General features: G+C 41.8%; 1 protein-coding gene across 5 annotated transcripts; it reads left to right on the top strand.

The window, feature by feature from the left end:
* The first annotated feature begins 11,977 nt into the window (after positions 1-11,977).
* Positions 11,978-44,078, top strand: LOC147604701 (uncharacterized). 5 transcript variants are annotated; one of them, XM_086794685.1, is made up of 7 exons: positions 11,978-12,261; positions 12,839-13,141; positions 38,080-39,780; positions 42,644-42,774; positions 42,890-43,010; positions 43,161-43,632; positions 43,778-44,078. In XM_086794685.1, the coding sequence occupies exons 1-5, from the start codon at positions 12,015-12,017 to the stop codon at positions 42,938-42,940; spliced, it is 2,433 nt and encodes an 810-aa protein (XP_086650811.1). In that variant the 5' UTR covers positions 11,978-12,014; the 3' UTR covers positions 42,941-43,010; positions 43,161-43,632; positions 43,778-44,078. The 5 variants fall into 5 exon arrangements, with proteins under 5 accessions (XP_086650811.1, XP_086650809.1, XP_086650810.1 ...); XM_086794683.1 differs by having other exon boundaries at positions 42,644-43,010; XM_086794684.1 differs by having other exon boundaries at positions 42,644-43,010; positions 43,161-43,625.
* Positions 44,079-59,907: the final 15,829 nt, after the last annotated feature.

Consider the following 59,907-nt stretch of genomic DNA (forward strand, 5'->3'; position numbering starts at 1 on the left):
TGTGGCCAGTGCCTTGAAGCACCGTCTCGCGAACTTGAGGTCTAATTATTGCAACTCGTGAGTCCACTGCTCGTTGCCTGCTGCCCTGCTACACCCATTGCTTTTTGGTACGTTTTACAGCATGGCTACCTAGGCACTATATGTGGTTTGAATGGGCCTTCTTGATTGCATCCCATAACAGGCTGTACTTAGTCATACACCCTCCTGGCTACCACATGGCTAGCTTGTGTGCACACCTTTTGGTGGGCCACCTTAGCAGGTTGGCCTATTTGCAAGCCCTAGCTGGCCACCTTAGCAGGTTGGCCTATTTGCAAGCCCTAGCTGGCCACCGTGCCTACCTTAGCCCTCCACCACCTTGGCCACCTTGGCTTTCTACTTGTCTTAGGCCTCCTCTATGCTAAGTCACAAAAGTAACAGGCATGGATGTTCAATGAAGTACCAATATCTTACCCCCACGACTGTCTCGAAGACTATCATTTTCTATCTACTAAAAGACATGCATTCGCTGCTCTTATTTAAGCAAAATCCAGACCAAACTGTTGTGTTAGTTTCATTGGATGTATGTATCTATGTATGGACATATGCATATTTTCTGCATGTGTGAAAGGGCATATGTATACATGTATGGACATATGCATATTTCGGCATGTATGAAAGGGCATATGCATACATGCATGTATGTCTGTGTATGTACTAGAATGTGTATGCATGCATATAGTATGTATGTTTGTCTATGTATGTACGTACGTGTGCACGTATGCATACCCATATGTATGTATATATGCATGCATGCTCTAAGAGCACACACTTGTAAACATTGGAAACAAGCGCTTGCTTCACCTAAAGAAGTATCTTACCCGTGTGAGAGTCATAGAGATTACCATGTGCCATGTACTCATAGACAAGCATTTGAATCCCTTCCAACCAAATTGAGACAACATTCTTGTGATGTAAATGCGAGAGCGTGGTGAGAATTGCAGGTTTCCCACACGAACCTGTATTACCCTCAGAATTTGGGGCAGTTTTCCAATAAGAAATTGAATGAATCGCCCTCAGATCTTGAGCCCATTTATGCATCCTAGCGATGTATCACTATGCTAATACACCAACAAAAAACAACCATTATTATCATATATTGATCATATTTAAGATACACATTAAAAACAAAGTTTACCTTGGGGCATGGTTTGCAGCCTTCTGGTGCAAGGCAAGATGCCACACAAGGGTAAGGGATAGATCCCACAAAGGTAAACTTCACTTGATAACTATGCTTATATGTTGCTCTTGCCTACTAAGAACAGAGAGGAGTTGCATACAACCAGCATTTTTTCCTGGTCATCACATTTCTCTTTTAGCTTTGGACACACTTATAAAGTCTTTTATTGTATGCCTCATTCCTTGTAAACACCACACACACATACAAACTACCCCATGTAGATCCTCAGGCATCCCACCGTTTATTCACTCACATATCCTCAACAAAGCCCCAACCAAGTTCCATTAAAGCTATACACATGCACCCCAAGGGTGCTAACAGCATATGTGAAGAAAGTTATCAAAACTCTTATCATGCTAGAGGGTAAGGCCATTTATCATCCATCATGCCACATAGCTTAAGTGAGGTGGAGGATAGCCTAAAAACTTGGAAGGGACATATGATATAGCCTCACCCTAATTTAGGTTAATCATGCATAGCATTAACATGAGTTTCAATTTCATTCATCAGTACATGAGAGCACAAAGTAAAAAGTGTTGCACCTTGATCAGCCCTGCCAAACAATGTATATCAATGTTGTACGGCGCGATGTCGGAGTTCCTGGCTATTCTTTGCATTTATCCTGAACACGCCTTCTGCCTACACTAGGCATAAAACATAGCCTTAACATGTCAGATATGCAAGGATTGGGGGACCATCCTTGATCATGTAAGATACATGGGTTTAGCATTTGGGGATGTAGTTGACCATCCAAACCTTTGGATAACCAGAATACTTAGTAAGGTGGCATGTTGTAGCAACCTGGGTATCCATTCAAGGTGGTTTTGCATCTTCCAATTCCTCACTTTAGCTTGACTCTGCAATAGCACTTTCAGATTCTCCCCTCTGGCTATAGTAAGAATCAACACCTCTTTCACAAAACTCACTCTCTTGAGGATGCTCGTCATCCATCATGGCAACCTCCTAGTCTACAGGAGGTCCGTTGATTGTAGCATTTAATGCCTCCTTCATCACATCCATGTTTTTATGGGGTGCAATGTCCTTGTCATAAAAATTAACCGTTCTTCCACTTGCTCGCAGAGCTTCTCTCCAAATATATTTGAGCTCACCTTTGCAAAACCTAGTCTCACAAAAAATTGTCAGCATGCAATTCCATATATACATTATACATTGAGTAGCATGAGCTTCTCTACGAGCATTAAGATATGAATTTACCACATGGAAGTGTAGATGATCAAAAGGGATTCTTCTTAAGAGTTTGAAAAAACCTAAGAAACAATCAATTCTTGAGGCTAATGAGCACCTGTTTGCAAGGTAACATGAGATGCACCCCTTATTGTGAGCAGCTACTCTTTCAATGAAGGATGAGTGGAAATAAGATCATACTCAGGGGTATTCCCTATTTGCAAGGTAACATGAGATGCACCCCTTATTGTGAGCAGCTACTCTTTCAATGAAGGATGAGTGGAAATAAGATCATACTTAGGGGTATTCCCTTTTGGTTTTAGGGCCATGTTTCAAAAATTTCTTTAGACATTAGTTTTTTAGATACAAAACCAGAACATATGGAAATATGTGATGAACCTACTCACATGAACTGTGCCTCCTAGCAATATATAATAGATTGTTAAGACCACAAAGTGATAACAGTTCAAGTGAAAATCATCAAATCTATCCGTGTAGCAATGGAAGCATTCTACCTTATTTGACAAGACGTGCTCAGAGAATAAGAGCTGTAAACACATCACAACAGTCACTAGGTCAAAATGGCCCTTCAGAAGCTCATGGACCCACCATTGTATCAGGCATAGCTCCTATGCCACCCTCACTTTTAACCATCTGATTTAATTCCAGGTGGACATTGTGAAGGAAACTTTACATAAATACATCAGATACCTTCATTCTTTGATTTTTTCAATGAACATGGCCTTGCACAATCTTGGTGGCAAATTATCATGACTTTAGTAGAGACAAGCCAATGTTGATTGGCCTTATGCTCCAATATCACTAACAGAAGAGCCTTTGAAAAACACCCAAGGTAAGAACTCCACTTACCCAAGTGTGCCCAAGATCCCTACACAAACATAACTGTTAAGCAAACTTAGTACCTGTAATCCATGATTGCAAATAATTTCACAGTCACCATGAGGACAAAGGTGGGTTAGCACTTGCCTCCCAAACATAGGCTGCAAACTAGATACAATAGTAAGCTACCCCCAAGCTAGAGATAGCACAACGCTAGCAGCCATATCCCAAAAGTATGCATATCCCATACCATACACTCCAAGTCACCTAGACTCCTGATGCAACTAACGAATGGGCTATCCAATCACTGGTTGGGAGGCCCCTCTCCCAAAGTCTTAGTCTCACATAGAGAAACTCAGGCACAACCCAACTATCTATAACCCAATAACCTAGTTCATGCTAGGATTAACTGTTTAGCCTGAATGCTAGCCTTGTTATGCCCAAACAATAAGGAGCCTGGAGCACATCAGGGTTCTTATTACAAGCAAGCTCTGATAGATTCAATTTGGACCCTATGATTAAAAGCTCATTTGATCAACCAAATTATCGTCATGTAGATCCAATAACTACACCTTACATTTACTCAAATGGGTATGCTCGATTTGGTGAGTCTAATTTAGTGAATGATGAGATTCATGGTGCAAATTCTGATGGTATGAAAGAGCATTCTTTCAAGAAAATGCAATACTTGTAAAAATTGTGCAAAGAGGGGATGTACCTGACACAACTTTATTGTATTAACCTACACCAAAGAGAGATCTATGGTGGATAGAGAAGAAGGTACGTGAGTGTGCTCGGGGTGTCTATCCACGTTGGGGTGTAGGTATGGAGGGGCCCCACTAGATGAGGGCTCCTCAAAAATCGTTTCGCCCTCCCGGCCAAACATGTGTGGCGTGGTGCCCACATTGAATGTTTAATTGGGGCCGGGCTATGGTCGAATGGAATGGGGACATGCAACCATAACCGAAAGGCATCCATGGTTTGTGGGGAAGCTTAGAAAAGCTTCAATGGTGTGCATGTGGGCCCAAAATAAGAGTTTTAGCTCACTTTTGCCTTGTGCATGAACGTATCCTTAAGGTTAAGAATGGTCTTTTGTGGCATTTAATGCGTGTAAAAATGACCCTAGTAAGTCGGGGAGGTAGACCATAAGCACCTCTAAAGATTTAAAAATTTTGAAGAAAAAAACATTTTTAGGATGCGCCGTATGCTTAGGTTGGTACGGGCGTACACTTAGGATGGTATGCCTGTGGGTAATTTTTTACTATGGGTGTACGCTTAGGAAGGTACGGTTGTGGCAAATTTTTTTATTTTTTACTTTTTTTTAATGGTGTGTCTGTATACTTAGGTTGGTACGGTCATGGAATTTTTTTTTTTGCTTTTTTAAAAAAAAATGGGTTGGTACGACCATATGCTTAGAAGTGTAAACCTGTGGCCTTAGTTGTGAACAACCATGGCAAGTTTGAAATTTGAAAATCGGTGCTCGGTCTCCCTCCCTCCCCCGTTCAACTCTAGACTAGTGGGAGTGTATGCAGGCGGGTCTGTTATGGATCGAATCATGCTGTGGCAAGAAATTCAAAATCTTCAAGTAGGTGGGAAAAGGTTAAAGTTAGAGGCTACCTTTAAATTAGAGACACTCTAACTTAAATAATGATTAATCTTCTTAAGCTCATTTGTTAATCACTCTTTAACCCTCTTCTTTGCCCTTTAATTACTCCTAATTGGTGAGGAGTTTAAGGATGTGGATTTGATAGGTGGATTAGCAATGTTTAAGCTAATCCAAAGATGTGATTACCTCTAAATAATCTCACTAATTAGGTCTCTAAGTAACCCACTCAAAAGAGGAGAAATTAGGCAAATGAGACCTAATTAGGATCAAGGCAAGTGTTTAGAACATTAATGTCACTCCAATTAGTCTAATTAGAAGCAATTAGGCTCAATTTTTTGGTTAGTTGCTCTCTTTCAGTTCACTAATCACACTAACCCCAATAGATCAGTGATAATTAATAAAAATTAAAAGATAATTTATGGGTTTTTTGGGGGTTTTTTGATGGATTAATGTTCTATCTAACAATGCTAACCTACCTATGTAAAGGAATTAAGCAAAAGAAACAACATTAAGCTAAAAATCAAGAAAAATAATCTAAGTTTAAGCAAAAATCCTCTTGATTAGGCTCTCTAATCACCCAAATCTCGAGGTTTTTCACAACAACAAGTAGTAATCCTACTCCAAATACAAAGCTATACATGAATCACAACAAAAACATTAACAAAAACTATGCACAACATCAAAATACATCAAAAAAATATTTTAAAAAACCGCATGCCAAAGAGCTTGCTCTTGCCAGCCCATTTCGTGGTTCCCTCTTTGGCTCAGGAAACAGGCGATGCAAGCTCTCTCATAAAGATTGTGTGGGATCTCCACAGAGAGAAGAAGATCACGTTGGTAGCCCTAATCACTCCGCAAGAGGATCACATTGGTAATCACTCCGCAAAAGGGAGAGAGAGGAAGCAAGAGGGAACAAGTGCGAAGCAAGAGGGAGCAATTAATTAGCACTAATCACTCCCAAACCCTAACCCTAAACACACCACACATGCTAGATTAGAGTTGCAAGAGAGAGGGAGAGAGAGAACACTCCACTTCTATTGCACAAATGGGAGAATGAGTTACAAACAAGAGAAATTGGCTTTTATAGTTTCAATCCTTTTCCCACTAGGCTGCTCGGGAGTAAGTGACCCGAGGCACCCAAAACATAGTTACAAGGCTTTTCTCTATGGTTTGGCCAGCTGACTAGGATCCTCTTGTATGTCCATCGAATCTCAATACTTGGGAGCGTCTTTAGGGCATTTTCCTCATCAAATGATGGGATTTATAATATATAGTGTCGGTGCCCATTACATAAGTGTGCGGACATAGTTGTCATAGGAATGTGTTTACCAATATGTGGTTAACATACCATTCTATGTAGACATAAGGCCCACTCCTATTTTATGCCTCATCACCCATTCTATATACATCTAGCACTATAACCAATACCAATGTATTTATAGATTATATAAACACATGGTATTTACAATAAACAGTTCACTCGTTCTCACACCCAATACATAATATTACATACAAATCCTTAGAATCTTCCATGTGAAACCAAACATTTGGAGGTGGATCATCATAAAGTTGTTAAAGATTATTTGCCCCATGTTGTCACCAAGCCATTAGTTTCTCATACAAGATTCCTGGGTTGCCATCAAAACTTCATGAGAAAGTATTCACATAAGCCACTCCTTCAGCTTAACTTGGACTTTATCCTATCGCATCCGCATAGCGACTTGACTTGACCTTTATGCTTGCCCCTCTGGCACAAGCAAGTACACCTTGAGAACACAATGAAGAGAAGATGTAAGGTGCTTAGGACTTATTCTTGGGTCGTTTTAGCCTTTCACCACATGACTCTCAACTCTTATGCCCTTGGCACGTTTTGGCGTCCACCCACCACAGGGCAACTTGACCTTAGTGGGTTACACACTTGATTACATTGCTATTAGATGAGCAACGACTTCTTTTGATCATGGATTCGAAGTGATGTAGATGCATCAATATCTTTGTGAATAAGGCTTTTTCCCATGTAAAAAATGAGGACTTGGGAGATCTTGAGCTGTCTTGGGATAAGGTTTCCTTACCAGTAGGCTTTCTACTTCTTAGATAGGCATGGGAGTAGGAACTTCTAGGATTTTCTTGAATGATTACTTTCGGATACCTAAGGTTAATGGGTGACCGACTTGGGTGATATGAGTATGCAATTACCATTAGGAAGAGGGGTATGTTAACTACTTCGTAGGTTAACATGGTTTCACCTATTGCCCAACCTACCATAAGGTGCTTTGCCATCTTAACCACTTATCTTTTATAAGATGACATTGAAACATAAAAAGTGGCCTTTCATTGAGCTTAATGTCAAATAGGGAAAGTTTAAGGACTTTGAGCACATACTTGACTAGTAATAGAGACCAGACCATTTAAGTTCAGCTCGACCTAGTGTGCAAAATAGTCACTTGTGTATAAGCCATTTTGACAATAAGAAATACACAATTATCCTTTGTGAGATCGTCTCGTCTTCACTCTTGCTTTCTTGTATGCTATTGGATACATGCATGTTAAATGGATGCTTGCTTGAATAGGTTTGTTTATAGGATTCCCTCTTGCATTAGCTCCTTCTTCTTCCCTCGCATTTTCTAAGAGAGAACCATTGTGTGAAGGACAATCTCTATTTGCTTGCCCAATGACACATGATTAGGCAATGCTAAGGCAAGTTCTTGACTTGAACATGGTGGCAAGCTATAGAATTACTATGGCGAAAAATCTTAGCCTCGATGAGTTTGTCAATCATCTAATGCAACAATTGCTCGCACCAGGTGAACAAAGATTGAGGAGTCAATTGAAAAGAGAAATAGTGCAAAGAGACAAAAATTATGGGTAGACAGAATCACGAAGCTCATAATTTTTGAGGAGGGACATCCAATCCTCTTGTTCAATATTAAAGATGGTCCACACCTTGGGAAGTTAAAACTGAGATGATTGGGACCAAAAGTTATTTCAAAGAAATTTGGTATCAAAACTTTTGAACTGATAACATTGGATGATTTGAAGTTGCCAAACTCAATAAATGGATTTGTCCTTTTGTCTCTACTCCAAAGAGACTCCAAAAAATCATGCGCATAAATCCACAAGTAAATAACAAACAACAAACTCCACATTGCAACGAAATCAGATTAGTATACACACTAAATCTGATTACCCTAGTCACATGGAGCACCACACTTATGCCCTCATAGTCTATCACGCCCTATGTCATTAATGCACAGTCAAATCTCATGCATTAAAAATTTGAGCTATTTTGGATTGTTTGTAGAGAATTCATTGTTTCTTTACGTACGGACTTTCTTAGGTTTAAGGCTACTCATAATGGCAAGGCTTGAGGAAGTGATATGATACCAACATGCCGCATCTTGCCATTATCACCGCATAAACTAGGATCTTGAGGCGGTGTTGGGGGGTGAGAGGGACCGCAACCCAATGGCACAATATTATTTTAATTCACACATATCCATGCATATAAGAATAATTTCATCTATTTTATTATATTAAACACTGCTTTCTACACTCTCAAGACATCAATTTTCCCCTACTTCCCCTACACAATGTACCTCTACATACACATCCATTAACCATCTACTAACAAGCACGATGGTGGAGTTCTAACCCCTGATAGCCTTTCTTCCCCCTGCATGATGTAACTCTACATACATATCCACTAACCATCTACTAACAAAGAGGATGGTGGAGTTTTAACCCTTGATAGCCTTTATTATAGCAAATGATCATGAGTGATGGCTAGACACAGTTAGCCTTAAGCACCTTGCTTCTGTAACATAGCAATATCCTTGCCTCTGAATAATTTTCCTCCCTTCAATAAAACCAATAGGTGAAACACAACATTGGAGAAGTAGTTAACTTCAATGAGAACTTAATTGCAAAAGTCTTTAGCATGTCCATAGGAAGGAATCACATATGTCTCTTCGCTAAAGAGACTCTAATATGCTCAAACATTTGGGCTCTCCATAGGAAGGAATCACAGATGTGGCCTCGATTGAAGACTCTAATATGCTCAAACATTTGTAAGGAAGGAGGGAAAAGAGTACAAGATGTGGCATCGACTAAAGACTTTGATATGCTCAAATGTTTGTAAAGGAAGGAGGAAAAATATTATAAGATAGCAAACTGCCCGGACACAGATAGACAAAAAGTAGTTGAAGTTCTATGTGGAAACAATCAATCTATTGCAAAACTAATTTACATGAGCAAGAAATCCTTTGACGCTCCTCCATGCCACAAAAAAAATGTGAAAAATTGCATGGACAACCATCCTCCTGCTGCACAAAAGTCTACAAAGGTTCAATCAAGACTTCATCATGTGTCCAATCACCCTCCACCCCACCACTCCCTACTATGCTAATTCTCTATGCTAGCATCCATGCGAAGGGTAAACCTCGAACTAGTTTCAACTCTAGCTTCAGTGTCGATGGCTACCCCAGAATAAGGTACAAGACTTTTTATTTTATTTTGGGGTACCAAAAACTACCGCCCCCAAGTAGAAAAAGCCTAGGACAAAACCTGCTGGCTGTTGACAACGGCACGAAAGCATAGACACACACGAGCACAAAAGATCCCAAAAACAAGAACAGCCTAGGACAGAGTCCACTATACCAAACTCCTCCCTTTCTGTGGCCATCACCCAATCCGTCACCTCCACCAAAACATTAACCACAATCTCTTTCGTTTCAGTCCCCACTCCCTACGTCCTCTTCACTCATCAATTCTTCTGTTTTTCTTGCCACTTATTTTGTCATTATTTTCAACTCAAATCTAACTTCTGCTTTAGAATTCATCAATGCCTCTGCCACAAACAGTGTATGTCAACCACTGCACACCAACAAATATAATACAACAGAGTGTAATAGTAATAGAGAAGGAAATATTGCAAGGATAGATAACAGTGTGCATGTCGACAAACCAAAACCAAGGAGCTAAATGCAGACAATGCCAAAGTGAAAAGTCTACACCAAATAATAACAGAGCTCACAAACAACAAAGACTAACTTTCTCGAGAAGTAAAAGATCTAGAGTTTTTGTTCGAGTGGCGGAAGGACACAAACAAATATAGCAAGAGGAACAACTATAACAATCCTACATCTCCAGCCTTCAAGAAAAAAATGAATCTTAGAATCAAGCTAACACTTCGCTACACCTTGGTGACATGGTCCCTGAATTTCGATTTGCATTAATTAGTTAATTCAAATTTTATACATAAATTTATAATACTCTTATGATTGACAAGTTGGGGGAGAAACCAAAAACAAAACAACTTGCGCTTACATGCAACAAAATGGCCACTGGAGCTTGTACAAAAATGGTCTTGTTGTGCTCTCATGAAGGAATTTCTAGCATCACATTCTCCTCCCCCATGTTGATGCCATCTTGCATACTACATCTAGCCTTATAGTCTTCAAGCTCTTGGGGAACCATTGCTTTAATTGCAAAGAAAATTTTCAAGGTTGATGGCAATGTGGTCATGTGATTGATGTAAGATATTTGTTATAGAGCACATTGTTTTGATGCTCTTGGAGAGTAGAATATGCATATGAATCACAATTTATAATCCATGTGGCAAGGACATGACAATGACTTCTTCACAAAGACTTTGTGCTCAGGCATTAGTGTGTGTTTTAAAGATATGCATGTGAGTACACTTTAAAATACTACTTCTTCCCACATTCCTCGAGGGTGACTATTTATGCCTCCAGATTTTTTATTTCGTCTTTATCTGCCTAGGTATGTTGGGGAACTATTTGATTTAAGATTTTCTGCTTAGATTCCCGTGTTCTCTTTGCCATAACTCCTTCTGCCTTCATTTCCATCTATTTTTTGCATTTCGTTTTTGTTAATCTTTCCATATCCTTGCTTTGTTGCTCTTCATATTCTTTGTTTTGTTGCTCATCATTCATATTGAGCAGTTTGACAGCTATCATCTCATCTTCTTTTGTTCTCAGGTTTTTGATCAATAGTATGGCTTGTTCTTTGATTTTTTGTGGTGGACATATTGTTGAGACATGTTAGTGATCTAGGTCAAAAGCTTTATTTCTTTCTTCTGTTTAGGCATTTCATGCACTACCATCTTTCCCTTAACCATGTGCTCCATTTAGTTTTGCTTTGAGCTTTGCATTTTCTTCTTTGACGGATTCCCGCATTGATGTGCATGTGTGATTTGAGGACTCCATTGCACTGATGTCAACATGTGTAGCCTTGTGGTTGAAGGATTTGCTTTTGCCCCCTGTTTATTGGATCAGTGTCATTGTTTGATTCGAGTTTGCTAGATGAAAGGACAAGGAATAAACTACATGTGGGGGGCAAAACCCATAGGATTGCTACCATTTCTTCTTCCTGCATGCACCATACTTCCTCTAGTTCCTGCATAACATGTTCTTCTCAAGCTTGCATTGTTTCTTGCATAACATGTTCTTCTTCCTGCCTGCACCATACTTCCTCTAGTTCCTGCATAACATGTTCTTCTCAAGCTTTCATTGTTTCCTTAATGTGCTCGTAAACTTCTGTTGGCTCCTCTAGTCAATGACTGCTAACCTTGCTTTGGTTATCTATAATTATGTTATTTCTTTGTTGAAGTCTTTATTGAGTTGTTCCACTATGCGAGAGAGAGAGAGAGAGAGAGAGAGAGAGAGAGAGAGAGAGAGAGAGAGAGAGAGAGAGAGAGAGAGAGAGAGAGAGAGAGAGAGAGAGATGATATGATATGATTTCTTAAAAATTTAATGAATGCCTCACTTTAACATGTACTGAATGGTGGAAAAATAACTTACATTTCATAATTGCACCTTACACTTTGCACTTTCATATCTAATAAGTGCAATCAAACTTTAGACAGCTATGATTGTATTTAATAGTGCAAAACAAAAGAGAGACGTTATGTCCCAAAGGAAAAGAAAAATACTCTTCAACATAAGCCTTCTATGTGGACAATACCCCTTAGGTCTTAATTTTGCAATTTCCACAAAATTTGTTTATGATCCTTTAGCATGTAAAGTGTCATACATAAATGGCTTATGTAAAAAATTATTTATATACACATACAAGTCTTAGGTCTTGGGTTCGAGCCTCTGCAACTTTTCCATCTGTATGCATACATAACGCCGCGTTCATGAGGTGATGCACCACCCAAAGATTGGCATGTTTGCTCTCCTCAAAATCGCTCTCACGCTCCTGCTATTCCTCGAGTGCACCACCATCCGAGGGGACGACGCAGAGGTGCTTCTCCGCTTGAAGTCGTGGATCACCAGGGGCGGCTCGGGGGCTCTCGCAACCTGGTACCGCGCAGCCGCCCCCAGCGTCTGCAGTTGGAGTGGGATCTCCTGCGTCTGGGGGACCAAACGCGTCGAAGCCATCGACCTTGCAGGTGAGGTATCCCCATTAAATCACGATAATTCCTCATTCGGTTAGGGTTGCATTCCCAACGAGTGTGTGGCTACGAACACCTCATGAGAGCAATGGCTTGGTTATGTGTGTGTGTGTGAGAGAGAGAGAGAGAGAGAGATTGATTTACATCGAGTGCTTGGCTACGAACACTTCATGAGGATAATGGCTTGGCTCTGTCTGTGTATGTGTGTGTGTGTGTGTGTGTGTGACAGAGACTTGTCCACCCTAAGGCGATTTTGAACTTGTGGCGGTGGCCAGCAGGGGTTGAACTCGGGACCTTCTCTGTCCGAGTTATAAAACTGCACCTTTGGGCTACAAGCTCCTTCCCCCAGAGAGAGAGAGAGAGAGAGAGAGAGAGAGAGAGAGAGAGAGAGAGAGAGAATTCATGGGACAATGGTTACATAGAAGAACAACATGGGAAGGTTGCATTCCCTCTAAATGAGAAGAGCATGGATGCTTTAGGAGAAAGAGAGTAGGGCCAGCAGAGCTATGGCCGAAGCATTAGGATGTTGTATCATGTTTGATATGGTTTTTGAGTGCATATACGCCCCCTGCAGGTAAAGGCCTGGAGTTTGCTCTGAGAGATGGATTAGGAAGCTTGACAAGACTGAAGCATCTCAACCTTTCATCCAACAGCATCGATGGTGAAATCCCTAATGATTTTGGTTACCTTTACAGCCTCGAAACTCTGGATTTGAGCAATAATCGGTTCCAAGGTGTCATCCCGAAAGCTTTTGGGAGTCTTCCAAATCTTCAGATTTTTATCATCAGTGGGAATTTCATTGGCGGTTTTTTCCCAAACAATCTTTGCAATGCTCCACGACTACGCTCTATTATATCAAGCAACAACCAGCTGATTGGTAATCTCTTGGCATTCACATTTTTTAAATAAAAATCTGAGCATGATTTTTTGTTTTGTTTTGTTTGAAAGTAACCGCCACAAACTTTACTGTGCAGCCTTTATAATAGATTTAAGGAAATGACTGCCCCTCTTTCCCAAAACACTGTGAAAGAAACCTGAATTTTTTGCTTTCCTAGTAGAAATCAGGAATGCCTCTTAGTCAAGGTATGTGCTCACTTGCCTCATGATACCTGACAGTCGCAGTCACTTCAGTCAGAAATATGATGATGCCACCAGAGATGGAGGGAAAGGGGCCTCTACCCCAAATGCTTAAGAAAACAGTCCGTCTACAAATATCTTTCCTACTCCACACAAGGAAGCATGTGAGAGATGTGTCACGACTGAACAACAGCTAAAGGTCTGCAAACAACCTCAATAGCCTTTATGCATTCTGCCAGGCCCGTCAAACTCTCAAGTATCTGTTTGCAAGGGTCTTAGTTGGCTTACCCTCGATAGCCTTTATGCATTCTGCCAGGCCCATCAAACTCTCAAGTATCTCCCAATCTTTATTTAATACCGAGTGATATGGTCTGAAGGGAGAATCTCGTACCAGGGTTGCAATGTATACCATGCCATAAGTAGGATATATTTGTGGAGCTACCCTCAAGTATACTTGTGCTTCCATGTCAACAAACCATGTAACCGACCCCCATGTAATGTAGTCTGGCAATCTCTTGAGGCTAGAAATGAGATCTGCAGTCCTGTATCTTCTAAGCCATATACAATGCTAGTTGGTTTCAGTATTATAATGCTGAACATCAGTGACAAGGAGTCTGGCAGTGAAGGGGGCAGGGCAGGATGCTCTGGTGTGGGGCCTCCATGCTGGGTGGGTCTCTTTGGTGCAGGGCCGTATGGCCATGACTGTTGGCAGCTGCCCGCCGCTGGAGCGGCACTGGGGGAATACTACGCTGTGTCCCATCTTGTGATAGACAAGGCACTGGCCGGGGAGCCTTAAGAACTCTATTGGCTGTGTGAATAGAGAACCATCTATGCCGGGGATCTAGAAGTGTACAGGGAGTTTTTTTCAGCATATGACCAATTGGATGGACAGGAGGCTTGCAGCCTAAACCATGGCAGCTGCCATTGTTCGGAGGGTCTTAATCACCTAATCAAAGCTACGATCTATCACCAGGAGAAGATCACGATACTCCTTCAGGAGGCCCAAGAAGAAGAAGCAATGGGGAATCAGAATCTAGCCATGCTTGCTGGTGACATGGCTTGCAGGAGATTGTGAATTTGCTTTGGGTGGGTCTGCTGCCAATGAACATATAGATGAGGGTGGTGGCCTTTGGAGAGGCTATAGAGGACAGACGTTGGACATCTACTTCAGATAAAGGACTAGGGGCGCAATGGGTAGGAGGATGGGGGGCCCAACAGGCAGCAGGGAAGGGGAAGGTGTTAGCATTATTCATCTCTTGGTAGTGTGCCCAAGTTATGTATCAGGGGTGCCTAGATTTATCATGGGCAGCACCATATTTTTCCCTCATGTTCAGGGACCTTGGTTGTAGGGTTGGCCACCCATTTTTCACTTTTCTCATTTAGCTAGTTGTGAGTTTCTTTCATAGTTGATGTGTACGTAATGTACGTAATGTACGGTACGTATTTGTACGTTGTTCTGTACAGATAAAATTTTTGTGTACGTAAAAATACGTACCATTGTAAAAAATATCAATCTATATGGCGTTTCATATCAAAATAAACATAAAAAGATCCAAATACATTTTAAATTGTGAGAGAGACCTACAAGACAATCTAATAAGGTCTTTGCTAATACGCATTTGATTAGTAATCACAAAACCCTTGCCGCACGTTGTAAAACTTGTTACTTCAGAAATCAAACATCAGATACCAAAACCAGTTTTCAATCAGAGATCAATCTTCAATCACCAATCACCACTCTTAGCTCTATATAAACTGATGAATGAGTGTTTACACAACAAAAGTCTCGACTCTCATCCATGTTAAAAGGCTGCAAATGCATCAAAACAAACTGAATACAATGCACATACTACATAGCAAGCTGCAACACTACATCATAGAAATGTCCTCAAAAGGCCCATAAGGGCTAGTCCAGAGTCTAGACTCCACAATGAAACGTGATCTAAGAGTCAAAACTCCTCATCAGATGATGATGATGACGATGCACCAGAAGAGAGCAAGTCCCCATCTATCAGGACATTGCCCTCGTCGTCATACTCAGGCTCTGCCATCACGGACACGTGATGATGTGAAAGATGTATCATGAGATCCATGTGCTACATCATCATCTCCTGGCTCACTTTGAGTATGAATGAGAGTGACAGCCTCATTCGCCTGAGTCCGCTGCGTACGAACAGGCAGCTTCCCCCGATGAATGCTCCTCCGTCTAGCGCTCTCTGAATCTGCAGCTTCCTCACGCAAAGGTATCGCCAAAGCCCGTGCGCGTGACCTTGTGACACCGCGATCGATGCTCTCCAACTCTCTATGAAGGAGTCGTATAATATCCGCCTGCTCGTCTCTGACACGCTGCTCCGCAATCTAAAAAGCCTCTGCAAGACCAGGAACATATAAGAAAACCTAGTCTTCGAGGGTCGCACCATATCAAGTGCACTATGGCTCCTGAAGATGGCCAAAGCCTGATGTTTTTTTCGAAAAAATGTAGTAATCTTCGTGGCATCTGCAACATCAGGTTGCACCCATGGCAACTTTCCAATATCCTCCATCAGCAGGTCCAAGCAATGTGCAGCACAAGGAGTCCAAGCAATGCGAGGAAACTCTGCCTCGACCAATTCACCCATACGCTTGCAATTTGAAGCATTGTTCTGTCACCACTTGGACCACATTCTCTGGCCCAATATCCAAAATTGCCTGTCTGATGTGGTGATAAATAAACTCAGCACTGATGGATTCTCCTGTCTTTCCTGCATCCACAGCCCGCAAGAAGTACGTGCCAAGACATGAGGACACCAAAATATTGATAATGTGTCGTCTACGCATATCACTCCAGCCATCAGATATGATGGTGCACCCAAAAGACTGCCATCTTGCCTTGACAGGTACCAATGCCTTGTCTATCAAGGCTTTCTGCTCTTCAAGCATTGTGGTATGCATTTTGTTATACTCCACCCCGGACCACGAGTCTGTGTGGCCAACCTCTGCTATGGCCCTCACCATTCTCTTCCATTGATCAGTTCTCAGTACATTGAAGGAGATGTTGCACTCCACAAGAGTGCAAGCAATCTCCATCTCAGCCACTTTTTGTCTCTCTTTCACCCACGAAAGAGATGACGCACGTGAAGGCAAAGTACTCTGTCTCAGCACATGTGCATCATCATCCTCATCACCCTCCTGCATGACACGGGCCCTCTTTCTGCCCCCTGTAGGCTGGCTATCCTGTGTGGAAGAATCACCCATCTCCCCACGAGCGCATCATGAAGTGCATCTTGAGTGTGTTGGCTGCCCCTTACCTTCTTTGAACCCTTTGCTGTTGATGAATTCTCAGCAATGAGCTTGTCTCTGATATCTTGCGGCACTTGCTTGCACCCACCACTATCTACGCGTGCCAGAACCAGCTTGGGTCGGCGTATTAATAACACGGATGACATTGGTGTGCTCCTGCCAGTAGGGGTTGCATGGCTTCGGCATATTGGATCCTGGAAGCTGTGTGACACAAAGAAAGAGAGAGAGAGAGAGCTTAGAGCATACTCCAAAGGAAGAAAGAGAGAGAGAGAGAGAGGGAGAGCTTAGAGCATACTCCAAAGGAGGAAAGAGAGAGAGAGAGAGGGAGAGGGACTCGGGAGGGAGCGAGAGAGAGACGAGATTAATCATGTAGTACATTGGCCGCTCGCGGATTAATCATGTAGTACATTGGCCGCTCGCGGTAGAGAGAGAGAGAGAGAGAGAGAGAGAGAGAGAGAGAGAGAGAGAGAGAGTACAGTACGAGACAGAGATGCATCATGATGGACCAAGGCCATGAGCGAGAGAGAGCGTGAGAATTACCTGGTTGCAATGTGCACAGTGTGCAGAGACAGCGAAATAGAGCACTGCAGGCGAAATTCCGAAATAAGCCCAAATTCGTACGTTGAAGGTCAAAAAGGGGTTTTAAAAAAAAAACCGTACGGATCGATCCGTACGCGTACTGTTCCGTACGCGTACTGTTCCGTACCGTACGGTCCGTGCGGTACGGATCGATCCGTACGTACGTACGGCTGCAACCTTGGTTTCTTTACGAGCAAGTCGGCCAGCTCCTATAGGGGCTATAAAAGCCAGGCTCTTATTTAGCTCTACATACCTCGATTGGGGCTTCTAGGCCCGGGTCCTCCCTTACGAGAGTAGTTGTTCATCATGACCTCACCTATGGAGACCACCCCTTGCACATGGCTGTTTATATCATTGCTTCTTTCATCATTATATTCAGATTCATTTCTCTCTCTGTGCCTATGTCTCACGTTTTCCGCTGTGTGTGAGGGCAAAAGGTCGGAAGGACCAGATATAGGAGAGATCAGAGTAAAATCACACAGCATGAAATATGTGAGTGAATATATATAAAAAGGTGAGTGCAGATATGTACAAGAGCCCTCATATGAGATGTGACTCTTGAGCAAAAAGAAGACCAGTGCTGAAGCAAAGAAGGACGTTGGAGCTGAAGCACCGTCGATGACGAAGGCTCACGTCGATGTGTGACAAAGCACTCCGAGGTGATAGTGGCAGCGGAAAAAGGTAACGTCGATGACGATGCTGGTGGTGCAGTCTCTAATGACACGGGTGTTGCGTACCTGGAGCAGAGAAGGCTGCCGTCCCAAGTGGTGCAAGCTCTGGTGACACGGGTGTTGCGTACCAGAGAGGGCTGCCGTCCTGATGTGTAGCAGAGAGGGCTGCCGTTCCGATGTATAGCAAAGAGGGCTGCTGTCCCGAAGTAGCAGAGAGGGCTGCTGTCCCAAGGGCTGTGCCAAAACACACAAGATATGCTGGATGTGAGCCTTGATGTATGCGCTGAAGAAGGCTGAGATAAACATTGATATAAACCTTGACATAAGCCTGATGTAAGGGCAGATGTGGGCTGATGTAAAGCGCAGCAAAACGCAGATGTGTGCTGAAGCAAAACGCTGATGTAAGCTGATGTATACGCTTACATATGTTGAGGTGAAATGCAGATGTGAGCAGAAGAAGGCCTGATGTAAGCGCCAGAATACAGCCTGATGTTGGCTGATGTGAGCCCTGAAGTAGGTGGCCTGGACCAGCAGAGGAAAACGCAGATGAGAGCTTGTGCTTGTAGGCGGCCAGATGGTACTTGATATGGCGATGAAGTGGTACATGGATAATGAGGTATGGGCAATGCTATTTATAGTAAAGGGGGGTGCTGGTCGGTCACCATAAAGGTGTAGGCCAGCAGCCAAGACAAAAACCCCAAAAATTTGAAATATAAAATAACCAAAAAGTCCCTTTTTAGGGCTGGAAAAGTGCTTTTTCTTCACACCCCCTCTCAAGCCAAAAAGGGACCATGAGAGAAGATGAAAGAAGCGAGGGTCGCACACACAATGGTAGAAGGAATGTATCCCCGTTTGGAAACAAGATCTGATAAAGTCGGAGAGGGCGATCGTGATGGCAAAGGTGGTGTGGATGAGGTGATGTGCATGGGTTGATCGTCTCCCAAAGTATGATCTTGAACAAGATCCTCCACTTAGTAAGAAATCCCAGTCCCTATGTGGTCCAGATCACAGTTTGGAGAAGCATCTTTTGGTGAGAAGAATCGGTCCTCCGGGAGTGCGGGTAGACGATCCTGCTGTGTGCTCTCGAGGTCTTCAATCCCTTTGCTCACGGTAGCTCTGATACCATGTGAGGGCAAAAGGACGGAAGGACCAGATATACGAGAGATCAGAGTAAAATCACACAGCATGAAATATGTGAGTGAATATATATAAAAAGGTGAGTGCAGATATGTACAAGAGCCCTCATATGAGAGGTGACTCTGAGCAAAAAGAAGACCAGTGCTGAAGCAGAGAAGGATGTCGGAGCTGAAGCACGGTCGATGACGAAGGCTCGCGTCGATGTGTGGCAAAGCACTCTAAGGTGATAGTGGCAGCGGAAAAAGGTAACGTCGATGATGACGATGATGGTGGTGCAGTCTCTAATGACACGGGTGCTGTGTAGCTAGCATAGTAGCAGGGGAACCCCGTTTCCCCCCATTGGGAACGGTGGAACGCGTTCCCCCATCGCGTGGACCAGTGGAACGCTGGAAACGTATGGTGGAACGTGGAGGTGGTCGAAAAAAGGTGGAACGGCAGGGAACGTTGGCGGAACGGTAGGTGGAATGGGCCAGGGAACGCTAGCCTGCCGTTCCCCCACGTGGGAACGTGCAGATGACGTGTATTTTTTTTAAAAAAAAAATGAAGCCCGTAAGCCTTGCGCTAGGCGCTTTTCGGGAATTCGCACAAATCCGTACGCCTTTCGCCGCCCGTCGCTTTTCGGAGTTCACGCCGTTGCTGTCCACGACTCCACGAGTACAGCCGCCAGCGCCCGTACTGTCCTGCCCGGGCCCCGTACAGCAGCTGTTCTGAACTTGTGAGTCCTGACATTCTGTACTGCATAGTACAGTCGCCCGGCAGCCAGCCCCCAGCCCTTGCACTGTGCAGACTACAGTCATCTAAAAGGCAAGGCAGCAAGAAGCTTTTCTCTTTCTTCTCTCTCTCTTTTTTTGTTTGAACTTTGAACTTTTGGTGCCCTTCACACTGCACAGTGCACAGTCTCTCCCCATTAAACAGAAGAAAAAAAAGGACTCATTTCTCTGGAATGGTTAACTTTGAAAGCCTATTCAACTTTTTGCCTGAATTTGCAGACATCATGGCTTACTCGGGCTCAAAGCGATCAGCTTCGAATGCTACTTGGTGGGACGAGGTTGAAAGGCTAGAAAGGTATTCATCTAAGGGAGGTGCAACACGATGGAAATGCAAGCAATGTAACAAAGAGAAGTCAGGAGGAGCAAACCGTGTGAGAGCACATCTATGCCATGTGAACAATGAAAAAGCACAAGTGAACAAATGCCCAGGGACCACCTGAAATGCGTAGAGAGCTTTTGACAAAGTACCCAAGTGAAGAGGAGAAAGCATGTGCACGAAAGAAACCGGCAATTGATGCATCTTACTTCAGTAGACAAGGGGAAGATGTACACTTGGGAGATGGACAACAGTATGGAGGACTTGGGAGCTTTGCATTTTCCCAAGATTCGCAGTCTATGGGTGCAAGTTCCGGCAAGCAGCAAACCTTGGGAGCAGCTTGGGATCCCCGCAAGAAAGAGAGGGTAGATGCAGCTGTTGCAAGGTTCTTTTATCATGATCATGTAGCATTCAATGTTGCCAGGTCTCCATATTTCATTGAAATGGTCCAGGAGATTGCACGGTATGGCCCAACATACAAGCCTCCTTCATATGAGACCATACGCACCACCTTGTTGCAAAAGGAGAAAGCTGCAATTGAATGTGCTTTAGAGTCTGTGCATGAAAGTTGGGCAAAGAATGGTGTGTCACTTATTGCAGATGGTTGGAGTGACACTCGAAAAAGGTCCATTCATGGCATGGTTGCTTATTCTCGAGGAAGAATGCAATTCATTTCCTCACATGATGCTTCTGGGACTGGAAAAATTGCAGATCAGCTTGTGGAAGAGTGGGCCGAAGGTATTGAGAAAGTTGGACCAGAGAATGTTATTCAGTTCTTAGCTGATGGTGAGGCAACAAATAGAGCAGCTGGTCTTAAGCTTGAAGACAGGTATCTGCATATCACATTCAGTCCATGCTTTGCTCATTGTTTGAGCAACTTATTGAAGGATGTTGGCAGCTTGCCATGGGTTGATCCACACATTCAAAAAGGCAAGGAGATAATAAGCTTCATTCAAAACCATCAGTTTATTTTGAATGAATTCCGCAAGAGATCGGCCAAAAAGGATCTCTTGAAGTACTCAGAGACACGCTTTGGTTATAACTTTCTCATGATGAAGAGGTTATCCAAAGTGCAATTGCCTTTGAAGCAGTTGGTTGTATGCAATGAGTGGATGGGATGGGCACTTTCTCGCTCAAGAGCCGGCATAGAGGTTGCAAGAACCATACAAGACTTCACATTTTGGGATGAAGTCAATACTATCAATGCTATGATGAAGCCGATCATGCGCTTGATGCGGATTGCAGATGGACGAGAGCCATGCATTGGCAAGGTTTATGAGGGGGCTGACCGAATGATCGAGAAAATAGGGGAAATGGGCTTGTCTGATGAGAAATATGCAGAGGTTCGAGAATTATGTGAAGCACGATGGAATGGTTATCATTCTCCTATGCATGCTGCAGCGTATGTCTTGGATCCCGAGTTCCAAGGATGTGGACAAGAGGCCGATGATGAGGTGATGGATGGTTGGGAGACAGTGCTTTCTAGGCAGGTTCGTGATGCAGATAAACGAAGGTTGGTGAAAGACCAACTTGGATTTTATCGCAGCAAGTTGGGAAGGTTTGGATCGGCTGATGCTCAGAGAGATAGGTTTAAGATAGGGGCTGCTTTATGGTGGGAGGATTATGGGGCTCGTACACCACAGCTTCAATCATTGGCAGTAAGGATCTTGTTTGAAGGTGCAAGCTCCTCTCCGATTGAGCAGCTATGGAGTGTGTTCGGCCATGTTGCATCCAAGAAGAGGAACAAATTTGGGACAAAACAAGTCAATGACTTGATTTTTGTAAGTGCTAATTTGCGCTTGCTTGGTGATACGGCATCTCCCAAACCAGAGAAGTTTATATTGCTTGATGAGGAGTCCTCGGATGATGAGGAGACACATGGACTTGCAGATCCTGGTCAGGATGGGATTGAAGATTTGGATGCTGCAGATGTTGGTCTTGATGATATGGCTTTCTTGGATGACATAGATGATAGTCTCCTTGATGGCATCACTGGCAGTAGCCATGCATGATATCTCCTTACTATTTGCAATGTGCATGTCACCTTGAGGCTTGGACTTTGGACTTGGATTGTTTCTTTTATCTAGGCTGTGCCATGTGGGCCACATTTTGTGCTTTTTGTCACTTATGTCATGTATGATGTGGGCTAATTTATTTTGACTTGTGAGATCTGTTCAGTGTTAGTATCTAGCCATGCAAATTATGGTGCACTAGACTTTAGTGTGTCTCTGATTTGGTTATATAAATGAGCATTGTATGTTAAGATTTATCGTCATTTCTAGGAATTATCTAGGTCGTTCCCTGTTTCCGTTCCCCCTCGTTCCCGTTCCCCCTTTTTCTCGTTCCCGTTCCCCTGGTGGTGCTTTCGTTCCGTTCCCGTTCCCGTTCCGTTGCTACTATGGTAGCTAGAGCAGAGAGGGCTGCCGTCCCGAGTGGTGCAAGCTCTGGTGACACGGGTGCTGCGTACTTAGAGTAGAGAGGGCTGCCGTCCCGAGTGGTGCAAGCTCTGGTGACGCGGGTGCTGCGTACTTGAAGCAGAGAGGGCTGCCGTCCCAAGGTCGAAAAGAGGGCTGTTGTCCCGAAGTAGCAGAGAGGGCTGCTGTCCCAAGGGTTGTGCCAAAACGCACAAGATATGCTGGATGTGAGCCTTGATGTATGCGCTGAAGAAGGCTGAGATAAACGCTGATATAAACCCCAATGTGTAGCAGAGAGGGCTGCCATCCCGATGTGCAGCAGAGAGGGCTGCCGTCCCGAGTGGTACAAGCTCTGGTGACACGGGTGCTGCATACTTGAAGCAGAGAGGGCTGCTGTCCCAAGGTAGCAGAGAGGGCTGCTGTCCCAAGGGCTGTGCCAAAACGCACAAGATATGGTGGATGTGAGCTCTGATGTATGCGCTGAAGAAGGCTGGGATAAACGTTGATATAAACCCTGACGTAAGCCTGATGTAAGCGGCTGATGTGAGCTGCAGCAAAACGCAGATGTCTGCTGAAGATAAACGCTGATGTAAGCTGATGTATAAATGCTGATATATGCTCTGATGTAGGCGCTGACATATGCTGAGGTGAAACGCAGGTGTGAGCAGAAGAAGGCCTGATGTAAGCGCCAGAATATGGCCTGATGTTGGCTGATGTGAGCCCTGAAGTAGGCGGCCTGGACCAGCAGAGGAAAACGCAGATGAGAGCCTTTGCTTGTAGGCGGACAGATGGTACCTGATATGGCGATGAAGTGGTACATGGATAATGAGGTATGGGCAATGCTATTTATAGTAAAGGGGGGTGCTGGTCGGTCACCATAAAGGTGTAGGCCAGCAGCCAAGACAAAAACCCCAAAAATTTGAAATATAAAATAACCAAAGAGTCCCTTTTTAGGGCTGGAAAAGTGCTGTTTCTTCACACTGTGCACTTTTGACATGGTATCAGAGCACCAGGTTGAGGCTCTTCTACAAATGATGTTTTGGCAATTTTTTTTAGAGAGAAGGATTTCTGTGTTTTTTTGATACTGCTGGTTGCTGAGGAGGGAGCGTTTTGGCTTTGTCTGGGGCGGCTGGAGGAGGTACAGGGCACCCCCTACTGGCTGCGTTTTCTGCAGGTCTGGGGCGGCTAGAGGAGGTACCCTTTTGGCTGCGTTTTCTGCCCTTGTGAGCAGGTGAAGGGCTGCGGTTTTTTCTCCAGAGGAGGTGCTGGGCAGCATTGCAGCGTTTTTCTCCAGGGGAGGTGCTGGGCAGCATGGCTGCGTTTTTCTCCAGAGGAGGTGCTGTGTTTTCCTCTTCCTCTCTTCTTCTTGGTACACGTGCTGCCGGCTGGTTACAGTAGTGTTTTTTGCATTATCTCATCTGCGTGTTTGGAGGCAGTGGAGGCAGGCGTTCTTTTCCAGGAATGGTGCCTTCCCACATGGCCTTGAGCCCTTGCTTTGTCAGAGTTTTCAGACTCATGGGTGCACACTTGGATTCACATCCTTGAGGTGTGCGTGGAAGACAGTTAGTCCTTTCTCGATAGCAGAGGGGGTCTATGAGTTTGTGCCAGTTCATCATAGTTTTGCTGGCGTACAGGTGTTTCCTTTAGGTTCTCAGGGTGTTCACCTTGAGGGGGAGATGTGGTTACTTGGCAAGGTGAGCCACTCCTATTCCCTAGGCAGATGGCCTTCTGGATTACAGGGTACAAGCACATGAGTCTTCATCCCTAGGATGAGCATTAATTTGGGAGCATGGTGTATACAAGTTGAAATCGGCATTCCTGTAGAGGCAGGCTAGGTCATTTGGTGACGAGAGCTGTTGTCGAGGTTCACAGGTACTTGCTCAGTTGCAGGATGGGTAGAGGATGCATGGCAGGACATAGCATTTGATAATACATAATCATACTTTGAAACCACTGAAACAACAATATGAAAACCTGCACAAAACACAACACTAGGGGCTGAAGTAGGGCCAGCCCCCCCTAGGTATCTTTATTACCAAGAGAATGGGTGCCAAAGAGTAAACACTTTTCAGGTTGGCACCAGATACATCCAGAATAAATCAAACAATTGCCTGAGACTTCAATCTCAGCCTTCCAAGAGTTCCTCGGGCATAGCCCTTTAGTACATGATCACACCCTCTAGTAGTAGTCCTGTCCCCAATAATCAGCCATGAAAACCTTGACTCTGGCCACCCAAAGGTTCTACCCTTAGGCTTCACGTAGGTTTAGATATTGTTTGCCTTCGAATTTGTTGCAAAGAACCCTGCTGAATCGGACTAAACAGCACTGTTTTCAGCCCACAAACATGCTATCCTGGTCACCCCAAGAGATGATATGGGTGCCCTATTGTTTGCCTTGAACCCCGAGCCTTCGGAGCATCAAAACACATCCTCGAAACCTGCTGTACAGTAGTCGACCAGTCCTGTAGAGAAGCGAGAAGTGGTCACCTGTTGAGAGAGAGAGAGAGAGAGAGAGAGAGAGAGAGAGAGAGAGGAATCGCTTTTATCTATAGCAGCTATGGAGGCAAGCAGCCAGCTATAAATCAGCCCTGGGAGGAGTCGACCAGCCCTGTAGAGAAGCGAGAAGTGGTCGCCTGCTGTGAGAGAGAGAGAGAGAGGAATCGCTTTTATTTGTAGCAGCTATGGAGGCAAGCAGCCAGCTATAAATCAGCCCTGGGAGGAGTCGACCAGCCCTTAGAGCTGTTGTGCATGCCAAACTAACAACTGTGTGAAGTCCTAGGGTGTTCCACCTCCAAAACCAGCTGGAAAGGAGGCGCCTAGTTGCTTTTGGCCTCCCCCTTCCAGAATAGCAACTTGTGGAGCTATTATTGCTTGGTGGGCTGCCCACTTTGAGTAATGGCCAAGTTTCATTAAAAATTGGTCCTCTTGATGTGAACACTTTATAAACTGACTGCCCAAACTTAGGTATACGTGAACACTTTATAATTTGTCTGCCCAAATTTAAGTGTATGTGAACACTTTATTATTTGTCCGCCCAAATTTAAGTGTATGTGAACACCTACACTCATAAACCTTAGTATAGTAAAATATAAGTTGTAAATTGAGTTTGGGGTCACTTACCACATGCAAAACACATAAGACCACCGCCTCAGTCCCAAACAGGTGTGCACACATGCGTCCATAGGGTTTCCAAACGTCCCCAGAGCCATATGATTCACTTGTTGGTGGTCATCGCGGGGTCAACAATACTTTGGAGAAGCTAGAAAGATCATTTTATTGGTTGAAGATGCGTAGGGATGTATACAACTATGTTTCCGCATGTCCCATATGTCAGGAAGTGAAAGTATCTCACACCCAAGAGGCAGGGTTGCTTCAGCCATGGCCCGTTCGTGAGGGTCCTTTTCATGACATTTTGTTGGACCACTTCTCATATCTATTGGATACTCAATGTAGGATGATAGTTGACAGATTTAGTAAATTTTGTATGCTTGTACCATGCAAACAGACGGCCACAATAGAAGATATACCCCGGCTCTTTCTCCGACATTGGTATCCAGTATGTGGTTTGCCGCGGACCATTACTTTAGATCGGGATCCAAAGTTTACAGCTCACTTTTGGCGAGCTTTTTTCGACAACTTTGCTACCAAATTGCAATTGTCCAGTGCATTTCATTCTCAAACCGATGGCCAAACAGAGATTTACAACTAGTTAGCTTTCAATGTGCTTAAAGCTTGTTGCCATGATCAACAGTCGAAGTGGGAGCTTCATCTCCCGTTGGTGCAGGCGATTCTCAATGACGCATACTTTTCAAGTGTTGGCAGAACTCCTTATGAGACAGCCTTTGGTCAAAGATTTTCATCCCTTCTCATTCGGATGATGTCTCCTTCCTTGGAAGTGAACAAGACATCAGAAACATTTCCAGCCATCATTGAGTCAGTCAAAGAGCGCCTTACCAAAGCTCAGGAGGCTTACACCAGACATGGAAATAAGTCAAGGAGAGATGTCAACTTCAATCAGGAAGATTGGGTATACTTAAGGATCAACAAGTGGGCAAGCGTTGTCCAAAGCTATCATTCATGAGTTTTGGTCCTTTTCCCATCATCAAGAAGTTAAGCGATGTCGCCATGCAACTCAGATTGCCAGACAGTTGGACGATGCACAATGTCTTCCACGTCTCTTGGTTAAAACCTTATATTAGATCTTCATTATAGAATGTTCCAGAAGAGCAGCAACCATAAATGGTTGATAAAGCAGAAATGATAGAGATCGAGCAGATCCCTCTACATCATTGGAAGCACGGTTCCGGACGACGACTTCGCCAACTTTATACCAAGTTCAAAGATTGAGGGACCCATGAAGCCGTTTGGCTAGATGATGAATTCTTCCTCGAGTATCCACAGTTATTGGCGGACTACCTCGAAGCCATGAACCTGCCGCCAAGCTAAGCAGGAGGGAATGTCACGGTGCACCCATGCAATGTGGCACCCATGTGACATCTCCCCTGCATGAATCCTTTTTCTGACATAGTGATAATTTATTTCTATGTGCTTAGTACGTGCATGAAACACTGGGTTTCGTGCCACGGCTATAGCACTCTGACTATCAGTGAGTTATGGTGGTGGGTGTCTGCTGACACTCAGGAAGATCAGTCATCAATCTCCTTAGCCATACACAATCTATTGTGGCTATAAAGGCTGCCCTGTACTCAGCCTCACAAGTAGATGTGGCAACAGTGGGTTGCTTTTTGCTCAGCCATGATATGCATGAATGCCTCAAAAAGAAACAATTCCCACTGGTGGATTGCTGTGTATCATAGTCACTAGCCCAGTCCGAATCACTGTAAGCATGTAACTGTAAGTTGCCCCCCCCCTGGGATATACCAACGCAAGATTCATGGAGCCCTGAAGATAGCGCTTCATTGCTTGCCAATGCTTTGTACTTGGGCTGTGCATAAATTTGCTACACTGGGAAACCCAAATTGAATATCCGGGTGTGTGTTGCATAAGTATATGAGGCAGCCCATTGCTTGGCTGTAAACACTCATATCAAAAGGCTCTCCAACATCATACATGCTCAATTTCAGTCTTGGCTCCATCGGAGTAGAGATGGGCTTACAATCTTGAAACCCAAATTTGTGTAATAGCTTTTGAATGTACTTTGATTGGTGTACATAAATCCCAACATCTGTTCGCACAAATTGTATGCCTGAATAATAATGCAAGAATCCCAAATCTGTTATCTCAAATGACGTTTGCAATTTAGTTTTGAATTCTGAAATTTTATCCATATCATTCCCGGTTAGCAACAGGTCATCCACAACATAAAGAATGAGCATAATCAAAGTGCCATGATCCTCTTTCACATAGACAATTGTGAAATCCTTGCGTGGTCAAATAAGTATGTATCTTCTCATACCAAGCTCGAGGAGCTTGTTTGAGACCATAAAGTGTTTTTCAAAGCTTGCATACTTTGTTTTCATGACCATGCATCACAAAACCAATAGGCTGATTTACATACACTTCTTCTTGTAAATCCCCATTGAGAAAAGCTGATTTTATGTCCAACTGATGCACATTCCATCCATGATGAGTAGCCAATGCAACAACACATCTAATTGTGGCCATACGAGAAGTAGGTGCGAAAGTCTCATCATAATCAATGCCTTTTTGTTGGGAGCCTAGCCTTGTACCCGTCAATGGTACGATCAGACTTTCTTTTTAACTTGTAAACCCATTTTGTGCCAATGGGCTTCTTGCCAGTAGGCAAGTCTACCAAATTTCAAGTGCTATTTCTATGGATAGCCATCTCATTTTGCATGGCTTGCATCCAACACTCATCCTCATGAGTCTCATCTGGCTCATCTGCATCACAAAGTGTACTCATGCAAGCAACATCTGCTTGTTCTCTTGCATTACATGAACCAGCCCGTGTCCTACTACCAATTGGAGCTGAAAGTTTGCTCTCTTGTAAAGTACGGAGCAGCCAACAAGACACAACTCTATCCTCTTCCGTTGCTGCCAGCTCTTGCTCTATTGCTTCCTCCACATTTTGAGGTGTAATGAGCTCATTCATGGGCTGATTTTGAGTACCCAAATGTTGTCCATTAGGCAAAGTTGGTGGTTGATCTTTTGAGCCATTAATTCCCAATGGGAGAAGTCCTTCAAACATGTTATGTGGGCCCGAAGGTGGCTGTCCAAGAAATTCAGCCAATGGTTGGTTTGAATTTTCAGCAAGTACAACATCTCTGCTGTCCAAAATCCTTTGTGTGGAAGGATTAAAGAGATGGTAGCCTTTCCTGCCACTACTATAACCCACAAATATGCACTTAGTTGCTTTGTCATCAAGCTTACCTCTCAACTGGTGAGGTACATGTGCATATGCTATACATCCAAAAACTCTAAAGTGATCAACTTTAGGTTTTCTTTCGTGCTAGGCCTCATATGGCGTTTTGGTTTTCAATGCTTTGGTAGGGCATCTATTCAACACGTGTAGCACACATTATTGCCTCCATCCAGAATTTGTGAGGCAAGCCTTTGCCTTTAACCATGCATCTAGCCATTTCCATCAAAGAACTGTTCTCTCTCAGCAACAACATTTTGCTGAGGAGAATACGGCATCGTGCATTGATGCTTTATGCCTTTTTCTGCCATAAATGCTTTGAAAGCAATGGACATATATTCCCCTCCATGATCTATACAAAGGGTCTGCACTTTGCAGCCTATTTGATTTTCAGCTTGTGCCACAAAATGCCAAATACATCAAATTTTGCCTTCAAGGGATACACCCAAGCAAATGTGTAGTCGTCATCGATAAAGGTTACAAAGTATAGATGCTTCCCAAAAGATGGTGTCCGCATAGGACCACACACATCATTGTGCAGAAGCTGTAATTTCTGGAGAGCCCTTGTTGATCCATCTTTTGGGAATGCATTTATGTGCATCTTATCCAATATGCACCCTTCACATACATGTTTTGGTGGTAGCTCTACATGAGGCATATCCCGTACTATTTTTGCCTTTGTAATAGCATCAAACTGCCATAATTCACATGTCCAAACCTGGCATGCCACAATTCTGCCTCATGCATGGAAGGTGTAAGAGTGGTAACCACATGAAGCATCATGCTCTCTCCTGTCAAACCTGTCAAGCTGATATAACCCATGATACAATGTGCTGGAAGTGACCAATGCATAGCCACCTTCACGGCAGAGTCACATGGGGACGGGGGACGGGGACGGGGAAGTGCCGTCCCGGGGACGGGGTCGGGAACGGCAAAAAAAAACCTCTTTTTTAAAAGCAATTTAGGAGTTGTATGCATGACATACATATAGAGACACACTTTGAACAAAATTTTACACCGAATAGACAAAAAAACAAGAGTCATTTTGAGCAAAATGCGCTAATAAAACATCGATGGCACACTGATTATGTGATTGATAGTCTGATAGATACAAAGAGATAAGTACATGCCTCATGGGCAGTGAGGGTTACAAAAAAGAGTGGGTACAAAATAGGGATACTAGATAGATCACAATAGATCATGGCCATTGGCAGTGGGCACAAAAAAGGTGAGATGGCTCAAGGCTCAAGAGTCAAGCCTCAAGCTCCTGAAGTGCTAGCCTGACGGGAGGCTTGGAAGTCGAAGTCGTCGATGCCATTTGAAGCCTCCTCCTCCCCCTCAGGCTGTAGCTCCTCCTCTACCTCCTCAAGATGCTCCTGAGCTGCAGGATCGTGCTGTGCCATCTCCCATTCGGTGAAGGGATCCGCCTTCCCTGTTGCTGTCGCACATAGCATGCGCAAGTTAGCGCTCACAAAAACCAAATCACTTGCCCTTTGCACTTCAAGGCGGTTCCTCTTCTTAGAGGCAATGTGACTGTAAACGCTCCAAAGTTGCTCCAAGCAACTAGAGCTCACAGCCTGGCTAAGGATGCGAATAGCCAAGCGCTGCAACTCCGGCCCATCTGATCCGTAATCCTCCCACCAAAGAGGAGACCCAATCTTGAGGCGGTCAAGCTGTGCATCTAAACATCCAAAAGATCCCTGCCGCGTCCTGTACTGAGATAGCTGGTCTCTGATCTTCCGCCTGATGGTAGGGTCGGGCTCTAAGCGCTCCAAAATGATCCGCCATCCCCTGCTTACTTCCTTGTCAGCCTCTTGCTTTCTGCCCTGGAACTCTGGATCAACCACAAAGGCAGCCGCATGAAGAGGGGAGTAGTAAGAGTTCCACCTGGACTCACATAATGAGTGGATCTCCTCAAACTCGGCCCTGTCTGGCACAAGCTGCTGGAGTGACTCGATCATGCGATCCATGGCCTCATAGACCTTGCCGATACATATGGTTCACGGCCGTCAATGACTCGTAGAAGGTGAACAATAGGCTTGACCAAGGCATCAAGTGTCTTCACCTTCTCCCACCAAGCGGCATCATCGGCGTGATCTCGGCACGTTCTCCCTATTGCCGATTTTGACTGCGGCATGGCAGAAAATTCATCACTAAGGAAAAGCCCTCTTAGGGCTCCGCCACATGTAGACAAGCGGCCTAGCATGAGGAAGTTGTATGCAAACCTTGTCTCAGAATACTTGAGGAGGGAAAGAGTGCTCCTTTTAGAGAACTCATGTCGCAGCCTTTGGTGGTTGAGGACAAAGGATACAAGCTGGTTAGCCTCCTCAATGGTGGGTGCAATCCATGGCAAGGCACCTATGTCTTTGAGGAGGTTGTTGAGACAATGGGCCATGCAAAAAGAAACTGTGATGGATGGATACATTGACTCAATAATGCTCCCGGCTGCCCTATTTGACGCCTCTCCATCCGCCACCATGCCGACCACAAGCTCCGGCCCAATGACCTCGATCGTGGACGCCCATTCCGCGGCAAGCACATCCACGGCCTTCCCAGTGCCACTCGCATCATGTGACTCGATGAAGTACACTTTGCCCCTTGAGTAGGCCACCACTCCATGGATGGAGCGCTTGCGCGTGTCACTCCATCCGTCTACAATGAGAGAGACTCCGTTAGTCTCCCATGTTGCCTTTGTATCCGCCGCCGCCTGCTCAACGGCTAACTTCTCCCTATCAAGCAAAGTGGTGCGAATCTTTTCCGATGAAGCGCACATAAGAGGGGCCATATTCCCCGATCTTTGTGGCCATCTCACGGAAGTAAGGAGACCTATTTCAAGTAAGGAAAACCATGTAGCATGTTAGCTTTTTTTGGCAATATGACAAATGCTTTGAAGCATGAGACATTAAAAAAAAAAAGAGTGAAGAGAATTGAGTCTCGACTCTCACCGTGCCGCTTGAAACGCAATGTGGTCGTGGTAGAAGAACCTAGCCACCGACCTATCCACCTCATCCTTCAATTTTGGGTTCCAATTCTCGTTAAGAGTGGATTGACGGCGGATGGGAATGGAGGCACCCGATGTGGATGGAGTGGACTTGAATGGTTGAGAGCTTGAAGCAAGATTTGGGTTCCTCTCCACCTCCATTCGCGTCGGTTGCTCTCGTGCTCTCACCACATCATGAGGATCAACGGCAACATGTCGCCCTCTCTTTGCCGCCTCGGCCACCTCATAAACCTTGAGCTTCTCAAGAAGCTCCGCTCGCTTCTCAGGAGTAACGCGTGCGCAAAATTGCACTTGATGACCGGCCTCGTGCAAAAAGTGAGCTCGCACTTTGTTGGCGCCGCCACTTCTCTTGTAGGAACAAAGCTTGCAATTCCATGCCCTTGAACCACCGCCCACTCCACGACTAGCGTAGTGGACCTCATCCCACCATGACCATGTGTGCACCGCCGGCCTCCTTCGTGAAGAGCCCGCAACGGAAGATGTGGCGGCGGCGCCTTCACCTTGAGATGCCATGAATGATGAATAGTGTGAGAGAGAGGGAAGAAGGGTGCGAGAGAGAGAGAGAGAGAGAGAGAGAGAGAGAGAGAGAGAGAGAGAGAGAGAGATGGCTTGGAAGTTGGAACTTGGCACAACTTGGCACAACTTGGAGAGAGATGGATTTGGAAGCTTGAGCAATGAGGCTTGAGAAACGAGTGTGGGTGCAATAGAGAGTGTGCCTTTTTTTATAGCTGGAATTCTGCCCGTTTCTGGCCGTTTCTGCCCGTTGGAGACGTCCCCTCACCGCGTCCCCTGCCCGTCCCGCGTTTCGGGAACGCGTCCCCGGGACGCCCTCAGGCGTCCCCGTGTTGCACGGCGTCCCCTGCACGTCCCCGGCCGTCCCTGTCTCCGCGTCCCCGCGTCCCTACGGCCCGTCCCCGCGTCCCCGTGTGACTTTGCTTCACGGTCTTTCACTCTGCATCTCTTGTCCCCAAAGTTCACTGCATATTCTCTTTTAGCAAAAGAGAAGACGGACAATAAGGTCTTCTTAATCCACGGCACATACAATACATATGGAAGACATAAGTTTGGACCATCTGTCGTTGTGAGGATCACCTCACCAACACCTTGAACTCGATAAGAAGAATTGTTTGCACATGTTACCCGCTTGTCTTCAGGGGCAGCCGTAAGCTTCTTAAACAAATCCCTCCGTGAGGTTATGTGTTTAGAAGCACCACTGTCAAAGTACCATGTGTCGTGCCTTTCATTGACACTGAGAGACGTATGCTCCAATGATGCATCATAACTGTAAATAAGAAAAGTCCACTCATCCTACACAAGATTTATTGATGCATCATCTTTCCTTGTAGGTGATGAAGAAGAATCTATAACCATGCTGGTTTTCTTTTTCTTCTCCTTTGCAAGCCTCTTTTTGCACTCATTCAAGTAATGACCTGGCTTCTTGCAGTTGTTGACATTTGTCCTTTTTCTTGGGCTTGCCTGCATCATTTTTAGCCTTTGGTGAAGGCTGTCTCGAATCAGCCTTAAGCTGAAAAATTGTGTTTGGCTTCTCCTTTGCCCTTATCTTGGGCAACAAAAGCCCCATCACTATTTGTTCTTCCGATTTTACTCCTCCTGTGGTACAAACCAACCAACTAGATTGGTTCTGGGTTTCCCCCGCGTAGATAGAGTGAGCAATGTGTGGAAGTTCAAGTAGGTTTCTGGCAAACATGATAGTGTCATGGAAACCAACTCCTTTTCGGAAATGACCTCATCAATATTGAGCAGCTGCTCCCAAAGATCCTGGAATGAGTCCAAGGTTGCATTTCTCAAGAAAGAGCTTGAGAACTTAGACATGAATGAAGGTGATGGTATGGCTAATACATGGTTTCAAGTACATCCCAAGCTCGCCTTGAGGTCCTGCAAGACTGAATATGTGGTATGATTGATCGCTTTACTAACAAAGCAATCAAAGCCATCGCTTGGGCATCTCGAGTATCCCATCTCTTCTGCTCCTGTGAGGGAGGAGTGGGTAATGCTGTCTGTTGAGCACCACGGCCAAGCGAATTAGGTGCTATGTCAACAAGGCGTACATCTTCACCGGACACATAATCCCATAATCCTTTGGCCACAAGTAGATTTCGGACCATGAAACTTCATAGGGAGTAATTACTACCATCCAATTTGTCCTCTTGGGACAAAACCCTGAATATATCGGTCGTATTTCCAGCCATGTGCTGAAATCTCTTGTGAGAGGGATGCAAACACATGCAACCAAATATGTTGTAAAAAGCACCTGCAAGCAAAATCCCAAACGCACCGGAGTGCAATGCCAAGCAACCACAAAGTCCTGTGTAGATGTTATGCCCCTCGAATACAAGGTTGTAGATAAGCAATGCTGGCAATCTCCAAATTTTTTAGCACCAATGGGTTGATTTTTGTGTCAATTGTACATAATTCACAAAAGCCCCAAAAATCTGTGTACCAATGAGCTTTAATTGTGCGATTAAGCACTAATTTTAGAAAAGCCCCAAATAACCAGCACATTGTTTTTTTTTTGGTGGATGCTCGATCAGGCAGTCGTACGCCTTGAATTGTTAGAGGCGCGCCTCGTAACAACTATGGCTCTAGGATACTCAGGGCACACTTCACTTAGATCCTTCTATGGTGAGGTGGATTGCCTTTGACTTTTATTGTTGGCTTCTTACCACTAAGTCCCAAACCCTCTAGAGTGATAGAACACGGTGGAATGTTTGGGCTACTTTGTTACGGAGGACATGTGTACTTCCCTTCTCCATTGAGGATTTCAGGCAGGCACTCCATGTATGACCTCATGGTATGGCCTTTTAGGAGATGTGTAACTCATAGAGTATGCCTACTTGTCTTATTGAGGGTCTTATTCACCTTATTCCAAATGGTGGTGATAAGGCGAATATTGGTCAATGGAGGCCTATCACACATTGCCTACAAAATAATAGCCAAGGGAGTAAGCATGAGGTTGCAGCTAGTATTGTAGTATGTGATTCATGATATGGAGAATGGGTTCCTTGAAGGAAGAAGCATCTTTGAGATTATCTTCTCTTTTTGGGAGGCGGTTGAATGGGCTAAGGAAAGCAACCAACCCCTAGCCATCTTATTGCTAGACTTTGGGAAGGCATATGATAGAGTTGATTGGGATTTCCTTGAAAGAACCCTTAGATCTCTCAGGTCTAGATCAAAGGTGTTTCATGCTTGTATCGGGACGTTCATAGTAGTGTGCTCACATATGGTGGTAGAGGTGATTGCTTCAAGATCTCTGGTTTTGCACAACAGGGATGTCCCATAGCCCTCCTATTATATCTCATTGTTGTTGAAGCTATGAGCATCTTTCTTCGCTCCATTGCTGGAGTTTTTGGTTTGAATCTGCCTTTGCGTAGTGAAAATGAGCTATTGGACTCTAAGCTTGCTGATGATATTGCTATGTTCTTCAAGGCCTCACACATGTTTTTCCTTTCGGATTGCAATGGAGGAGTTTCGCCTAGCTGCAGGGGCTCTCATTAATTGGCATAAGTTTGTTGGCTTTTGGATTAGTGACTCGCAGAGAGTCAATAATCCAAGGAGTCATTCAGGACTTTTGGATTAGTGAGTCGCAAAGTCAATTGGGGTGCAACGCTCGGCTTTACATGGATTGACATAGGCTGTACTGCAAGATATTTGGGGTGTCAAGTTGGGGTTAATATATTACGTACACAAGAGTTTGCACACCAGCACTTATAAGCATAAGGAAGAAACTTCTTCATTGGAGTTCTAGGAGATTGGATCTAGCCTATAGAGCCTTTGTGGTTAACCAAGTAGTTAACTAAGTACTACTTGTCTCAGCTTGACTGATGGCCTCATGTTGGTGCTTCTCACGTGCACCAACTGTGGAGATTGGTCAGCAACTTTCTCTCGTCAGATTTGGATGGTACATCGAGGACTGCCCATGACCTGTTATGTGTTGGCTAGCTTGCTGTCCATGGGTCGATTGCCATGTGACATGTGTGCCTGTTGCCCTCTGACTACCCCTACTGGCTGCTCAATTTCTCCATGCTTGGGAGATGTGCCCGAAATACCCGTAGTTGTTTCATAGGTTCTCTTGCTGATACTTAGCCCTCTCAAGTTGAGGTAAAATTTCCCCCCATACTTGCCCTCGTTTTCTTTCCAGTTAGGAGTAAGCTTGGGTGTGCTCTTGGGATCTAGAACTAGAAGCTGCTTTATTGCCAACACTCTAGGTGGCTTGGGAGCGGAAGGTTGGGAAGGTGTGGTTTTGGGCTTACCTTTGTTTTTCTTCATCTGGACATTTGCTCAAGCTGAACAACATAGTCTGTAACATGCAACCGAATTATGCGTAGATGTAGAATCCTGTCACACAAAGTCTCACACCGCCTTCTTTATCCCGAGTTTCGTGAGTCTTTAGCAATCCACTTTATCACTCTACACTTTAAGAGATGAAAGAGAGAGAGAGTGATCTGTACACCTTATTGGGTCCCAAATTACCTATTGAAGGGCCCCCTCCTATTGCTAGGAGTATTTTTTTAATTACTTTGAAGAGAATGACTGACTTGGGATTGTAGATAAGCCAAACCCAAGACCTTCGGAAGACCAAGAGTTGGGCTGAACTGTACACGGCTGTAGAAGCACCGATGATGTTCAATCTCAAGGCCAATGCACTCTTCCAAGGCGCTGTAGGAAGGCTGCAAAGTGTGGCTGAGAGATGGGCTGAATTCGGGCTGTTCTAGGCTATGAATATGCAAGATGAATGAATGTATATGCTGCGTTTACCTTCACCTAGGAGGATGCAAACGATGATGTATGTGAATGCTGAAATCTGATGTAGGCTGAGAAACGTAAAGGACTGAAGCGCTTCTTCCTTGGCTGATTGAGATGCGTTTCATGCTGTTGAATGCCCTTATGCCTCATGCAATGATGATCCAGTGCTGAATACTGAATCATTGATGCTTGATTGGCTGAATTGCTGAGACGAATGGAATGATATGCAACGCTTGCTATTTATATGTGAGTATGTGGCTGGTCGGCTGGCTACAGAGCTGGCCGACTACACATTAAATGCTACACAACTGGTAATAATGTGTTATATGTTGAATAATGCTAATAATGCTGAATAAAGTTCTAAGGCTTCTGCAATGGTTTACATGCACATGGGATGAATGCTATGCAATGCAGAATGCTTTCTAATGCAAACCCTAAATCTTCTACTGACTTCTACATGCATGAATGATTCTCTTCAAGTGGGTTAAGGGACTTGACTAACTGACTGACATACGTAGCTTGTGCGTGACATACCCCGGACTGGGGATTACAATGGGACTACGTCATACGACAATTTCATATCCTAAAGGGTCCTACTGCTATACAACGATGCCCTGATGATGAGCCATCTTGTCATCATGCGCTACAGTGCAGAGTGCATGTGACACAGTCGTAGGTTTGCGGCTCAAATCGAAATTGAGAGTTCGACCCGGCTCCTAAACCTCTCTGCATTTCACTTATGCAACTGTAAAGCCAAACTTGTGACTTTATCCGCATATTGGATGATGACTAGTTGCACATTCTGACGCAATTCGTGAAACTCATCCTTGAGTCTCAAGAGATAGTGTGGTGGAAGGAACCGTCGTTTCAAATCCAAAACCAGATCGTTCCATCAAAAGTGGGCTTCATATCGGCATCAGTGTGAGCCTGGAACTAACAATTTCTCGACCAAGTATATTCGTCACCTAACAAATGACAGTTTGCTAACACTACTCTCTTCTTATTGCACTTCTGGTCAGTAGAAAAATATGCTTCAAACTGATGAATTCAAGAATACAAAGCAGAAAGATCAGAATGTCACCTTCTCGGGTAAGTGGTTGACAGAACTCAAAGCAACAACGCATTTCGAGAAAGTTGGTTAGGGAACTTTGTATGCAAAAGGATTATCTTAGATCAAGAGAAGGCTATACTACATCACATGGGGAACTTACATTTAGGACAATATCTTTTATTCTGCCCTCTATGCTATCCACCATTTAGACCACATCGTACAGAAATTTGCAAAGATCAGTTAATGTGCAATGAGAATCCTTCCAAGGATATTTGGCACTATCTTCTTCCTGGCTTATAGTGTCGCATTTATAAGTCGTCTATATTTTTTGATGACTGTGCATGTGTGAATCTATAAAAAAATACATTTTTTCAAACCATTCTGATTTCTAAATTTTGAAGGCAAACTTGTTGGCAGGTCCTCTTACTGAAGATTTACGGAACTGCTCTTTGTTGGAGACCTTGAATCTCGAAAGAAATAGAATTGCTACAAGCTTTCCCAGAAAGATAAGTAGCTTGAGAAGCTTGCGATCTTTCAATATCGCTCACAACATGTTCAAGGGGCAGATTCCCTCTGAACTTTCAGAAATTGCTGAACTCACCGAGGTTCACCTCCAGCACAACTTCCTCTCTGGTACTATACCTTCAAGTATCAGTAGGTGCCGCTTTTTAACAAACTTGGATGTCTCTTCAAACCAGTTGACGGGTTATATTCCAAGTAGCTTTGGTGATTTGATTCTTTTAGAAGACCTCCGTCTGGCAAACAATTTTTTTCAGGGCAACATCCCAAGTGAACTTGGGGCATTGCTTAGTCTCAAGACTTGCCTTGACCTCTCTCACAACCGTTTGTTTGGTGAAATTCCTGCCACCTTGGGTAACCTTCATGGTGTGGTGCTTATCAATTTGTCGGATAATCTCTTGTCTGGCCAACTTCCTGAAAGCATTGGCAGCTGCTCATCTTTAAGAAAACTGTCAGTGGGGGGAAATGGAATCACAGGAAATATTCCAGCAGGCTGGGTTTCCTTGACAGTGCTGGAGTCTTTGAATCTTTCTCGAAACAGACTCTCTGGGAGCATTATATGGGATCTAGGCTTCATGGTAGCACTTTTAGTAGTGGATTTGTCATACAACACTTTCACTGGTGAGATCCCAGACTCTCTTACAGCTCTGGTAAACCTTCAACACATTGATCTCTCTGCAAACAACCTCCAAGGTGTTATTCCAAATTTTAGGAACCGAACCCGAGTTTTTCTGAGTGGCAATAAGGGCCTTTGTGGAGGTTCTACAAACACCTCTTGCCCTCCGTTGCTGCAGGTAACTCCTGCAGTACAGTCCCCTGATATTTCAAAGGTGATTGCAGAAAATGTGGGCATCGGGTTGTGTAGTTTTGCATTTTTTACTATTCTTTGTCCTGTGGCTTGGATATTGTTTTTTCGTCAATTTCAACCGGATAAATATGAGGCGATGATTGATGCAATTCAAAGTCACCCACCTAGATTGATTGTGTGTCTCAGACAGTGTTTGAGATGTTTCCCTTTACTTGATTGCCTTCGCAAAAGAATCACAATACGAGAAGTAAGAACAGCTACCAATGACTTCAGTGATGCAAATATTATTGGATTCGGGCAGAAGTATACAGTATATTCAGCGGTCTGGCCAGAAGAAACTCCGCTTAAAGAAAAGAGAGTGGTAGTTAAACGATTACACGAAAACTATCAAGACCATATACCTTTTTACCTACAGCAAACAAGGGCACTTTTTCATGTCCAGCATTGCAACGTCTTGACAATAATTGACTGGTGCTCACACTCTAAGGAGCTTTGTATCCTTGTGAGTTCCAACAGAAATGGCAGTCTGGACTACTACCTATACAATGCTGACATAGTGGTTTACCTTGGATGGGAACAGCGTCTCAAGATTGTGTTTGATGTGGCAAATGGCTTAGCTTACCTACACAGGAAGTGGTGGGGAAGTAGAGTTGTTCATTGTAATTTGCAACCGAACAACATTCTTTTGGATGAGAATTTTGAGGCACATATTTCTGGTTTAAGATATTGTTCAAGGTCCAACTTGAAGAATTTTTTCCACGAAGAAAGTGAGGCATGTTACACATCGCCAGGTTAGTACATTAAATGCTGTGCTACATACATATGCATTCCAGTGGATCCAAAAAATTCAAGTTAATCTGTTTTGTAGCAGAACCAGTGATATTGTCTCTAGTATTTATTTATCGTGAAAGAGCTAATAAGGGAGAAGTAGTACCTTTTGTTAGGTTTGATCGTGCATAGTGTTGTACATAGATTCCCATTTAGGCTTTATAAGGTACAAACGTAGTAGGTACACCTGAAGGATGTAAAATGTAAGAATCTTATAGGAGGTTAATGATTAAGTGATCAGAAAATTGCAGTCTGAAGGATTTTCTGAAGCCCGATGTTGATGCATCAATGGGCCTTAAAACAAGTTATGGGTCACGTGAACTTCTAGCTGTATCCCTGCATTGACACCACAACACTTAGGATCATCTGGCAAGAGCTTGTGCACTCTTTTCTGACTAGAGATAATTTCGTGTGATGTGACTATATATGGACAATTTATCTTTCCAACTTGACTGGTCCAATGCATCATTTAATGCAGCACATGAGGGCCAATATATTCTAGATCTTCTGCACCATGAGATACCAAAAGGCACACGATAATGTGGTACAATGATATATCCTTGTTCTGTTCTAATTGTGATCCGGTTTCGTTGTGGCAAGAGGTGTAGAGCCCACCTCTCGTTCAAACATGAAGCATGCATTTTCCAGTTGGGAGGCTAGCTCTTGGAACTCCAGCAAGGTGGTAGCTGGCCTAGGATCTACTGCTGAGGGTCAGGGGCAAGGCCTGCATCACCCATTGGCAAACCATGAAATCACCTGGATAGGCCAGGAGTTGGGGCCACCAACACAATAGTCCATGTCATGAGCTCCACCATTCTCTCTCCAAGCAGGAGTTGGAGTTTTGGCCAGCTCCTAGAGAATGCAGTCTGCATAGTTGGCGGGCCGGAACATGTGGAGAAAGGTGTCCTGTAAAAAGTGGCCAAGCCCACAAAATGATCTACTGGGAACATAAAGCCTTCTAGGGTAGATGGGAAGAGCACCACATAGGTGTATTCCGGTCGGCTCTTGCACATGGCCAGGAAGTGCCTCACAGCCCCAACACTGTGGAGAGGGGTTCCGGACCCGGAGGGTTGGCTTGACCTCCAGCATTGTTACTGAAAGTGGGATTCCCAAGATTAACAAACATGGGAAGGGATGGAGGGGGACTTCCAGGAGATACAAAATGGACTGGCCTCCTACGGCTATAGGAATGTACTGAGAGAGGACGTTTGATTAGACTGAACAGATTAGCACGGGAATGTATAGTGGGCATACAGTGGTGGGCATACAGAGGGTACACATGAACAAGATAACAAAGATCCCAAAGTTTTGAGTGGCCCACTGGGCGTGCCAAATTCTCGTGTACCTGTAGCAGACCTGACTACCTTGCACAATAAGGGGAAAGAAGCTACTCCTTGACAGTATGGCCTAGGGAGTCACGATGTAGAAGCTTACACAGATGAACACACTTAAGCTCTCTCATTCAATGAACATTATAGACAAGATAAAAAGACACTGTGGAGTGCTCAATACTTAGGGGGCTCAAACCGTTAACCTCTCATCATTGTTACAAGGCTACTCACTGTACCGTGCACACTTAGCAATGGTCACAGTGCTAGAAAGCCAAATGGGAAGACACAAGACATAGTACACTCCATTGGTACAACAATGACTCAAATTCTCAATAGAGAGAACTGCAAGATGAGCCCGCTCTCCATTGTGGAGAGTCCTTTTGTAAGCCTAGAGAGTCCGGTAGGTGAGCACTACCAACCGTGACTAAAATATATACCTAGGTGAATCCAGGGACATGCCCAAATTCACCTTATAAGAAAGTGCAATTTATAACCTCATGGTAGTCATCCACAAGACAATAAATCAATGTTGGACTCGATGTTGATGTGTGCCATTGAAGTAGCCGAAGAATGACCACCTGTATGATTGATTCCTTTTGGGTCCACTTAATGTCTCTTGGGAGTTCCCATTAGACACTGATCCACTTGGGAGTATTTGCATGCCGGGCACCCTTAGTGGCTACACCTACGGCGAGAGATTTAAGAAGGGGGAGTCTACATTGTACTCAAGAGTGGGGGAGTCAATCCGTATGTAAAGCACGTGGCTCAAACCATCTAGTAGCTTGGGAGTACCAAAACCTGCTCAGTCCCTCCTATTCGAGCTGTCTGGAGGACTCAAATGCCTATCTTGGGAGGTGGCCTCTGCCCAACATGCAAGTGATCGTCCGGAAGTGAGGAATGTAAGTGATCGTCCGGAAAAGGCATCAAGGAACAAGGGGTCTGATGATTCTTCTATATATTGTATCCCTTAAAGGTCTCTGTAAAGTAGCCTGGTGATGACAGTGTGCCATTTTACAGTTTCATATTGGACGGAAGCAAGACCATTGTATTTTTTACTGGTTGTCCTTCTCCACTTCTTAGTTTGTATTCTATCAAGAGGATCATGGGTTTATATCCTTAAGTATTAAAGAAGAATCTTGTGCTTACTAGAAGCCATAGTAGAAGCTATAGCATGATACTAGCGATTCTGTATTGGACAAATTGTTCACACATTGTAAGAGCATGGAGACCTTGAACAGATGAAAGCATGGTTCATGACTGAACAGCGCAAAAGGGGGCAATGACAGAATCTTGAGGTGGACAAGTGTCAAGCTTTGAGAACCACGATTAAATATGAAACATTTGTGTTAGATTAGTTACATGGAAAAACATAAAGCATTTCTCTTACTAAACAAGAAGTAGCAGCTTTTTGAAGTCTAAGCAAATCATTTACTTGGCCAACAATTTGTTTCAAACTTAGATTACTTTGTGCTCATACATTTTCATATAAATGCAGAATGTGTACATGGTGAACCCTTGACCAAGGAGTCTGAGGTGTACAGCTTTGGAGTATTTGTATTTGCATTACTTACAAGACATGTGCCTGAACAGTGCATGTCAATGCTTGGCATGCCACTGGAGAAATGGGTGAGGGAAGGTTTTCCTTTGCTGAAAATACAGTTAGTTGATTATATAGTTCTTCAAACAGCACCCTGTGCGGAACACATTTTGGACCTTTTAAAAATAGCTCTGTCATGCACAGAAGAGAACCCTAAGGTCCGGCCCACAATGTTGGAAGTCACAAGCAAACTGAAAGAGCTTCCGACATTAGAAATTGGACCTGAATCAGATGCTCAAAATGTCATAGCAGAAGAAGGATCTAGGTTTGTTGGAATGATCATTATAACAGCAAGGTTTTTATGAGTTGTCTAACTTTTTGAAAGTCCTGGTGTGTGCAAATGATCATTTTATTGGGAATTCTTTAACTATTTTTTTACCTGGCCTAATGTTCAATGGTTCTTTTTTGTCATCAGCTTGACCCCTGCTTTCAGCCGTTTTGAGGAGCCAATTGCTGTACCATTCAAGTTCTTTGCATGAGTGTAGACTGCAAGGCCCTGCTGTTTTGCTTCAAGTAAAGAAAATACTGCTTTAATATTGCAGGTGGGGTATTCTAGAGGTTGTGGCCATTATACCATAATCTCTTTGGAAAATCTAGAGAGAGAAAAAAGAGTAGCCAGCATTATTAAGAAGAAAATTGTATGGCGTTCATCTCATCAACTCGGTTAAACCTCCCCAAAAGTTTGGTCCAACTTATATAGACCATGAGCTGCCTGTGATTTAGAAGTTCTTCTTGCTTCCAAACATTCTGGAACAGTGGATGAGAGACCATTAGTCTGCCAATGCACCCAAGATCATTGAGCAGAAGTCTAGCACCGAGGCAAGGAGTACGCGATGCTCTCAAGATCTTATTCAATTGTCATTAATTTTGGGAGAAAAAGGTACAAGGTAATGTTGCTGCATCACATAGTAGTGAACATTGTAGGCATGTTTCCTCAGATTGCCAATGTGGCGATAAGGTCTACATAAGTTGCATCTTGCTTCTGAAAGCTTATTCTAGCCACACTGATTGATCTCGTTTGTCTTGATGCAGCACATTCAGCCGTATTGAGTTCAAGCTCTTCAAATTACTGTACATATTCTTACAGCTTTTTGCATAATTGTACGTATTCTCGAGCTAGTGAAGGCTTTGCAGATTCTATTGCAAAGATATGAGATGAAGTCCTCATTACACTAGTAAGCAGAATGTCCTATTCTCTTCATCAAAAAACTAGTCCAAAGCTCTCTATTTGTTCAATTTTCAAGTCATGAAATCCTCATTCACACTAGCAAGCCTCTTTGTCAAAAACCAGTCCAAATATTAAGGGGAAAAAAATATTTTCAAGATTGAGTGATGCTTGAGAACCCTCATTTTCTTTCTGGGTTTTGCTCCCTCTCGCTTGTGGGCATGGATCAAAAAACAAAGAAAACCTAGCACAACCACCTTCAAGTTTGGAATAGTATTTTTGAAAAAAGTGTTAGCGGAACATAGAGCACAATTTTGATTGGATTAGGATCAAGAAGCAATTTTTATTAGAATAGGACCAAGTTGCAATTGGGAGGTATTTTAAAAGAGAACCAGTAACTTGCATCCATCCACCACTAAGAATATAAGGGCATACATGATGTAAGAGTTGCAAGTTATGCGTGTAGTTCTCTAATTGTTATCATGAGCACAAGATCAAATTCAAAAAAAGAAGAGAAAATTGTTGAGGAGTAAGAAATCTAGAGACAAATATCAAAGATCTTGAAGAGGTTTGTTTATCATTTAAGATAACCTTTTCAAATTTATTAAATAAGGAGAGTCTTTTTGAAGTTTAATTTAGTTATCTATATAGGTTATATATATATATATATATATATATATATATATATATATATATATATATCTTGAAATGAATAAATGAGAGTGAGTGTGTGTGTGTATGACACCTATATATGTAAGTGTAGATGGCACACAATCATTGGAGAGAGAGAGAGAGAGACAAATTAGAAACTTTGAGAAGATTAGATTTGAATTTGTGATAACAAGCACCATTGATTCAGTATTATCCATATTTATTTGTGATATATATATATATTTATTAGGACATGTGAAAGCTCTCTTATGCATATTTGATTTTACAAGAGATGTATATATTTATATGGCTTTAGGTTCACATCTATTTTTGAGTAGATTAGCTTGCACGTCTAATAAAGCAAGCTATTTTTGAAAAAGTTAACATAATTTTAAAATGATAGTGTTGAGTCTCATAAGTTATTTCAAGTAATATATTTAAATGCACTAAGAGGAAGCATGGGCTTACTCTTGTGTGGTGGTGAATTGGGCCCAATCTTGTGTCGTGTCTAATTTTTTATTCTATTTTAAGATTTATGTTTAATTAATACTTTATAAGCAATCAATTTATTGGGTCCATGTTAACCTCCCACATTAGTGATATTAGAGCTAAGGTTAATTGTAAAATTTAAAAGCGATGAAGAACTAGAAGATAAAGAAACCTTGGAGTTTAAGAGAAGGTAATTTTCATTCACAAATTATGAGGGAATTTAAAGATAGCTTATTCTGTCCATTGGATAACCAAAATCTATTTTTCTTTTATCCATAAGTTAAAGAAAGGTAGAAAACTACCTTTCAAAACCACCAAATTATTCAAAAGTGATTTTTCAGCTCTCTTTTCTTGTTCTCGATCCGATAGGACAAATCAATTTCTCTCATCATGGAGGCTTCGATTCCACTTTCATCATGATTTTTTACTCAACTTCATCTTTTTCTTCTTTCCAATGGCACCGAGCGACTGAAGCTTCTTAAATTACTTTTGTTTTTCTTTGCCTTGCATGTTGGTGTCGATCGTCGAATAGAAGCTTTGTGTCATAAGCTTTATTCAATAAAGCTTTAAAAGTTTAAAACTTTTTAAAGCGTGTCTAAAAGCCTTTTTAAAAAACTATCAAGTTCTCAATTTTCTGTAATCCCTTGTTCATAAGTCTTGCAAATTTTTTCTCTTTGAATTTTTTTTAAAAAAATTCTAGAGTGCTTTTTGCTTTTCTAAATCATTATTTTTATAAAAAATTATATTATTGAGTCTAAATATTTTCTTAAAAATCTAAAAAAATTATTTAAAAAATTTCTTAAAATATTTCGAAGCTTTTTCAAGAAATTGGGTATGTTTTTTACCACTTACGTCTACTTATTTCAATCAAGCCACCAACATGTTAAAATTTTTTAAAAAAAATTAATATAATTGAGAGTTTTTTTTGTCAGAATATCTTGTATGCAATAGAATGGCTCTTTCATCTTCTCACAGTTCTCGTTAATCATCAAAACTCCTATAATTTATGGTGGAATGTCTTAAACTCGCTTGTATATCCACGCGTAATTCACACTTATTCGAAGCATTGCTACAAATCTTTGATAACAAACTCGAAGATGAATGATCAAAAAGTTGGACACAAGATCGTTTTGTCATGATTTCCATTGGTAACACTCGTATCTTTTCTCTTAATATTTAATTTTATCAACTAATGAAATAACACAGAATCATTCGAGGATACAGAATTAAAGATGATACCACAATTGTCCGTGAACACTTTCTTACATATTTACATTTCCTTTAATCCCACTTATTCCATGAAAAGTCATTTGTCATAGTGCATATACATGTTTTTAGAGGATTATAAAACAATGAATTTAATTTGTAGCACATAACTCAACTATTAGAGATGATAAATCAACTATTAGAGATGATAAATCTTTTATTGTAATTTTTTATTCACATATCATTCTAGAATTAAACTAATTTATAATATTTCTTTATTGAAAAGATATTTGTCACAATGTATACACATGTTTTTAGAAGATTATAAAATAACACTTTTATTTTTAGTATATAAATCACCCATTTAGAGATGATAAATATTTTACTCTAATTTTTTATTTACATATCCTTCTAACATTAAACTAATTCATAATACTGATATTTCTTTATTGAATAGATTCTTATATAATCAACCCTTTTTATTAGCACTTTCAATAATAACAAGAAAAGGTCAATGACTACTCGATTATATCCTCGTTGTCTATCCATCCTTTGATTGCATCTTATGTTCATACTAGACCACGATGATTATTTATGATTTTGTTAAACGAGTGAGGACAGTTATTTGTTATCTTCGAGATATATTATGAGGAGTTAATTCATGGAATATTTATATTCTCACATGTTTCTCATTATTTATGAATTCTTCTAGATGGATTTAGATTAGGATGTCTTTTTAAATTTGGGCGATTGTAGCTTACTTTATGTATACACAGATGAATCTAGATATGCGTAAGAGTATTGGTTGCATCATCTTGATGTTATGAGTTTCATATAATTATTTATATTTTTAATTACTTAATTTATTAATTGATTTGTATAGTTAATGTAAGTGCATATCATTGCATTGGATAATGGAGGTAAATTGGATAGTCAAGAATATTTTGAGATAATCGATTTTAAGTGTTGGTGAATGTTATTTAATTTTGTGAGAATAAGCGTCATTAATTCATTTTGGGGGTCATCTAAATTTATTGACGATATATATATATGTAGTATTGGGACATGTGAGCTTCCTTGTGCATATTTGATTTTACAAGAGATGTACATATTTATATGGTTTTAGATTCACTTCTATTTTTGAGTAGATTAGTTTGCACGTCCAATAAAGTAAAGCTATTTTTTAAGAAGTTTACATATTTCTAGAAGGATACTATTTTGAGACCCACAAGTTATTTCAAGCAATATATTTAAATACACAAGAGGAAGCATGGACTCACTCTTATGTGGAGACAAATCGGATCCAATCTTGTCTTGTATAATTCTTTTATTCTATTTTATACTATATTTAATACTTTGCAATCAATTTATTGGGTCCATGCCCGCCTCCCATAGCACCTTTAGTGGAGTGTTCTCTTGATGATATTAGAAGGGATCCATTTATGGGTAACATTAGCACCATAAAATCATACCACTTATCTTCTAATTCTTACTAGTGTATTGATCCTATCAAAGAACCAAGGTACAGAAACCATTTTTTCCTTTTCTCTCCCTTTTGTTAATCAATCAGTTGTATTTCATCTTTCTATCCTCCAAGAATCGTTGACATTTGACCTCACTAGTTCTAGAAATTGTCCACATGTTTCTACGTACATCATCCTCCAATGAAGTTGCATTGCTGTGACAATTCTTTTGTGCACCTACATAAGAATGTCTACTGCCAACTAGTTGATGCACATATTGATACTCTAGTCTATGTGAGTTATTCTTTTATATAGGTCTTTATAAGGATACATTCTACTTTCTTGGATTCTTGCCCACTCCCACTGTACCCATATCCATGGCAAATTCATTAATAAGATCAATGAAGTTGCATGGCAATGAATCCGCCACATTAGAGGCTCCCCTCTTAGAGAGAATTTACAAACTTGGACCTACTCCAAATATGTCCCTTTCATAAATTCATGATATTTAACACTCTACAACAAAGAGCTTGTCATGTCAGCGGTGCAAGCATTTACCAATGTCACATACTTTACACCATCATTAGACTGATTCTAAGAGATTAGCTCTAGGTATCAATACTTATCACTAGTCTCCATTGCTTGCATTAGAAAAAAGAATCAATTAATCATTCATCAAAATAACAATTGTTGCCTAATAAATAAAATATACCTTTATCATATATTCTCCCCATTGTACTCATGCGTGCCATTACACTATCCATATTTCCAACATAGGAATGTTGGTCCTCTTTACATGTCCGTTTTTTAGCCATACATGGAGGTTCTTCAATTCCATCTCTATAGCCTCATGGCATGGAGCATTTTTCCATTATCGGTATCACATATTAAACTCTTGCCAATGTGGAGAAGAAACACATTCACTCGTGAACACACTTACTCGCATGTCTTTGTAAGCTTCGCTCCCAGATGAAACAAGCATGACCTTTCTTTATCCTCAAGTACATTATTTGGACTACCATTAAAAACTATTTTGACCACAAGCCAATTTGCTTGGGCCTCATCGATCATAAATCCCCTAAATTTAGCCTTATGGTACCAATTTCTTGAGTAACTGTTTAGACTATATGGTCTACCTTTTGATATTGTGAGCGATTGGGACTCTAAGTTCACGATGACTAATTTTGGGCAAGAAGTTTTCAAGAAATTGGAAACAACTTTAAGTATGAGTTCCTCTGATCATCCGCAGAGTCTGATGGGCAAACAGAGTGGGTGAATCAGGTTGTAGAGGATATGCGTCGTGCATATGTCTCTGGAAAACCATCAAATTGGGAAAAGTATCTTCCACACTGATGGAATTTGCCTATAACAGTTCTAAACATACGGCTACAGGTTTTAGTCCGTTCATGCTTATGTATGGGTATCAACCCAGGGCACCTATTGATGTCGATCTTAAGGACATTGAGCTTGCTACATCGAGGGATTTCTTGCGTGATATGCAGGAAATGCTGATCAAAGCTTGGGATTCTATCAGGAGGGCTCAAGATAGAGCACGGTTTTATGCTGACAGAGGATGCTCATCTCGATCTTTTGAACCACGAGCGTTGGTTTATTTAAAAGTTCCTAAAGACTCTCAGACTTTATCAACGGGAAAATGCTCGAAATTATCTCCTAGATCCATTTCGAGTTATACGTTGAATTGGCACGATTGCGTACGAACTAAAACTACCTCCACATGTTAGATTTCATCCAGTCTTTCATGTCAGTAGATTGAAAGAGAAGCTGGGAGGAGGTGAGGATAACACAATTACTCCTCAAGAACTCGTTGAAGTTGAAGATTTATCTTATGATTCACACGAACCTAAAAAGGTACTTGAATTCAGGGAAAGGAAACTTCGTAATCGACTAATCCTTGAGATTAAAATTTTGTGGAAAGATAGGGAAATAGAGGATTCGACTTGGGAGTTGGTTTAGAATGTTCACCACAGATTTCCTTCTTTTCATTGCAAGAGTGCAATGTTTTGAGAGAGGGGAAGTATGTTTTGACTTGCGAACCGGTTATCATCAGATCCGTATAGCAAAGGAAGATGTTCCTAAAACTGCTTTTAGAACAAGATATGTCCATTATGAATTCTTAGTGTTACCCTTTGGTCTCACTAATGCAACAGCAACTTTCCAATAGATGATGAATGATATATTTTAAGATCTGTTAGGAAAATGTGTGGTAGTTTTCTTAGATGATATTTTGATCTACAGTAAAACTTTGGATGAGCATGAGAGCCATCTAAAAGAGGTTCTAGGAAGGCTCATGAAAAAAAAAACTGTATTGTAAGTTATCTAAGTGTGATTTCTTTAAAAAGGAATTGTTATATTTAGGTCATAATATCTCTCGGGATATGGCTTGAGTATAGATTTGGATCGGATCCAAAAGGTTTTGGAATGGCCAATTCTGCGTACGGTCAAACAGCTAAGATCTTTCTTAGGTTTTCTGGTATTTCTTCGAAAATCTGTTAAGGATTATTTGAAATTAACTGTACAGCAGACCTTACATTGTTGAGACTCATGCTAGTGATTTTACGATAGGCGCAGCTTTATTCGAGGATGGGAAGCATGTGGCCTTCGAGAGTAAGAAACTCAATGATGTACAGTCTAGGTACCTAGTGTTCAGGAGAAAGAGTTGTATGCTAGTGATTTTACGGAAGGCGCAGCTTTATTCCAGGATGGAAAGAATGTGGCCTTCGAGAGTAAGAAACTCAATGATGTACAGACTAGGTACCTAGTGTTCAGCAGAAAGAGTTGTATGCAATTATTTATGCTTTAAAGGTATGGAGACAGTATCTTTACGGGTCTCAGTTTATGGTCTTGACAGACCATCAATCTTTACAATATATTTTTGATCAACCAAACTTGAAAGGTAGAAAAGCCAGATAGACTGAGTTGATGCAGGATTTTGACGTTATGATTAAATACAGGAAAGGTAGCTTAAATCGCATTGCTGATGCGTTGAGTCGAATTGGTGAAGTTAATGAATTTTGCTTCACTGAGATTACTTCTAACTTGTATGATTGACTCAGGGAAAAGTGCAGCATAAATATTTTCTTTGGAAAATATTAGAATTTGGCAAAATCAGGGTCCAACTCTGAAGTAGATCAAAACCTGGTGAAGGGAAAAGCCAACCAATTTTTTCTTCAAAATGGTCTTTTATTCCGAAATGATAAGATTTGCGTGCTGGATGTGCCAAAAAATTAAGTTAAGGATCCTATTTGAGTGCCATGACGCACCATCGGCGGCGGCAGGACATCCTGGCATACAACGTACCTTGGCTTTAGTTAGAAGGACATTTTATTGACCAAAAATGAAAGATTTTATTCAGAGTTATGTGGTCGGATGTCATCAATGTCAGATAAACAAGGCTGAACGCCTTAAATCTACTGGGTTATTACATCCTTTGGATATTCCGTCTAGAAAGTGGAAAAGTATTTCCATGGATTTCATTACGGGACTTCCACATACCACCAAGGGTCACGATGCCATTTGGGTAGTCGTGAATAGATTGACAACGATGGATAGGTTTTAACCCAAAAAAACAACAGTTAAAGCTTCGAAATTGGCTTACCAATTTGTCGAGTAACTGTTTAGACTATATGGTCTACTTTCTGATATTGTGAGCGATTGGGACTCTAAGTTCACGATGACTAATTTTTGGCAGGAAGTTTTCAAGAAATTGGAAACAACCTTAAGTATGAGTTCCTCTGATCATCCGTAGAGTCTGATGGGCAAACAGAGCGGGTGAATCAGGTTGTAGAGGATATGCTTCGTGCATATGTCTCTGGAAAACCATCAAATTGGGAAAAGTATCTTCCACTGATGGAATTTGCCTATAACAGTTCTACACATACGGCTACAGGTTTTAGTCCGTTCATGCTTATGTACGGGTATCAACCCAGGGCACCTATTGATGTCGATCTTAAGGACATTGAGCTTGATGCATCGAGGGATTTCTTGCGTGATATGCAAGAAATGATGATCGAAGCTTGGGATTCTATCAGGAGGGCTCAAGATAGAGCACGATTTTATGCTGACAGAGGATGCTCATCTCGATCTTTTGAACCACAAGCGTTGGTTTATTTAAAAGTTCCTAAAGACTCTCAAACTTTATCAACGAGAAAATGCTAGAAATTATCTCCTAGATCCATTTCGAGTTATACGTCGAATTGGCACGATTATGTATGAACTAAAACTGCCTCCACATGTTAGAGTTCATCCAGTCTTTCATGTCCGTAGATTGAAAGAGAAGCTGGGAGGAGGTGAAGATAACACAGTTACTCCTCAAGAACTTGTTGAAGTTGAAGATTTATCTGATGTTTCACACGAACCTAAAAGGTTACTTGAATTCAGGGAAAGGAAACTTCGTAGTCGACTAATCCCTCTGAGACTAAAATTTTGTGGAAAGATAGGGAAATAGAGGATTCGACTTGGGAGTCGGTTGAGAATGTTTACCGCAGATTTCCTTCTTTTCATTGCAAGAGTGCAATGTTTTGAGAGAGAGGAAGTATGTTTTGACTTGCGAACCGGTTATCATCAGATCCGTATAGCAAAGGAAGATGTTCCTAAAACTGCTTTTAGGACAAGAAATGGCCATTATGAATTTTTAATGTTACCCTTTGGTCTCACTAATGCACCAGCAACTTTCCAATAGATGATGAATGATATATTTCAAGATCTGTTAGGAAAATGTGTGGTAGTTTTCTTAGATGATATTTTGATATACAGCAAAACTTTGGATGAGCATGAGAGCCATCTTTAAGAGGTTCTAGGAAGGCTCATGAAAAAAAAACTGTATTGTAAGTTATCTAAGTGTGATTTCTTTAAAAAGGAATTGTTATATTTAGGTCATAAGATCTCTCGGGATATGGCTTGAGTATAGATTTGGATCGGATCCAAAAGGTTTTGGAATGGCTAGTTCCACGTACGGTCAAACAGCTAAGATCTTTCTTAGGTTTTCTGGTATTTCTTCGAAAATCTGTTAAGGATTATTTGAAGTTGACTGTACCTTTTACCAATCTTCTTAAAGGTAAAAATAAAAGTCCAATTCTCCAATTGGTTGGAATGATAAGCTACAAGATGCTTTCGGAATTTCAAAAAATAAAGTTCGAGATGCTCCTGTGTTAGCTTTGCCAGATCCTAGCAAACCTTACATTGTTGAGACTCATGCTAGTGATTTTGTGATAGGCGCAGCTTTATTCCAGGATGGGAAGCATGTGGCCTTCGAGAGTAAGAAACTCAATGATGTACAGACTAGGTACCTAGTGTTCAGGAGAAAGAGTTGTATGCAATTATTTATGCTTTAAAGGTATAGAGACGGTACCTTTACGGGTCTCAGTTTATGGTCTTGACAGATCATCAATCTTTACAGTATATTTTTGATCAACCGAACTTGAAAGGTAGAAAAGCCAGATGGGCGAAGTTGATGCAGGATTTTGACTTTATGCTTAAATACAAGAAAGGTAGTTTAAATCGCATTGCTGATGCGTTGAGTCGAATTGGTGAAGTTAATGAACTTTGCTTCACTGAGATTACTTCTAGCTTGTATGATTCACTCAGGGAAAAGTGCAGCACAAATATTTTCTTTGGAAAATATAAGAATTTTGCAAAATCAGAGTCCAACTCTGAAGTAGATCAAAACCTGATGAAGGGAAAAGCCAACCAATTTTTTCTTCGAAATGGTCTTTTATTCCGAAATGATAAGGTTTGCGTGCCGAATGTTCCAAAAATTAAGTTAAGGATCCTATTTGAGTGCCATGACCCATCATCGGCGGCGGCAGGACATCATGGCATACAACATACCTTGGCTTTAGTTAGAAGGATATTCTATTAGCCAAAAATAAAAGATTTTATTCAGAGTTATGTGGTCCGATGTCATCAATGTCAGATAAACAAGGTTGAACACCTTAAATCTGCTGGGTTATTATATCCTTTGGATATTCCGTCTAGAAAGTGGGAAACTATTTCCATGGATTTCATTACGGGACTTCCACATACCACCAAGGGTCACGATGCCATTTGGGTAGTCGTGGATAGATTGACAAAGATGGATAGGTTTTTACCCAAAAAAACAACAGTTAAAGCTTCGGAATTGGCTTACCAATTTCTCGAGTAACTGTTTAGACTATATGGTCTACCTTTTGATATTGTGAGCAATTGGGACTCTAAGTTCACGCGACGACTAATTTTTGGCAAGAAGTTTTCAAGAAATTGGAAACAACTTTAAGTATGAGTTCCTCTGATCATCCGCAAAGTCTGATGGGCAAACAGAGCGGGTGAATCAGGTTGTAGAGGATATGCTTCGTGCATATGTCTCTGGAAAACCATCAAATTGGAAAAAGTATCTTCCACTGATGGAATTTACCTATAACAGTTCTAAACATACGGCTACAGGTTTTAGTCCGTTCATGCTTATGTATGGGTATCAACCCCCCAGGGCACCTATTGATGTCAATCTTAAGGACATTGAGCTTAATGCATCGAGGGATTTCTTGCGTGATATGCAAGAAATGCTGATCGAAGCTTGGGATCATACGGCTACAGGTTTTAGTCCGTTCATGCTTATGTATGGGTATCAACCCCCCAGGGCACCTATTGATGTCAATCTTAAGGACATTGAGCTTGATGCATCGAGGGATTTCTTGCGTGATATGCAAGAAATGCTGATCGAAGCTTGGGATTCTATTAGGAGGGCTCAAGATAGAGCACGGTTTTATGCTGACAGAGGACGCTCATCTCGATCTTTTGAACCACGAGCGTTGGTTTATTTAAAAGTTCCTAAAGGCTCTCAGACTTTATCAACGGGAAAATGCTCGAAATTATCTCCTAGATCCATTTCGAGTTATACGTCGAATTGGCACAATTGTGTATGAACTAAAACTGCCTCCACATGTTAGAGTTCATCCAATCTTTCATGTTAGTAGATTGAAAGAGAAGCTAGGAGGTGAGGATAACACAGTTACTCCTCAAGAACTCGTTGAAGTTGAAGATTTATCTTATATTTCACACGAACCTAAAAGGTTACTTGAATTCAGGGAAAGGAAACTTCATAGTCGACTAATCCCTGAGACTAAAATTTTGTGGAAAGATAGGGAAATAGAGGATTCGACTTGGGAGTCGGTTGAGAATGTTCACCATAGATTTCCTTCTTTTCATTGTTGCAAGAGTGTAATGTTTTGAGAGAGAGGAAGTATGTTTTGACTTGCGAACCAATTATCATCAGATTTGTATAATAGCAAAGGAAGATGTTCCTAAAACTGCTTTTAGAACAAAGATATGGCCATTATGAATTTTTAGTGTTACCCTTTGGTCTCACTAATGCACCAGCAACTTTCCAATAGATGATGAATGATATATTTCAAGATCTGTTAGGAAAATGTGTGGTAGTTTTCTTAGATGATATTTTGATATACAGCAAAACTTTGGATGAGCATGAGAGCCATCTTAAAGAGGTTCTAGGAAGACTCATGAAAAAAAACACTATATTGTAAGTTATCTAAGTGTGATTTCTTTAAAAAGGAATTGTTATATTTAGGTCATAAGATCTCTTGGGATATGGCTTGAGTATACATTTGAATCGGATCCAAAAGGTTTTGGAATGGCCAATTTCGCGTACGGTCAAACAGCTAAGATCTTTCTTAGGTTTTCTGGTATTTCTTCGAAAATCTGTCAAGGATTATTTGAAGTTGACTGCACCTTTTACCAATCTTCTTAAAGGTAAAAATAAACCAATTCTCCAATTGGTTGGAGAATTATTTGAAATTGACTGCACCTTTTACCAATCTTCTTAAAGGTAAAAATAAAAAATCCAATTCTCCAATTGGTTGGAATGATAAGCTACAGGAGGCTTTCGAAATTTTGAAAAATAAAGTTCGAGATGCTCCTGTGTTAGCTCTGCCAGATCCTAGCAGACCTTACATTGTTGAGACTCATGCTAGTGATTTTGCGGTAGGTGCAGCTTTATTCCAGGATGGGAAGCATGTGGCCTTCGAGAGTAAGAAACTCAATGATGTACAGACTAGGTACCTAGTGTTCAGGAGAAAGAGTTGTATGCTAGTGATTTTGTGGAAGGCGCAACTTTATTCCAGGATGGGAAGAATGTGGCCTTCGAGAGTAAGAAACTCAATGATGTACAGACTAGGTACCTAGTGTTCAACAGAAAGAGTTGTATGCAATTATTTAAGCTTTAAAGATATGGAGACAGTATCTTTACGGGTCTCAGTTTATGGTCTTGACAGACCATCAATCTTTGCAGTATATTTTTGATCAACCGAACTTGAAAGGTAGAAAAGCCAGATGGGCTGAGTTGATGCAGGATTTTGACTCTATGATTAAATACAGGAAAGGTAGCTTAAATCGCATTGCTAATGCGTTGAGTGGAATTGGTGAAGTTAATGAACTTTGCTTCACTGAGATTACTTCTAGCTTGTATGATTGACTCAGGGAAAAGTGCGCCACAAATATTTTCTTTGGAAAATATTAGAATTTGGCAAAATCAGAGTCCACAACTCTGAAGTAGAACAAAACCAAGTGAAGGGAAAAGCCAACCAATTTTTTCTTCAAAATCGTCTTTTATTTCGAAATGATAAGATTTGCATGCCGGATGTGCCAAAAATTAAGTTAAGGATCCTATTTAAGTGCCATGATGCACCATCGGCGGCAGCATACAACGCACCTTGGCTTAGTTAGAAGGACATTTTGTTGGCCAAAAATGAAAGATTTTATTCAGAGTTATGTGGTCGGATGTCATCAATGTCAGATAAACAAGGCTGAATGCCTTAAATCTACTGGGTTATTACATCCTTTGGATATTCCGTCTAGAAAGTGGAAAAGTATTTCCATGGATTTCATTTACGGGACTTCCCCACATACCACCAAGGGTCATGATGCCATTTGGGTAGTCGTGGATAGATTGACAAAGATGGATAGGTTTTTACCCAAAAAAACAACAATTAAAGCTTTGGAGGTGGCTTACCAATTTGTCGAGTAATTGTTTAGACTATATGGTCTACCTTCTAATATTGTGAGCGATTGGGACTCTGAGTTCACGATGACTAATTTTTGGCAGGAAGTTTTCAAGAAACTGGAAACAACTTTAAGTATGAGTTCCTCTGATCATCCGCAGAGTCTGATGGGCAAACAAAGCGGGTGAATCAGGTTGTAGAGGATATGCTTCGTGCATATGTCTCTCGAAAACCATCAAATTGGAAAAAGTATCTTCCACTGATGGAATTTACCTATAACAGTTCTAAACATACGACTACAGGTTTTAGTCCGTTCATGCTTATGTATGGGTATCAACCCAGGGCACCTATTGATGTCGATCTTAAGGACATTGAGCTTGATGCATCGAGGGATTTCTTGCGTGATATTGGATCTTTTGAACCACAAGCGTTGGTTTATTTAAAAGTTCCTAAAGTCTCTCAGACTTTATCAACGGGAAAATGCTCGAAATTATCTCCTAGATCCATTTCGAGTTATACGTCGAATTGGTACGATTGTGTATGAAATAAAACTACCTCCACATGTTAGAGTTCATCCAGTCTTTCATGTCAGTAGATTGAAAGAGAAGCTAGGAGGTGAGGATAACACAGTTACTCCTCAAGAACTCGTTGAAGTTGAAGATTTATCTTATGTTTCACACGAACCTAAAAGGTTACTTGAATTCAGGGAAAGGAAACTTCGTAGTCGACTAATCCCCGAGACTAAAATTTTGTGGAAAGATAGGGAAATAGAGGATTCGACTTGGGAGTCAGTTGAGAATGTTCACCACAGATTTCCTTCTTTTCATTGTTGCAAGAGTGCAATGTTTTGAGAGAGAGGAAGTATATTTTGACTTGCGAACCGGTTATCATCAGATTCGTATAGCAAAGGAAGATGTTCCTAAAACTGAGGACAAGATATGGCCATTATGAATTTTTAGTGTTACCCTTTGGTCTCACTAATGCACTTTCCAATAAATGATATTGAATGATATATTTCAAGATCTGTTAGGAAAATGTGTGGTAGTTTTCTTAGATGGTATTTTATATACAGCAAAACTTTGGATGAGCATGAGAGCCATCTTAAAGAGGTTCTAGGAAGGCTTAGGAAAAAAAAATTGTATTGTAAGTTATCTAAGTGTGATTTCTTTAAAAAGGAATTGTTATATTTAGGTCATAAGATCTCTCGGGATATGGCTTGAGTATAGATTTGGATCGGATCCAAAAGGTTTTGGAATGGCCAGTTCCGCGTACGGTCAAACAGCTAAGATCTTTCTTAGGTTTTTGGGTATTTCTTCGAAAATCTATTAAGGATTATTTGAAGTTGACTGTACCTTTTATTACCAATCTTCTTAAAGGTAAAAATAAAAAGTCCAATTCTCCAATTGGTTGGAATGATAAGCTACAGGAGGCTTTCAAAATTTCAAAAAATAAAGTTCGAGATGCTCATGTGTTAGCTTTGCGAGATCCTAGCAGACCTTACATTGTTGAGACTCATGCTAGTGATTTTGCGATAGGCGCAACTTTATTCCAGGATGGGAAGCATGTGGCCTTCGAGAGTAAGAAACTCAATGATGTACAAAGTAGGTACCTAGTGTTCAAGAGAAAGAGTTGTATGCAATTATTTATGCTTTTAAGGTATGGAGACAGTATCTTTACGGGTCTCAGTTTATGGTCTTGACAGATCATCAATCTTTACAGTATATTTTTGATCAACCGAACTTAAAAGGTAGAAAATCCAGATGGGCTAAGTTGATGTAGGATTTTGACTTTATGATTAAATACAGGAAAGGTAGCTTAAATCGCATTGTTGATGCGTTGAGTCGAATTGGTGAAGTTAATGAACTTTGTTTCACTGAGATTACTTCTAGCTTGTATGATTCACTTAGGGAAAAGTGCAGCACAAATATTTTCTTTGGAAAATATTAGAATTTGGCAAAATCAGGGTCCAACTCCTGAAGTAGATCAAAAACTAGTGAAGGGAAAAGCCAACCAATTTTTTCTTCGAAATGGTCTTTTATTCCGAAATGATAAGATTTGCGTGCCGGATGTGCCAAAAATTAAGTTAAGGATCCTATTTGAGTGCCATGACGCACCATCGGCAGGACATCCTGGCATACAATGTACCTTGGCTTTAGTTAGAAGGACATTTTATTGGCCAAAAATGAAAGATTTTATTCAGAGTTATGTGGTCCGATGTCATCAATGTCAAATAAACAAGGCTGAACGCCTTAAATTTGCTGGGTTATTGCATCCTTTGGATATTCCGTCTAGAAAGTGGGAAAGTATTTCCATGGATTTCATTACAGGACTTCCACATACCACCAAGGATCACGATGCCATTTGGGTAGTCGTGGATAGATTGACAAAGATGGATAGGTTTTTACCCAAAAAACAATAGTTAAAGCTTCGGAATTGGCTTACCAATTTCTCGAGTAACTGTTTAGACTATATGGTCTACCTTTTGATATTGTGAGCGATTGGGACTCTAAGTTCACGACGACTAATTTTTGAAGTTTTCAAGAAATTGGAAACAACTTTAAGTATGAGTTCCTTTGATCATCCGCCGCCGCCTGCAGAGTCTGATGGGCAAACAGAGCGGGTGAATCAGGTTGTAGAGGATATGCGTCGTGCATATGTCTCTGGAAAACCATCAAATGGGAAAAGTATCTTCCACTGATGGAATTTGCTTATAACAGTTCTAAACATACGGCTACAGGTTTTAGTCCGTTCATGCTTATGTATGGGTATCAACCCAGGGCACCTATTGATGTCAATCTTAAGGACATTGAGCTTGATGCATCGAGGGATTTCTTGCGTTATATGCAGGAAATGCTGATCAAAGCTTGGGATTCTATCAGAAGGGCTCAAGATAGAGCACGGTTTTATGCTGACAGAGGATGCTCATCTCGATCTTTTGAACCACGAGCGTTGGTTTATTTAAAAGTTCCTAAAGGCTCTCAGACTTTATCAACGAGAAAATGCTCGAAATTATCTCCTAGATCCATTTCGAGTTATACGTCGAATTGGCACGATTGCGTATGAACTAAAACTACCTCCACATGTTAGAGTTCATCCAGTCTTTCATGTCAGTAGATTGAAAGAGAAGCTGGGAGGAGGTGAGGATAACACAGTTACTCCTCAAGAACTCGTTGAAGTTGA

Source organism: Cibotium barometz, chromosome 61 (genome assembly GCF_041138505.1).
Source record: "Cibotium barometz isolate CiBa-2024 chromosome 61, ASM4113850v1, whole genome shotgun sequence".
NCBI lineage: Eukaryota > Viridiplantae > Streptophyta > Polypodiopsida > Cyatheales > Cibotiaceae > Cibotium > Cibotium barometz.

Coding starts and splice junctions, on each gene's coding strand:
- LOC147604701 (XM_086794683.1), top strand. CDS start 12,015: ATGCACCACCCAAAGATTGGCATGTTTGCTCTCCTCAAAATCGCTCTC. Junction 13,142..38,079: donor AAGCAACAACCAGCTGATTG/GTAATCTCTTGG, acceptor ACTTGTTGGCAG/GTCCTCTTACTGAAGATTTA. Junction 39,781..42,643: donor GGCATGTTACACATCGCCAG/GTTAGTACATTA, acceptor ATATAAATGCAG/AATGTGTACATGGTGAACCC.